This window comes from Neolamprologus multifasciatus, chromosome 2, assembly GCF_963576455.1.
Source record: "Neolamprologus multifasciatus chromosome 2, fNeoMul1.2, whole genome shotgun sequence".
Taxonomy (NCBI): Eukaryota; Metazoa; Chordata; class Actinopteri; order Cichliformes; family Cichlidae; genus Neolamprologus; species Neolamprologus multifasciatus.
This window is the reverse complement of record NC_140440.1, coordinates 12,841,978-12,914,066: the sequence shown is the minus strand read 5'-3', so window position 1 is coordinate 12,914,066 and position 72,089 is coordinate 12,841,978. Positions and strand designations below refer to the sequence as shown.

Sequence of the window (72,089 nt, the reverse complement as noted above, 5' to 3'; positions counted from 1 at the left end):
TGTGAGCTTACTCACCTTATCGTCTTCCGACTGCTCAGTGTTTCTTATACTGCAAACCACAGATGTGGTCTGAAACGCGCAATGTAGGGTTGGATACTTTGGTTATGACAAGCAAGAACCAAAATGTTAATTGTTGGAAGAGACGGCTCTGAGTTGTATTGCAGCTGGGAGGAAGAACCCCTGTTTTACAACGCTCTCATTCAATCTAACTTCTAGAAGCATGCAAGTAGTCCTAGCAACATCTGGACTGATGAAGCTGGCAGTGTGAAGATTGCTGCTACCCTCAGCCAAGAAGCTCGTCTCAGGTCATTGCAAAAGTTGTTAGAGAAAGTGTTGGCTGCCCTTCTTGGCTTCTTTTGGTGAGCATTAGCTGTGGCCAGTAGTTTGGACTGCCTTTGCACCGTTTTACATCAGTGCTACATTAGAGGGAGAAAAGGTGGATGGAGAACACCAGAGATGACAGATTTCCCTAAAGCCCTGAAGAAATCCTTATATGTTCTCAGAGCTTTGACAGTTGGTGTTTCACCTGTTTTGAGGCTGTATGGTGCTTTTGCAAGGTTCTCCTCGTAGAGGCAGCTGGAGGTCCTTGTGCAAACCTCCCACAGAGAAATGCAGATCTGCAGTGGAGCGTGGTGGTGGTACATATAGACCAAAGAGTAGAGCCTAACTGTGTTTTCTGGTCAAGCTGAGGAGACCCTCCAACATTTGTGGGTTGGATGCCCTAGCCTCGTTCCTCTCTTTACATCACTAGAGCAGTGGTTGGCTGGGTATGGACGGGTGTTGGACAATTCAGTTTTCATTTATGGCTTTGTTTATCGTCTGTCACGGCTGCGGTGGCAGACGTGTGGTGAGTGTGAGGGAGGACCCAGACGCTGGCACTGGCTTAGATGTGAGCGAGCTTTATTAACATACGCTGGAGGCACAAACAGAAACACGGCGAACAAAACAAAACCTAAAGGTGACCTAAACTGGGAATGGCTAACAAAACGAACCTGAACCAACGGCTCTGGAGAAACGCGGGGAAGAAACAAAGACGGCAACGAACATGAGTGAGCACACACTATAAATACACAGAAGGGAACAAGGAAACTACACACAGGAGGGAGACACAGCTGACTGTGATCGACACGACGAGACAAACGCAAACTGAACACTGGCATAAGACACAGACTTTCACAATAAAACAGGAAACTCAAAACACATCTGTCCCGTATTCAGCAAGTGAAAATAAAATAAAGAATAAAAAGTGAATCAAATGGACCATTACAGCAAAGCTGGGATGGTCAATTTGGTAAAGAAAATCCGTTGGGCATCTTTCTTCGCCTTTAGACAATAATTCTGATGGCAAAAGAGCCAAACGGGACAAAAAAAAAAAGGAAACTCAAAACACACGCAAAGACACAGACTCAGAGACGCGGGCTTTACACAGAGACCCGACTACAGTAGAGGGGATACACAGGTAGCGATGACACAGAACAGAGGGAGCACAGAATTAACACTGGGAGGTCAAAGAACAAAACCTAAAAATCAGAACTCAGGAAGTGCCACGAAACTTGGGCGCTAGAAACACTAGGACAGAAACCAAAACACAAACAGTCACAAACCATGATGAAAAAGTAAAAGTACAAAAACCAAAAACACTGGGTCACCGTCCCAGGACCATGACATCGTCTGCTATAACCTGACTGTTCTTTCACTGCACACAACAAAGAGAAACAAACAGAGCACATTGTACTGAAACACACACATATACATCAAAGACCAGAGATGGGCAGTAACGCGTTACCTGTAACACGTTACTGTAATCCGATTACTTTTTTCAAGTAACGAGTAAAGTAAGGGATTACTATTGCAAAAACGGTAATTAGATTACTGTTACTTTCCCGTAGGAACGCTGCATTACTGCGTTACTAAAACCGTGATTTTTTTGCGAGAATGTCTCATGACAGTGACGTAAGCGAGTGCGACGTTCGTGACAACAGCTGTGTGCAGATCAACAAAGGATCATATATCGAGTGCAGAGAGAGTATGAGCGTGCAGCGTTTAAAGCGTGGAAGTACTGACCTTACTTTGAGTTTGATTCCATAAAAAGTGACAAAAACATTAGTGTCCGTTGTGCGTGGGAAGAAAACTTCTTTTTACAGCGAAAAAAACCCTAAACTTTCAAACAAGCACCGAGTAGCTACGACGTAATGGGAAACTCACAGAGAAACTCGCGGATTCTTCCACTGACCGCAGCACACCTGCACCAGGGTAACCCTCCGCCTACCCCACTCCTGCTTTACAGGTGAAAATAGAGCAACAGGACCGCTAGTCTGTGACTTTATTTATTTTCTGCTGTGTTTTACTTGCATCTATTTGAAAGACTGAGTGTAAACACACAAAAATTATTTTATTTTATGTGCTGGAATGTGCAGAAAATAGGTTTAAATGTTAAACTAATTTCTTCCAGTCAGAGAATGTTGCAGATAATTAAATTTTTGCTTGATGCATAAAGTTAAAAGATTAAAACTAATAAAACAAGTTTTAAAAAGAGACTTTTCCATTTGATTACATTTTGTATGATGGATTATGTAGAAAAAGTAGAATTGGGCTGAAAGATCTATCACTTTATCACCTATTCAGGTTGTATTGTGTTTTTAAAAAGTAACTAAGTAACTAAGTAATTAATTACTTTTGAAAATAAGTAATCAGTAAAGTAACAGGATTACTTTTTGGGGGAAGTAATCAGTAATTAGTTACTGATTACTTTTATCAAGTAACTTGACCAACACTGTCAAAGACAGAGGTCTACCTCAGTGCAAGACAGTAAAGTAGACCTTCAGCAGAATAGTTGACTTGCAATCTGTGAAACTGTGTTTAACACAATTTTCATTGCTGTAAACGTCACTTGCCACCCTGTTGTCTCCTAAACTTTCTGCTTCTTTATGTTATTAAAACTTGGCTGCTAACAGCTGTACACATTTACAAGTTTGTGACTGAAAGTTGCTGGTTTGATTCAATGTGTTAGCCCACATATGCCGCCTGCTGTATGTCTTCATTTGGGCATGTGTGAGATTACATGCAAACTTGACTTTCTGGCCTTCATGTCACCACACTTCAGTTCTTCTTATGAGCAATTGACTGGCTCTCTATTGATTTCCGCACAATGTATCTCACAAATCATTTGTCTGTCGATCAATAGAGAAATCTCCCGGAAAATTCATATTGGGAAGGTGCGTGTGCTTTCTGCCTGGCTGCTGAATGGGAGCTATTGAATGTTTAGTTGATTAATCGGGTTAGTTTAAATTTGACCATGGCTAGCTCTATTAAAACTGTGGCTGGTGTAAATCAAGATGCTGCTGTTTGTGATTGAAATGAGCTGAGCTCTGCACACCCAGCTGCTGAGGATAAATCAGAAGTTGGGTTTTCATATTTATTTTATTTCAGTAATAACCAGTAATAACTGGAAGCAAATCTGGCAAACCCAAGGTCTTTGTTATGATGGATAATTCACCTTTGATAGACTGAATATGATATGAATATCTCTTCTTCTGCTCTATGTACATTAAAGGTAGACCGGTATATGTGGCTCATACTGTCCTAATATTAAACATCGGACATAGTTCGTCAATATTGTGGTCTGCTCACCACTGATTTGATGGGAATGATGCAGTGTGACTGATTATGTATTTATTAAACAGATCAATACAATGCAGCTTGTCTGTAAGACACCCTTAACTTCCACTGATTGTCAAAAGAAAGTTTGATGATTAGTGTGTAAAGGCAGTTATCTCCAGTAAATATACTCGGAGTAGTCCATGGGGCAGCCCAACAGTGATCTTACTGTGACCCACACTAAGCAGAGGGGCCCACAGTGAGGCCACTGTAGGACTTGTATGCTCCCACTCTAGATGTGGACTGAGGCCCCACTTGGGCCCCACAGTGCAATGCCCAGATGTGCCCCACGTACCAGGGCTCACATTAGGCTGGACACCCAAGCCCCATGGTGCAGTAAACATGTGCCCCACATTTCACGCTACTCCTGGGGCTCACAGTGGGCTGTACACCTGGCCCATGGTACATTACTGACATCAACTGGTATAGAGTGTTTCCTGGAAATGTCACGAGCAAAAAAAAAGCAACTTTCAGCTACTCCCTAATTCAAAAGGAGTCACCACAGCGAGTGCTACCACATGTTTGATTTGGCAGGTTTTTACAACAGATGCCTTTGTTTACAGTATGGAGCCTTTCACAGACACACACGAAGGAAAAGTAGCGTAAAGAAAAATCAACTCAGATTTATTAAACAAGTTAGTCTGTCTTGAAAAGGCCTCATACCTTTCACTACCCAAGTTCTTTTACTGAAGGTTTGAATCAGTCATCTCCTGACATTAGTCAGTGTATTGTTGAACCCTCAAACAAAGTATTTTCATTATCTGTATCGTAATAGCTTTTGAGTGTCTGAGCATGCAGCCTCATTTTCTCAGATTGACGGCTTGCTCATCATGTCTGGCTTTAAAAGAAGTTACAGTACAAATAAGGCTCCATCATATCTCACAGACCTCATAGAGGTCCTCATAAAGGACTCTTCATTCTCTGAACGCAGACTTTTGATTTCTAGCATCTTTAAGTAAAATGCAAGACAGGCCCCAATTTGAAAACTTCTCCTTTTTCATAAAGCAATAGTTAAGCTATATCAGGTGACCCTGAACCACCCATTAGGTATCCAGCAATAGGACTAGGCTCCTGGGGACCAAGTGATCTCGTATACAGTGTGAGGATCTGTGTGAGGAAAGTGATGTTCTTGGAGAAGGTACAAGATTCAAACCCAAAACCTTCAGATGGATGCCAGATAAAGAATTAAACTTCAGCGAGCTGAATGTGGAAGTCTTCATGGACTACAGTACTGTGGGAGAGTCTTGAGAACGACACAAGAAATCCTTCGTGCCTGTTCAACTCAACCATCTAATGCACAGTGCCCAGTGGAATAGTTACACCCTTTTGCACATAATGAAAATAACAGATAACAAAATGTTACGTTTTAGAGTAAAACGTAAATCTTATATATGCCAGGCGTCTCTTGGAAATTAGATTTTTAATCTCAATGAGATTTTTTTTTACCTGGATAAATAAAGGACTAAATAAAAAAATAAAATAAAGAATTCACCTCTGTAATATTCTGGATATTTATAATTGAGCTTTTTGTATATATTAGAACTATTTCTTATATTTTCTAATACAATATGTTGTATTATTTAATTTAGTTCAGTCTGTTGCTGTTATTTTCTTGCAGGAACTATAACTGCATAATTTCCTTAGGGATTAATAGATTAAAAGTATTCTAGTTCTAATGCCTCCAATTTCCCCAAGAGTGATCATTTCTTAGATTTATTTTTAAGTTATCTTGAATAATAATAGTTCTACAAGCTTTCTGAAGGTGTTTCCAGCATAAACTGCTTTTTTCACTTTCATTTTCAGAGGAATGTTTTTTCTTTTAATGTAATACATTTTTCAAGCTTAAAGGGGTAAAACCCAAGGAAAGGACCAGTGTTGTGTCGACACATGAAAGACAACACAGGAAAGAACTGATTTTAGTTAAATTTACAAAAATGACAATGACTTTTGAGCCAAAAAGGTGATTCTCAAATCCATAAGAAATGCAGTGAGCCCTTTGGTGTATCCACCTCCTTGTTGGCCAATCAGAAATGAGAAGTTATTACAAGAAGTTATTATTAAGGAAAAAATTCAAATTAGAACTCATTTGTTTCAAATGATCAATATGTATTGTGGAGGTCACGAGAGAGGTAGAGTGATGTGCAGAGCTGTAGTAACTACTTAAGTATCAAACTGATGAACCATGGGGCCACGGGCTAAACTAAGAAGAGAGGTGATAATCAGTGAAAACACTACGTATTCAGTCTTTGTTTTGAGGATGTTGATAGAGAAGACCAGACTGCACTTCACCCTTGTGTCATAGTGACATCTATTATAGAGAAAGCACAGGGGGTCAAGAGAGGAACTTATGTGCTGCATGAGGAAGCCAGGAGAATTAAATCCAATTCTATTTATATAGCACCGAATCACAGAAAATTGCGGGTAATTTATATTGTAAGGTAAAGAGCCTATAATAACACAGAGAAAACCCCAACAATCAGACAACCCCATGCTAGCAAGCATTTATAAGGACATTGTTTGGCAGTTTATGGACACACTGCACACCATGTTGATATATACCAAATAGGTCAGCTAATATCCATCCATCCATCTTCTTCAACTTATCCGGGGCAGCAGCCTAAGCAGGCCCAGACCTCCTTCTCCCCGACCACCTCCAGCTTGTCCGGTGGAACATCCACCCATTCCCAGGCCAGCCGAGAGACAGAATCTCTCCCGTGTGTCCTGGGTCTGCCCCGGGGCCTCCTTCCAGTGGGACATGCCTGGAATACCTCACCCAGGAGGCATCCTTGTCAGATATCTGAACCACCTCAGCTGGCTCCTTTCGATGTGGAGGAGCAGCGGCTCTACTCTGAGCCCCTCCCAGATGGCCGAACTTCTCACCCTAAGGGAGAGGCCAGCCACCCTTGGAGGAAGAGTATAATATATAAAATATGCCCTTTTAACAGCAAGAAACCTAGTGAGCGAAAAAAGAGATGAGTGAAGAAGAAACACTCACTGCATCATAACGAAGCACCCAGCAGCCTATTGCTGCTTAATGAGGGGTTTAGGATAACCTGATCCAGCCCTTCTATATCATTTATCAAAAATAAACAGCCTATATATTTATATATCTGATCTTCTCCATATGTACTCACCCCCTCGTTTCATTTACCTTGTTTTTATTTGTTTTTATTTGTTTATTTACTTTTTGTACTATTGTAAGGTTACCTTGGTGTTATTATTATTATTATTATTATTATTATTATTATTATATGATTTTTAGAGCCAAGTACAATAACCTCAGTTTTATCTGAAAATAAATATGAAAAGCAGAAGCAGAAAATTAGAGGTCATCCAGCTCTTTAGGTCTTTAAGACATTCCTGCAGTTTATCTAATTGGTGTGTGTTATCTGGCTTCATGGAGCGATAAAGTTGGGTATCCTCTGCATAGTAGTGAAAATATATGCTATGCCTTCTGATGATACTGCCTAAGGGGAACATGAATAAGGTAAGCAGAGTTGGTCCAAGCACAGAACTCTTGGTGTGTGAAGAGGACTCTCCATTTACATGACCAAACTGGAGTCTATTAGAGCAGCGGTGCCCCGCCCACAGTTCTCTATGTCAGCGGTTCCCAACCTTTTTTGCGCCACGGACCGGTTTATGCCCGACAATATTTTCACGGACCGGCCTTTAAGGTGTCGCGGATAAATACAACAAAATAAAACTAGTACCGGTACCGAAAAAAAGAAAATTTATTCATAACACACGTGAAAAGACCCAGGAAAACCGAGTTAACGATAAAAACGATAACAAAATAACGCTGAAAACCGATAAAAACCTTGAAAACTATACATTTCACACCTGAGCCTCAACTCTCCCGGCCCGGTACCAAACGACTCACGGACCGGTCCAAGGCCCAGGGGTTGGGGACCGCTGTATTAGATAGACATGATACAAACCACTGCAGTACCTTTAAACCTACGACATGTTCTAATCGCTGTAATAAACTATTATGGTCAAATGCTGCACTGAGCTCTACTAGGACCTTAGTTAAGGCAGCTGAGTCAAGTGCCAGCTTGATGGCCTGTGGTACAAAGCCAATTCATTGAGATGGGTTTGGGACCATATTAAGATTAGAAATGCTGGTCCTTGTTGGGATTCTTATTTCTAAGTCTAGCCCTGAAAACAGAGTTGTCTCTGTGACATCAAAGCAAATTCTAAAAAAACAAAACAAACCCAAGGCCAACACCCTCACAATGAACCCTCCTCTGACCTTTGCTGCAAGACAGTGACGATTCTGTCTTCTAATAAAGGTCAAATACACACTGAGCAGGTATATGATGGTGTACCTTGATGAAGGGCATATGGCTGGTGTTTTAATTTGAAGAGCAGATAACATGATGTTATCAGGACTGAGAGATGACAGACTGACAGACAGATGCAGGAAGGTGGAGAGAACAAGATGTCCAGATAATGTTAATATTCCAATTGCTGCACTTTACTGCTCTGCTTAGTTTTGTCTTTATAAAAGAAAGATGGAAGGTTGTGTGAGGTCCTGTTTCTAAAGTAGGAATCCACAAGTGTAGTGTACTCGTTTACAGAAATACAGAAGGAAAATCTGAACTGCTGAGATACAGAATAAGTTTCTCATGTGTTCATGCACCTGTGAAGGACACTGGTAGCAGGGAAGCTCGTGTTTGAAGGCAGAGAAGACAGTAGAAAAGATGACCTGATGAGAGATACACAGATAATTGAGCAGATAGATGGAGACATAGACACAGAGACGTGCAGACGGAGAGGATTAGAGAAGCAGAGGTGGAGCTGTGTAGCACCTTGACATGATACACTAGAAACACATAGATATACATGCTTTGTATGGGGAGTTAAAGACATTCATAGGCAGGTGTCTGTGAAATACAGCAGATTTGTAGCTCAGGACTCAGTGGGACAAACACATCGAAGGGCACCTACAGCCCAGGTTTTGCAGTGGCATTTCTTTTTAAGCTGCACTTTACTCTAAAATCCACTAGATGTCTCTGCATAGCCACTTATTAACAGACAAAACTGTGTGTAAAACACCGACATAGTTGCCAGATTTCAAAATCTGGCAACCAGTTAAGCTGGTTAAGTAAATTAAACATCCTTTGTTAGGGAGGTTTAAGTTTGAGGAAGTTTTTGTCATTGTGAAGAATATGTTATTTGAATGTGTGCATATAGTTTATAGGTAATCAGTTTAACATTAACTAACACTGCAGATTCCACAGGAGTCATGACTGAAACATTACTTTCACCACTAAATTAGAAACCTGGATATTCTTTGGTTGTCTGGAAGGACTGCTGAGACCTATGAGTTCTGTCCAGCGGGTCTGGGTCCACCTGAGGGTTTTCCTCATTCTCATATAGTTTTAATGAAGACACAGTTTTTATGTATGAGCACAAAGCTGACAACACGAAGCAAAGATAAAACCATTCTAATGAGACTTCAAGTACTGAAGCACCCTTAACCCTTTAAAACTGATCAGAGCAGCACGCTCCGTTTTGAGCAACTATTTTTAAATCCCGGTAGCTCTGCAACCACGTAAGCTGGCGCAATAATTTTTTTTGCATATGAAACCGGAGGAGTTGTACTTACATCTTATGCCATCAGCTTGTCCTCGGTCACAGTTTCCTTCCACATATAGTTTTGCAAAAACTGCATAAAAAGCACTTGCAGCAACAAAAACATAATATTCCAGAAACACGCTTTGCTGATCCGATCAGCTGTTTGTAACACTTCCTACATTGGAATAGATGTCAGTGCGAACTATCGCATGTCCTGCCTGAAACCGGAAGTGACGTCATTTTCGCGGAAATGTAGTTTTTTTTACCATCAGGGCCTCGTGAGACTATACTGGTGTTTTTAAAAGTTATGTTTGACTTTATGACTTTCTGTGTCGTTTCTGGGATGCTTAGGACTCATATTGCACTGCTGGAAATAGTTTATTTTGATGCATATGCTGCTTTTTTGCAAATTTGCATTATAATATTTATTTTCGTTTTTCCTGCAGTATATAAAAATTGGTGTATTTCAAAAATAAAACTATGAAGACACTCAAAATAAATTTCCTGTGGTGGGAAACTATTTTGTGCAACTTTTTTGTATTTACAGTTTTGAGGGATAAGCCTCTTAAATTTCTCTAACTAGAAATATATGTTAAAAAAACAAAAACGATTTTCAATTATTTTGTAGTTTATTGCACTTTTTTTTGCAATTTATGTAATTACTATGCACTTAATGCATACATATTATTATTAATGTATAGCAACTTGAAATGCTCCCAAAAAATGGCACTACAGCATGTAAAAATATAATATAAGCTCTGGCGCACTTGGGTTCTATGGTAGGTCTTAAAGGGTTAATTATAGTTTGCTTAGGTAAATTAACTTGAATCAGCTGTTCTGGACCAGGAAGCTCAGATTTGCTGATCTCAGAGTAATTCAACTCAGAATTCATTTTCCGGAGTGTCTTAAAATTCAGAGTTTGATGAACATAATGGAAGAGCTTAGGTTGCAAAAAAAAACAAAAAAAACAAAAAACAAACAGCTTCAAAATACATGTAAAGCTGAATGATTTGCTTTGTTATGTTAATTAGTTATTGTGGAGAGTAAAATCACAGTGATTCAGTGGTCATTAAATTGTGTGCAAATTTGGCAAGATGATGATAATTTATCTCATAAATCATTACACACTCTCCCCTAAATTAGCCGGTTTTACAAGTGAAGAGTGCTGGTGTCAGCAATACTAGGTCTGTATTTATTTGGTAACAGATCAGCACCAAAATATCACACACTATTGTGACTACAGTAATGTATACATTACCATGTTCACTAAAAATGTAATGGCCACAGTAACAGACGGCTAATGAACGGCTTCCATTGTCCAAATTTGGTGAGTCAAAGGGAAGATTTGCTTCATCATATTTTCTAGTCTTTGGCTAGACCTGGAAGTTGGTTTGGAAACATATTTGGCGATGCTTCATCTCCTGCTTTGCGTTTGTGTGGGAGCGCCATCAAACATCTGTCCATTATGCTAGCAGTTTCCAAGCATTCTTCTTTTTTTTTTTTGCTTTTCATACTGGACTAGTTTTTCTTCATCACTCTGAGATGGGATTTTTCTAATTTTGATGATATTGCATAAATGCAAGAAACAAGTCCCAAATTTGTTTTTAGTATGTGCATTAAATGATATATCCTAGCCAAAAACTACTTCAAGATTCCTCACAGTTTCTGAAATCCAAGGTAGTGCCATCCAGAGTAAGGATCTGGCAAGATACCGCAAGATTTTTAGGTTCAAGTACAATAACCTTAGTTTTATTTGAATTTAAGGTCATCGAGGTCTTTATGACTTTGAGACATTCCTGCAGTTTAATTGTTGTGCGTTATCATGGATAGATAACCACGCCACGCCTTCTGCATATCAATAAAAATCTATGCTATGTCTGCTAATGATACTGCCAAAGAGAAGCTTGTATAATGTCAACAGAATTGGTCCTAGCACTGAACCCTGTGGAACTCCATAATTAACCTCAGTGTGTGAAGAGGACTCTCCATTTACATGCACAAATTGGAGTCTCTTAGATAGATATGACGCTGTAATAAAAAATTATGGTCAACAGTATCGAATGCTGCACTGAGGTCAAGCAGGACAAGCGCAGAGATGAGTCCACTGTCAGAGGCCATAAGAAGATCATTTGTAACCTTCACTAAAGCTGCTTCTGTGCTGTGATGAACTCTGAAACCTGACTCTTCAAGTAAACCTGCCTCTGCAGATGATCTGTTAGCTGTTTGACAACTACTCTAAAGAGTTTTTGAGCTAACAGGTAGGTTGGAGGTTAGAGAAAGCTCGGTCAAGTGATGGCTTTTTAAGTAACGGTTTAATTACTGCCAGCTTGAAGGCCTGTGATACATAGCCAATTACCTTTACCATCTACTGTACGCTCTCTGTAGGCTTCTCTTGTTAATCTGTGATTGACTCCACTGTAGCTGTCTCTGTGACCTCTGACACCCTCTTTCCTCAGCACCGTACTGGGCTCATGCAACTTGCATTTCCTCTTATACTAGACTATTCTCCTGCTCCTCATAGTCATATCACTCACAGTCATTAATCAATTCGGAGTGGTCATTAAAGCAGTGTGGGTCATGTGATTTTGTGGTTAATATTGAGCTCTCAGGGAAGGCATACCTGCACTCTGGATGGTAAAGGTCAAGGTGTGTTTGTTTTACTTTTGTGTGTCAACCTCATGTGTGCTGTACATGTGAGAGATAGAAAGAGAGCAAGATTTGTGGCACCGAGAGGAAGAAACTCTAATTAGAGCATTAATTAGGAAGCAAACTGTTTATTAAATAAATCATGTGGTCATTAAGTGATCACATAGCAGCTTCTCTGAATTTCTTCATTCTACCCACATGTTGATATTGAAACTTTAAACTAATTTAACAGTTACACAACTAAGTGTTACAAGACACACTATATTGCCAAAAAATATAATTTTAAGTGGCATCCTGTTTTTAATGCACAGGGTTTAATTTGATGATGGGCCACCCTCTGCAGGGAAACTACCAGTCAAAGGTTTATTTTACTACTTTTTACATTGAAGCACATACAAATATATGAAGCAAGATTTATGGAAATATGTAGCAAAGAAAAAATGATAAATTAAAAAGTATGTAAATAAATAAAAGTAAATAAAAGTAAATAAAAGTATGTCTTATATTTTAGATTTGGCCTTCTCTCAATGAGCCTCATATGGTCACGATGAAACTGGCTCACTTGAGAAGCATCCCAGGAAAGGAAGACAGTGAGTCTCTGGTGCTGAGGATAAATTCATCCTAGTCACCAGCCTCAGAAATCACAAGTTAACAGCAGCTCAGATTAGAGCTCAGATAAATGCCACACAGAGTTTCAGTAGCAGACACATCTCTACATCAACTGTAAATCAGGCCTTTATGGTCAAATAGCTAAGAAACCACGACTAATGAAAAGCAACAAGCAGAGGAGATTTGTTTGGGCCACGAATCACAAGGAGTGGACATTAAACCAGTGGAAATCTGTGCTTCGGTCTGGTCTTGAGTCCAAATTTGAGATCTTTAGTTCTACCTTTGAAGCGTGGAGGAGGAGCTGTGGGGGTGCTTTGCTGGTGACGCTGTTGAGGATTTATTTATTTATAAAATTGAAGGCACACTGAACCAGCACGGCTACCAAAACGTTCGACAGCGACATGACAATGTTCGGTATTTAAGAAGAACATGGTAGTGTATAACAGCTTTCCACAAGGTTTAGAAATGTGTTTATGGGAATTTTTGACCATTCTTCCAGAAGTGGGTTTGTAAGGCTGGACAAGAAGGATGATCTGATATCGTCGTGTTGGTGTTGTTCCCAGATCATCATGAAGATGTTGTTCCAGGTTCAACATTGCAAGTGACCAATCACATTGTGACGTTATTCTTTTGCGCACCAACCCATTCGTACATTTATGAAATTCCAATGTTGCAAGGACAATATCAATTCTGCTTAGCGTTTATTAAAGGGTCAGGGTTAGGGTCCGTTGATCGGCGGACAAAGGCGGTTTCTCGCAGCTTAAGTACAGTTTTTTGTTTTACGCCGGTTTTTCCCGAAGTCGCAAAAGTATGACATCACAACATTCTGATTGGTCACTTGCAATGTTGATCCTGGAACAACCTTTAGTATGATGATCTGGGAACAACACCAACACGAGGATATCAGATCGTGCGGACAAGAATGCCTGGCTCGGAGTCTCCCAAAGCTGTTCTGTTGGGTTGAGGTCTGGACTTTGTTCGGGCCAGTCAAGTTCTTCCACACCAACCTCGCTCATGTCTTCATGGACCTTGCTTTGTCCACCGGTGCGCAGCCATGTTGGAACAGGAAGGGGCCATCCCCAAAGTGTTTCCACAAAGTCATCAGGAAATGTCTGGTTATGCTGAAGCATTAAACGTTGCTTTCACTGGAACTACTGGGCTGAGCCCCACTCCAAAAAAAAACAACCTTTACTGTTGGAAAAAACTGAAGAAACAGGCAAAAATGTAAAATGAGCAGCGTCTGGCTGCACTTCTGGCTCTTACTTAGTTTTTTTCAACAACTGACACGATATCCCACCAAATAAGTGAACATTCAGGTACACGAACATTTGCTGTACCCCTTCAGCTGATGTTGTCCAACTTTGGGGTAACTTCACACCATCCTTTGCTCTCTCCAGCTGTCCTGGGAAATTTAATTGTGTAACTGGCATAATTACAAGCTTAACAAGATCACTATTACACACTAATATCTTTAAAACACATGGTTTCACACGCCTCTAATTTGCTCACTTTCTATTGCAGAAGCAGCCCAGGAGAAGCAACTCTGCAATTCTTCCACTCCTGGCATTGTGAGCCAGAATCGTACTCCTACGCTCCATTTTCCTGAAACATTATCCACACCACTACTTCTAATTATTAATGGCATCAAAGGTACCTCATCCAAAACAAACTCAAAGCTGTTGACATATCAAATATTATAAATCTGAAAGTGATCGTGTGCTCATTAGAAATGGTGTTACAGCTGTAGTCTTTGTGAGTTTTTAATCACAAAATGACATCAAGATGGTGTGCAGGGGGAATCTTTGGAGGTGGGCTGGAGGACGCCTAACCAATAAGAAGTTAGAAACGATGTTGCTTTCTGTTAATGCCAGACTACAACTTACACAGTTCAAGGTCCTTCATCGTTTGCATTTTTCTAAAACAAAGCTATGCAGCATTTTTCCGTCTATTTCGTCTTTGTGTGACAGATGCAAAGCGATGGATGGAACCCTTGGTCACCTTTTCTGGTCTTGCCCCACACTCAGGAGTTTCTGGGCAGAGATATTTAATATATATAACCACCAACCGGATTTATGACTTAAAATTAGAGCCGGATGGTGTACTTGCAGTGCTAGGCTGCTCCCTGACCTCATTGGCACTCAGACGTCCTCTTCAGAAAGCCTTAATGTTTGGCATGATTGTAGCTGAAAGACTTATTCTCAGAGCCTGGAAATCACCATCTCCTCCACTGTTCAGGGTTTGGCTACGTGAGATGATTGCTTGTTTGTATATTGAAGAGGTTCGTTATCGTTTGGCTGAAATCTGGGGCCCTTTTCTCAATCATATTAATGGGAATTTAACATAAACTTTAACTCATTTGACTGCACTTTGTGTTTGTGTGAAACTGCACCTCTGCTGGACCCTGAGTCCTTCCTGGACATGTTCCCCACATCTTCTGGTCGTGGTGAACTCTCTGTTGCCCTGTCTAACCTCACACAGAAGATCATCTTCTTTGGACACTGGTGTTTTAACTGGTGGATTTTTATTTATTTATTTTTATTTTATTTTTTTTTCTTTTCTTTCCTGTTTTCCTGTTTGGGTTTTTTTGTGTGTGTTTGGTTTCTGTTTTTTTTTTCTTTTTTTTCTGTGCTTAAATGTTTTTGTTTTTGAATCTTATGTCCTTTGTCTGGTGTGACGTTATGTAACTTTGAACTTAAAATCTTATAAATAAACATTTAAAAAAAGAAGAAAAGAAACTATGTTGCTTGTCTTTGCTTTTTTCCCCCACCACCCTAACAAAAATGCTACCAGCCTAGTTGTGGATGCTGGGGTGTTATTGTGGAATACTTAACGAAGGAGCTGAGCCAAAAGTCCAAATGCCTGCTGTGATAATGGCCTATTGCTTCCTATTTGACACAGAGTAAAATAAATAGAAAATTAAAAGTTGTATTGACACATACCTATGTTGTTGTTGTTGTTGTTTAGGTTACCATGAGTCTTCACAAAGACACTCAGTCTGAGCAGATGGAGATCATTTATAACCACTGCTTATTACAGTAAAGGACTGAAGCAATTAATCGAGTAACTTAAAATCTTAAAAGATTTTTGATGAACATTTTTTGCTTTGAAGATTTGTTTGTCTCTACAGCACTCAAAACTCCTCAAACATGAAGTTTGAAAATATCTGTATATATTAACCCTCAGCTGAACAAACAAAAATACTGAAGCTAGTAAAAGGTACAGCTGCTGTATTTCCTGGGGAGAGGAGAGAGTGTGATTAACTTCACTCGGTGATGGAGCAAGAAGGAAGAAGGCTCAGTGGTATTTGATAAACTGGAGATTTAATGCTTACACGTAACGTCCTGATTTTTAAATCTGACATTGTATAGAACGTGAAGCTGTGTTTTTTTTTTTTTCATGTTGTGAAACATCCTTCAAAACAAACTGTATCGAAGGTTGCATGAAAATACAGGTCAGGTGAGTGTGGGATAAAAAGGTTAGCTTTAAATTGATAGTAAAACACTGTTGGCTTGGTGCTCGTGGTCAGAGTTCGGTTAGAGTGGCACAGCTTCATTTAAACTTTGGATTCAAGCTGATGATGACGAGATTCTTAGATTCCACCATTATGGCAACTGGATACTGGCTAGTATAAATACAATATGATCACTTTAGTGCCAGTGTGGGAAAGCCAAGATATCCCATAAAACATCTGCTGACATCTTGTTGAATTCAGCTGTGCAAATCCACAAAGACCAGTAAACCTCAGAGGAGCGTAAGCACAGGCTTGCTGGTCACAGCTGGCCTGTGTGCAAAGAAAATCGACTTCAGCTCTCAATAGAAATTTTTGTTTGTTGTCATTTTTTTTTCTTTTGTGCTGAGTCAGCACAACCGAGCTTCCCCCACCTGCTGAATTCAACTATACTACTTCTTCTGTTTAGGTGAGGAGACAGTATTAGTATTCATGTACTAATATTGTGTTATCATTCTATTAATAATGACAATATTCATAACATATTAATAATTAATAATAATATTATTTCCCTCATATTCCTTCGTTCTGTTGTTTCTGTCCTTGCTGTGCAGGAAACTTGTGTTTTGTTGTTCTGTGTCGCCATCTTGTGGATGAAAAGGTGATTTAAGCTCGTAATCTGACCAAGCAAACTTTATTTCCTGGTTTGATGGAGAAGTTTTGGTGAAGAAGATGCTCAAAGTAAAGACACACTGAAGAAATGGACTTCAGTCACTGAATTTTAAAACATTTTTTAATCTACCACTAAAATATAATTTGAACTCTTCGATGGTTTAATGGTGATGTCATTACAACAGACTAATAAGTTATTTTTATTTCTTCTTTTTCCTATTAAAAAGTTTCCTTTAGACCTGCTACAAGTTTGGTTTAGGGCATTTTCAACACCCTTACCCACAGTTTCAGCAACCTTTCCTTTAATCTGCACTGCAACAAATTTCAAACCCTGTCAGCTTGGTTTAAGTTGGTCATTGTGAAGGTCTGATGATTGATTACTTCATTACTCTGATTATACATCTCTCTCAGAGTCTAGAGCAATGTTATAGGACCATCATATCAGAGGAGATCAGGGGATCCGACTTGAAACTGAAAACACTTTATAGTTTCGATTTTAGGGTGGAGAAACCACACCCATCTACCAGGTTCCCAAGTGGCACATTGGGGGGCAGGGGAGCAGCCTTCAGATATGAGGACCAGGTTAAATACACCCAAATACCAAAAATAAGCAGTCCTGGACAAACATGGATTGCTCTTTGGCCAGGCCTGTTAGCCACGGTGCCTGGAGTTACAAGTCAAACCTTGGGAAGCAGCAAGGTGTTTTGGCTTTTGGCAGAAGAAGTGGAGTCCTGTCTGGAAAATGATGACACTCAGACCAGCATCCTGGTTTTAGTCCCAGGATGACCTAATTCAGTTAGTGAACTGTTGCTGTCAGATAGATGTAGTGAATCACAACTTCCTAGTTAATACCCATTAACTACATTTATTTGAAAACACTGGTGTCAGTTGGATGATGACAAGGGAACTGACCATTGGAACTGACTTAGCTTCACAAAAATGGGTTAACGTTGTAGCAGTCATAACAGTTGCTAATTATAAACAAAATAAATAATTATAAATGTGTGTTTGCACAGTGGTTTCAGTTTATTCTCTCACCAGTTTTCAGTTTTATTTGTCATATGCAAGTTAGCACAGGGTCAACATTGCAATGAAATGTGTTTGATGAGCAGCAGTCACTCAGCAGCATGATACAGCAGGAGAAAATATAATAAAATATAATAAAATAAAATAATAGAAAAAATAGAAAAATAGTAAGGAGCAAAATATTAGAGAGACATGGTAAAAGAGAAAAGATGACTAAATATATATGTATCTATAAATATAAATATATGTACACTAGTGATTAAATAAGAAAATCTTGAAAAGAAATATGACGGGAGGGCAGATGGGATATTGCACAGGAATGAGCAGCAGAAAATTACAGTATTGCACTTTTAAATATAAATATCAATAACAATAAAGTGAAGTGACCAGATTAAACAGAGTACTTGTGAAGCTGCAGGGTAGCTTCTGAGTGCTGTGTTGTGTGTGTCAAACGTTGATAATTCCACCATCAATTCAACCAAACATTTGGCAGATCTGTACACCGATGAAAGCATCGCAGCATTACCAAAAAGAAGCGGTACCACTAGGTGGCGGTAAATTACTTACAATTGGTTTGCCACCCGCCATTAAAGGCCATAGAAGAAGAAGCAGCAGCAACAGAAGAAGAAGAACCATAGCAACGATTAAATAACCATGGCGGTCACAACTGTAGTCAAGTGCGATCCAGAGTTCTTCTATTTATTTCTCTTGCTTACTGTCGTTACTGTAAACACGACAGAGAGCGACTTTAATACGACGGGTTTTGATGCCTTCAATCTTATTGATAATGTTACTGAGAGTTATCCGCGTACACCGCCTCCAGTGTCTGACAGCACGACCACAGCTCCGAGCTACAGCACCGAGATGCCGAACCTACCTGCCGTGCCCCTGCCAGTCTCCGGGCACCTACCCACTCCTCTCACCAGTGGTAACCTGTCGCTGTGATTTAACCCCAGTTTCTACCCCAGTCCCCCCGTTTTTAGCACATGTTCACTGTTTTTCTTTGTCCACCAAAATAGCTTTTAGGTAATTCAGTTTGCCAGCTTCTTTCAGAGATGTGAACACATTCAAATTAAACCCATTAGCCATTGTACCCATTATACAACTGTGGCTAGGATATCTGTTCTCTCAGAGGTGGTAAGGAAAGTGTTAAATGAAGATATTTTAACGAGCGTTTGATCTGACCTTGTGGTATTTTATGTTTGTCATTCGGATAGATAAAAACTTGGGATGCTCATTAATGCAGGTATATACAGACTCTTCGTTTAAGGAGAGCATGCGCATGCGCTGACACATAGACCTGTGTGTGAATAATACGACTGCTCTGACATTACTTCTACATAACGTACACATTCTGAGATTTTTGTGTTTCTTTATTTTTAATAAAATCCATTCTGAACTCCAAAGTAGTTAAATTTATTTTTGAAATAATATTCTAACATGTTACCTCTTCCCAAAATGTTTTACCCTCCTTTACAGTGATCCTTTAACCTCTGCATTTAGGACATATTTTCTAAACAATTATTGAACTTGTCAGAATTTAAGTCCCATTGACCAGTTGTTCACAATCAGTCAGAGTAAGAGCTCCAGTGCAGGCTCATTCCCGATCCTCTCCTCTGATATCAGTTTTATTTATTTTTATTTATGTGTTTAGCATGAATTTGATCAAATAGGGTGTGGACAAAATGAACTGCATTATGCTTAAAAGTTTTCCTAATATGTTGCCTCTTGTGTTTATTAATGGCTTGAACATTAAACGTAGTTGTACACACAACTGCCGTTTCACATTTGTACCATTTGTAATGTATTGAATGCATTAAGACTGTTTGTCATCTAGAAAATATGAACTATCTGACCTGTGTGTGTTTTTGTGTGTCAGCTGACAGGTTATGTCCCTGCGATGAGCAGATGGATGTATGTGACATCAACTGCTGTTGTGACAGAGTGTGTAGTGGGGATGTGCCTCTGTTCACCAGTTGCTCATATCCCACTGTGAGGTATGTAGAAGTCCAGCTGAAAATCTTCTCTGTTTCTACTAATGGGCGACAGTGTCAGTTCACAAAAATAGATTTTTCTCCTCTTGCTTCTGTGTTGTATAATAAATAGATTTTTTCTATTTCTATTTTCTATTAAAAAACAGTGGTTGGTGCAAACAGGAGCAAAGTAAACATTTCTTTAAGTTTCAGCTTGTTAAACAAGTGGTTTAATAAAGGACTCTTATTGGCTTTGTGATGCTTTGATCGTGTGTGTTGCTGTCGTCCACGCTAGAAAAACATCACTCCACCTGAGTTCACTGAGAGAAATCTTGGCTGCTTTGGGCAAATTGTAAAAAACAGTTTACATGCACACATGCCCCCAAATATTAAATAGTCCAAACACATCAAATCTTAGCCCTGCTTTCTTTCCATAGCCTAATGCACTTCCTTTAATAGGACTAAAAAAACACTCAATTAAAGCAACTGTTTAGATTTTTAGATTTTAGATAAAATTTTTATTTCGAACATGCAACAGAAAAAAAACAAAAAAACCCTTAAATATCATCAAGTTTTCATGTATATATCTTTGTCTACAGAATGCGTGTGCTCGAAAAGGAGTAGGATGAAGTTTACACTTTTCTTGTTCCTACCCCCTTATTTCAAATTTCATTGCTTACAAATCCATATCCAGGATTCAACATTATTTGATCATATATGGTTAACAAGTCTAACACATTGAACATACACAAATAAAAACCATTTTCAGCACGTAAACCAGAACAACAACAAACTACATTTTTACATAAACTAATCACCCTGTCTATAACACCCGCTTAATCTCTGAGCTTGTTTTATATCTATGTGACAAACAGCTTAATAAACACACAATGAGACGACTCAGTCACTGAGAGGAAGATTTCCTATATTCATGCAATTTATTTTTTTTTTGAATTTTTGTTTGTTAGTGAGGGTTAACTTCAGCTACAGAAAAACTCATAAATGTGACTCATAGAAGAACCATTAATCCCCCAAACTGACCATCAACCTAACAGTTTAAAACTTTTAAGAAATGTTATTACTGAGTGAAAACATTCAGTGGTTTGTATGCTTGTTGTCCTACTGATTGACAGCTGACTGTGGAAATGTTCATGCACACTGCACTGACCTGATCAAAGCAACAGTAAACAAATGGCAACACTTGGTCTTCTCTTGCTAAAAGATGAAATCCATAAAAATGTTTCCCAGTGGAGCAAATAATTCTGCATTTGTCTGCATGTCCATAGCAATAAGCTCCTTCTTTGTCTTTCACTTTGCAGTGGCAGCAAGCAGATGTGCAGCCACGATGTAGCGTTCTACTCTTTAAGGAGAGCAGCAGATGGTTATTCAGAGCTGCAATCATCTGTTCAGAAGGAGACCAACTACGACATCTTCTGCATTGAGTCACAAAACCGTAAGTCAGCAAATGGACTTTTATGGAGTGTCAGAGTAAACGCTTCAAGAAACCATTTGCACATAAGTTTGGTAAAGTTAAAAAAGGCAAATTTAACAGTGTGTTATTTACAATATTATGTATAACAGCTTCCTTAATGACTATGTTGGACTACAAAGCTCATCTCAGCTAGTTTCTTTTTATCTGCAGGAGTTGATGGACTGTCATATCCCTCTCCCGCTCTGCCAACTGACAGCAACTTTGTGTCGCTCTTTAAACGATTCACCAGCTATATGTTCGGTTTAGAGAAAGTTAACCAGGCGTCCTCTGTAAAGCTCCAGACCTCGGGTGGATACCAGGTGAGGAGTAACTGCTTATAGCTCATGTAGCATCAGTAAGTTTGTCCACATCAAATCAGTCAGTGATTTTTTTTATTCTTACATAGTCCATGAGTACTTTAACATGTGAAGGTATGTTTAGTCCAGAACATGTGAGGAACTTGAACACTCAGTGCACTCCTTCATAGGTGAGTCTGAACATTTTCCTGTCTGTTCATTCTCTGCTGATGCTTCGGCTTCTCAGTACGGGGATGTGATTGTGACGGCGGCTGAACAGAGAGAGATCTTGCAGCTGCCAGCTCGCGGTGTCACTGCTGATTGTGTGGATAACAGTCCTGCAGGTAATGCCTTTGTACTTGTAAATCATAGAAATTAAAATGTATTCATTATTATGACATCATCACTTTTAACTATGAGTAGCGGTGTTTCCACTGACCACTGTGGATTTACCTGGACACTTGAAAAGAGAGGGGAATTAGTTTTTTCTGCAGCCTGTAAACTCACCACTTGATGTCACTCAATCCTATCCAGAGTCCTTTAATGTTGTAAACATTTGCAATTTGCAAACTACTCCCCATGTGGTGGTGAAACTGCAGCAGGTAATGCAAACTGGAAATGGAGGCTGTTTGCCTTCAAAATAAAAAGTTGGGGAGACCAAAACAAAATCTGTCTGGATATCTGTGGTGATGTTGACTGACCAAGTGTAAAGAATGAAATGAGGCAAAATTATCAACCTAGAGAATTCAAAGACAACCCAAAAATCAAAGTGAAAAAGTAATGTGGCAAAAATTTCATTGCAGCATTTAAGAATATTTCTCAGAAGCTGGCATCGCCCGCGTGTGTTTGTATGCATGCCTGACAACGTCGGGGCGTGCTTGTAATGAAACAGTGGTTGGTGTCCTAGGGCAGCGGTCCCCAACCCCCGGGCCTCGAACCGGTACCGGGCCGTGAGTCGTTTGGTACCGGGCCGCGAGAGTTGAGGCTCGGGTGTGAAATGTATGATTTTCTTATCGTTATTTTGTTATCGTTTCTATCATTAACTCGGTTTTATGGTCTCTTCACGTGTGTTATGAATGAATCTTCTTTTTTTCGGTACCGGTACTAGTTTTATTTTGTTGTATTTATCCGCGACACCTTAAAGGCCGGTCCATGAAAATATTGTCGGGCATAAACTGGTCCGTGGCGCAAAAAAGGTTGGAGACCGCTGTCCTGGGGGATCTCCTTCCAGATCTTAACCTGGGCCTCACTGAGCTCCTGCACAGTCTGAGGTAAAACCTGGCCGTATGGGATGGACTGAAACATGAAGTAAAAAACAGGACTTACTGTATCATAGGGTGTGACGGTGGGTCCAAAGATTTCATCCTGGATTAAATCTTTCTCTACAATCAGGACGCCCTTGCCTCGCCTGTAGAGGTCTGTGCATCAATCCATTGATGTGCCTGTGCAGACCATCACTGACCCACCACCAAACCAGTCGTGCTGAACGATGTTACAGGCAGTATAATGTTCTCCAAAGCTTCTTTCATATCTATCACATGTGCCCAGCATAAACCTGTTCTACTGTGTGCAAAGCACTGGGCACCAGTGGTAGACCTGCCAATTCTGGTATTCTATGGCAACTCCCAGTCAGGATACAAGGCAGTGAGTGCAGATCCACTAGAGGACGTTGGGTCTCCAGGCCGCCGGAGACACAAAAAACCTTCTGGTAATGGCTCATATTGACACACCGTCCTGGTGGAGCTGGACTACTTCGGCAACCTCTGCAAGGTCCAGCCTGGTGTTATGAGTAGTGAGAATGACTGTAGTCCAATGCAGGACTAGTGAAAGAACAGTCACAAAACATGAGGAGGGAAAAACTGCCAGAGGCCTCCACATAAAAAACCCACACCTGTTTTGTCTCATTGTTGTCTTTAAGTGCACCTGTAATTTCGTTAACAGCAACTCTTTCTGCTCCTTAACTGGACAGATCAGTGTCCCATCTGGTTTAGTTGACTAGATGCCACAATCTGCTTAAAACGTGTTCCTTTCATGTTTTTGGAGCATTGTGATATTTAACCGCTCCCTTGTCATAAGGCGTCACCACAGTGGGTAGCTCTGCACTGTTTTCATTTGGCAGAGATGCAACCTCAAACGGGATTTGTGTCTCTGGCTGAAAAATGTGTTAACCACTACACTATGTAGCCTTTCTCTTTCTGTGTCAGTCTTTACTTATGCCCCGAATTTGCATATTTACTGTCACTTTCTTATTGAACAGCAGTTTCTTTGTTGACATCCTGTAAAGCTTTATGAAAAGGATGAGAGGCTTTTTCATCAGTATGAACGATGTTGTTTTAGCTTTCCTGGTTTGTTTGCAGCTTTCCTGAAGGATCAAAGCAGTCGGTGCTCCCGTCGCGTGGTCCTGGATCAGGACTGCGGCCGTCTGCCAGCCCTCAGCATGGACAGCTACACTGACACCCAGCTGTTTAGTGTGAGTCTCACATTTACTGAGCTACACACTGGTTGGCTCTTAAAAATCCACTCTTTAATACAGTGTGTTGTTGAAGTGAAGTTCACTATATGCCTAGGAATTATAATGTCATTGAATTTGAATTGCAACTAATGAACAGCATGCACACCTGTTTTGTGTTCCTTAACTATATATAGTTTAAATATAGATCATTAATTAAAAGGTTTAAAGTGAAATGTTTTGTGCTTGACAGGATATGAGCACAGATGCAGCTGTAAGTATCCTGACCTTTCTCTATTTGGTTAACTCTGAAACAGTTAGTGTGTTTATCAGAGTTAAACATACTAACTCATTTATCAGTTAACTGATAAGTTGAAAAAGATGAGGTCACAGACTCTTAAACGTGTTCATTAAAAACAGTGTAGATGTTATAAACAGTTAATCTGACAAAACAGAACCTGTATACATTAGCTTTGTGCATTTGTAATAGGCACTAAGTTTTTTTTTCTTTCTCAGAGATATTTTTATTAAATTGAAGCAACGAAAAAAAAGAGATACACACAGAATTCCCATATGGAAAAGATATATATATATATATAAATCTTATAAAGTTTGTATCTGTCTTGTGTGAAACTTGTATGAAAAGCATACAAGAGTGAAAACACATATATGATCCCTTGACAAATTATATAAATGAAACTTGTATGTTTTGGATACTAAAACAATATATGAAAGTAATGAGAAAGTGGCCACTTTCATGAGTAAATCATGTAAGTTTTTACTATTTCTTTTCCATATGGGTTATGACATGGCAAGCAAGTAGATTTCACAATGGTTGTTTGAGCTGACAGAACACAGATTAATGACACATTCACGTATCTTTTAATTGCTTGTGTCAGTGGCTCTGAGTTTTAAACATTTGTGTTTGTGTAAATATGTATTTGCAAGATTAGTTGATTAAGCAAAAAAGTTGTTTTTAGCTGTAGAAAGATTATTTTTGATGCTACCATTGCACCTAATTTCCAGCTGTTTCCATTAAAGCTACAGTCATGGTATAAAATATACCCTATGCAACTTCTAAGACTACAGATTGACTTTATAAAAAACTTTACCAAGTTTAAAATTAGGTAAATACAATATAAGATGAATTTAGCAAAAACCGAAAAATAATACATTTCATTTCATGATCTGAAACATGTGACAAATAATAAATATAACAATTTTTTTCATAGCACTGCAGCTCTTAAATTTCTGTGAGCATTGCAGGTTCTGACCTTGCGGTGAATTTGCTGGGGCATCCAGTATCTTGAATGTTTCCTCTTGTGACAAATATTTCAATTTTCGATTGTTTTGCCTTCATAACACGTCCCAGAATGATTTTTTTTTCTTCTTATCATCGTGTTAACAATCAGCTTAATCCTCTGGACGAGCAAAATGTCTTAATTTTTGTTAAATACATAATCAATACGGTATAATATGTAAAGTTTATTTATTTTAACCATGACTGTACACCGCTAAATTTGGTTTTGATGCCCACTAACATCCTTTAATGCACCAACTCAGTCATATTAATATAAAACCTGGCTCAGATAAACTCATATGTAATGCATAAAATAACCAGGTGATCAAATCTATGTTCAGAGTCATGCCAAACACCTTTAGGTAGACCAGGACATTTAGTAAGACACAGACAGCTGACAGCTTCTCCTGGTTGTGTCTCCTTTGATGTTGCTACATGTTGTAAGTTGCACAACACGGACAAACAAACTTGAGGTTAAGTGCTGCAACGCAGTAACAGGAACAGTGGCACAACTTTCTGCTCAGTTCCTAAAGAGCAACTAGCAATCACTTATTTTCACATTAACTTTCAGAACACAGTTGTGTTTTAGATTTTACTATTTACTGAGCAGTATTTGCAGCATGGTGTGCTGTTTACAAATGTTATGATGTTAGACAGCCGCTGGCGCATTCTGTATCGTAGTGCAGTCGTTTTAATGTGTCAGAAGTTCAGAAACACAGTTATAAAAAGTGTGAACAAACTGATGTGAGTCCCTGCTGTTGCTGGAGGTTGTTCCTGTGGTGGTGTCGTCAGTCATCCTACAGTCTGCAGATCACACTCAGACTGAGCTGAAGATCACAGGTGGAGAAAACATCAGTCCTGTTCTCATCAACCCCACCCTCTGTGGAAATGTGGTGCTGAAGGTGAGTCACTCACACTGGAGTTTATATACATACATATTTGACATCCATTAGCATACAATGTTGATTGAGTTACATAACATAGTATAATAAATATAGCATAAATATATTATACAGTGATACATCCTGTAATGTTGTTAATTTATGACATTTAGTTTGTTTTTTAATTAGACCTGTTGTTCCACTGAGTCATCCACTCCTGTAGAAAATATCACACCTGTCTGTGTTGACTTCTTTGCTGTGCTCTCCACAAACACAGAAGATTTTTTTATCTGAAAAGTAAAGTCTGCAGGTGTGACCACGTTTAAAATTGTGTGCAATAGTCAGAAATATCCTCTTCCTGTTTTCTCTTTTCTGGATGATGATTATCACGAGTCCGTGTAGCCTCACCTCTGTCAGTGCGCCCCAGGGTGGCTGTGGCTACAATGTAGCTGCCATCAGCATTGTGTGGATGGGTGTGTGAATGGGTGGATGACTGGTTGTGTAAAGCGCTTTGGGGTCCTTAGGGACTAGTAAAGCGCTATACAAATACAGGCCATTTACTCCACACAAACACACAGAGAGATGCAAAAGTCTGGACACACCCAGACATGCCTGTGCTGTCAGTTATATTTGGAGGTGGGACGTGAAAGTACATTGAGGCGATTCATCCACCTTGAATTGTCAGTGCCAATGTTAGTTAATATATGACACAAAATCATATTTAAAAAAAACAAAAACAAGAACAAGTCTAATTGCCACTGTCATATAAATCAGTATCCTCAGTTTATCCACAGATGTTATTTAAGGGAAAGTGATGGCACTCTAAGAATCCTGCATAGACGTCTCTGGGACAATGGTGCTGTCTCATAGCTGTCCCCAAAAACACAATCAGCTTTCCAAAAGGGAAACATCTTACACTTTTCCAGTGACGCGTGCACCTAATTGTATTTCCATGTCTGGTGCATTAAGATCATCTACTCAGTTACTCTTGGTGCAGCCTAGATCTCGGCTGAAGTCTAGAGGTGACCGGGCGTCTGGCTGCACCAGAGTTGTGGAATAACCTTCCGATTGTGATCCGGGCGTCTGATTCCATCCAATCTTTTAAATCACGGTTAAAAACCTATTTGTTTAATCTCGCCTTTCCTGCTTGTTAATGCTCGCACCTGACTTTTAGACATATTCTATTTTTTCTTATACATATTTTTATGGCTTGTGCTTTTATTATGTTTTTATTTTGATATGCATTTTATATTACCCCTGTGTATTAGTGGCATTGACCTGTGAGGATATTTGATACTTTGCTAAGGCCTTATAATACTCGTGTTACTTCTGTCTCTTATGTTAAGCACTTTGGTATACCGCTGGTTTTTAAATGTGCTCTATAAATAAAGATTGTTGTTGTTGTTGTTGGTGCCATTCCCTTACATCTAAATGAAGCAATCTAAGCAATACTACGTCTTTATTTGTTAACCACCCCGACACTTCTCCCTATTTAATAGTTATATGCAAAAATAAGTTAATTGAAAGTGTGTAATTAGAAGATTATGTCTCCTCAGGTTGTCTATGTGATAAAGTACAACCCACAGGGTAAGATAGAAAATGCAACGGTGTCTGTGGTGCTTGGATTTGTAACTGAAGCTGTGCTGCGTTTGGAACAGGAGTTTCAGGTCACGTACATCCAGGTAGTATGTTCAAACAAACCTATCTATGTGTAATGGTTTTTTCTCTGCGTGGGGAAATCAGTCACAAATGTGTTAGCCCCTCACAAAAACAGGCTAAAATGTGCTTATTTAAGTAGCGTGTGGGTGAGGCTGCTTTTCCAGAATTGTGTACATGAGATGATGATGTTAAGGATAAAAGTGGGATGTTTGAGTTTACCTGTACATGTCCTAATGATCTGAAACTTTGAGCATTTTAATGTGAACATTCACCACTGTATGTGACAGTAAATAAGGGAAGCAGAATAGGTTCAACACAGCTTGTAGTTGTATTACTTTGGAACCAAAAAGGTTTGACTTCAAAACTATGATTGCCAGCTTGTCTTCTGTCTCTGTGTTGTGTACTTCTGCAGCTATTTACTGGTAGAGATTAAATCAGGTGCTGAATGAGGGGATTTGTTGGTTTCACAGATTTGTTAGTTTTAATTGCTCTACATTACATGCAAGAAGTGTTTAGTAATTTAGGAAAACATGTTACTCGTTGACCATTCACTAAATCTGAGTAACGCTCTGTGTTTTGTGCCTCCTGAACAGGCAGATGGGGAGGACGTGAATGTCCACTACAGCGGAAATCCAGGTTATGTGGTCGGCCTGCCGCTCGTGTCTGGAACAAGAACAGCCGAATATCCTTTATCTGGATAAATGACCGATTCCCCTCATTGTTGTACTACTGCAGGCCCATTTCTGTTAGCGTAAAAACAAATAAATAAGATAACAATTTTTTTGTTAAAAAAATTTTTATAATAAAAGATTAAAACTATAAGTAAAAATAAATTTTTTGAAATATTAATTGGAAAATTTTAAGTATGAAAATTTGCTGCCAGATTTCAGACTGGCTTGTGGTTCAGACTTTCTAAAGGAAGAGCTTTTAGCTCAGTTTAGGTTTCGGACACTTTCTCTACTTTTAAGATAAAGAGAGATACGAAATATAGGCACGTGCTAGTTGAAAACGTTCCCAGGACAGTTCTCCATTATCCTTTTTCATTTCCCAGGCGTTTATGTGCCACTACTGCATGTCATAACTTTTGTTTTATCTCTCCTGTGTCTTTCTTTTTTAACATTTGTTCAGCGTCCATGGTCTCTCCATGCTCTTTACTATCAACCCCTAACTAGCCGTGGCAGAGAAGGATTTTGTTGGAACTTTCTGTTAAAAGAGGGTTGTAGCGACTTCCACAGTCGCTAGAGGCCGGGGATGGAGCCTGCCTATATGCCTGACGCGCTGTCAACTTTACGCAATAATGCGAGAGGTGGAATTGTTTGCTTTTTTTTTTTTTAAAGTGCTTTGAGAGTTTACAAAATAATGTGATCATCTCACGATTTGGACTCTTACAACATCACAGACTCTAATGCGGTGGTTCTTAACCTGGGTTCGATCGAACCCTAGGGGTTCGGTGAGTTGGTCTCAGGGGTTCGGCTGAGCCTCCGCCATGACATGCACGGCTCATTTTGTGCACCAGTAAAAAACATATTTTCTTGAATTTGAAAAAAATCTTATTTTATTTTTCACTAAAGAGGGGTTCAGTGAATGCGCATACGAAACTGGTGGGGCTCGGTACCTCCAAAAAGGTTAAGAACCACTGCTCTAATGTAACAAAGCAAAACATGTTGTTTTGCGCTCAACAAAAACTACGGCTACCCAGCCCTCCTCTCTGTCGAAATCAAAACCAGTGAATGACAGACTGACAACGCCCTCTTAATGTCACCGCTAGCACCCACATGACTCCCATTACACATCACCATAGCAACCAAACAAATGAAAACCCAGTGATCGTCAAAATTCAATACATTCAATTATGGCTCCTACAAAGGTTCTTCCTTCCCGCTATCACCGAGTGCTGCCCGTAGGGCATCATCTGATCGTGCACTGTTGTTGGCTCCTTAGCTGTGTGAAACACACAGAGACAATTGTTGTTGTAAACTGAAGCTCTATAAATTAAACTGATGAAAGACGTGTGATGTTTTGATGTTCTGTAAGAACTCGGATTTGTCCGTAACGTTCCTCTCCACTGGGATGGTCAGAAGCGTTGACCTCAGAGACACTCTGTCTCTGCTCCTCAGCACTGAGGACCAGGACTGTCTGCAGGGTCCACATCAGCGCTCACCTGTCCTCTTTGGTCAAGACTCTGTGTCTGGCTGCCTGTTAAGGCACATCATCCTCACATTTTATTTATCACACTTAATGTAACAAACGCTGTTTTTTCTTTAAAATTTCTGATGGCAACTTTGTTCGATCCTGCAGGTTGGAAGATGGTGTAAATTGCACTATTGTCTCGGAAGAGCTTCTAGGAGTTTTGAGAGTATTTAACTATCCTTATTATGTGGCTTCCTTTGGAAACTCCCGCCTGGACAATCTCCTGGACTGGGTGCCAATCACGACCAACTTCAATCCCACAGTGAGTGAGGTCAACCAAGGGGCACGGTATCTTATGATGATCACTGTCATTGCACTGAGTGATGAGTCAGATGATCTGAACAGAAGTGAATTCACTGTCAAACATCATGTTTTTGACTTGTAGGAAGCTCCAAGTTGCAGCATCCCATTATCGCTGCACTTAGAAATTAAATGGACCAATTACGGATCCTTCGTGAATCCTCAAGCACAGATTGTGAGCATCAAAGAAGTAATTCAGAGCAACACCAGCAGTTTGGTAAGACATCGTTTCTGTCGGAGCATTTATAGCAGAAAAAACTGCAGGCAGAGAGAATCATTTGTACTGTGTGTATTCTCACAGACCCTGCTGTCCAGAGGCAGCAGTGTCCTTCCAATCAGAAGCTCAGTGGCCTTCATCCCAGTATCTGCTGCTGCTCTTCCTGGTTACAGGGCCACACCTACCATCAATGCCAAACTGCCCTTTGACTTCTTCTTCCCTTTTGTTTGATCCAACTGCAGCTTTCACTTATTTAAGCTTCCCCATAAACACTGGTACAGTGAGTGGTCATCACTAGTACTGTTACTGGACCATCAGTCTGCAACTGTGTATTGTGTGAATAATGTACATCTGAGTTTTCCCTTTTTTATAATAAAATTTAATACATGGTTTCACATTCATTTCTCAGTTCTTGAACTCAATGGTTTAAATTTGTTCTAACAGATCATACAGAACTCCACAATCACATTAAGATGTAGTTTTAAGTTATTCTGTGTTTCACTTATTTACAGGTGTTTTAGGCTTTATGGCATGAAAATCACTAACATGTATATACTGGAAATTCATGATGCAAGTGCAGTCCCTTACTTTGTCTCCATCACCACAAGGACAGGAATGATGACATTAAATCTCAGTGCAGTTAGTAATAAACCATTAAATGTTCTGTAGCATGTGGGTACAAGTAGCTCTGCAGCAGCGAGCTTGTTGAGTTAGACGTCTATGCCGTGCTTCTTGAGGAGGGCTTTCAGGTTGTCGTTCTCTTGTGCCTGCAAACACAGACAAGAATCACCTCGTTACTCACTGTAAGCCTTCGCGTCACATACTTAATCCTTCTGAGTAACAATACGAAGACTTTCAAAGTGGATCATACAACAAGGAGTGAAGCCTAAATTGCTAAATAACAGACATCTTTCTGTATTACTGCTGTGAAATTTACAAAACGGACAAAAAGTGAAATAATTAAGTTATAATAAATATATCTGATATTCGCCGTGGCACAGAATAAGTCACCACTCCCTCAACAAGAAAGGAAATAACAGACAACAGCACTGGTTTTGTTTATAGATGCATTTGAATATATACTGTGTATATAATTTATGTATTTTTTACTTAATTTTAATTTTATTGAGCGTCTGTATCGTCTTAGCTGTTTCACTGCTACAATGAGGATTCTGATACTGACCTAATGTGCAGTCAGCAAAATGACAGTTTTGCAGCTCTGCCTTCTACTGCCTGAAATCCAAAGCAGGACTGAGCGTGTTGTGAACGATCTGCCATCATTACTGCACAGTTTTTGTGGAATTCCAGGCCTAAAGATTTCCCCCACTGGGACTGTCCATTTGGGAACTTGGTGTTTTAATTTGTTTTAAGAGGCAAGCTAACTAAGGATAATGTTATCCTACTGTAACTGTGAGCTCATTAACGTTAAAAAACAGAATCAAAGAGTGACTAAAACTCTAAAACTAGACTAAAACTAAACAAAGCTTTAAAAAGAAAAGGTCAACGTTTGCTTTCGTTATGAGTTTGGCTCATATTGGTTCACTTTAGCTCCCTAATAATGTTACTAAGAGTCCCCTCTCTGTCCTCACCAGGAGTGAATCTAAACTATGAAGTTTTTCTGACTTTGCCACACGTCTGGAAAACTCTCGAAGTTGAATCCTGAAGCAGTGAATGAGGCGACATCTCTACTAAGAACCTGAGTGACCTCGTCCTCAAGGTCAAGGTCAGATTTTGTGAACACAAGAACGAGGCCAAGTAGCACGAGGGCATCCACTAAAACTCTCAGACAAGCTTGTAGCCCAGTGACATTAACCAATCAAGGTCAGAGGTCAGTTTTTCTGAAAATCTGAGGATTTTTGAATTTATACCATAGGTGCATCTACTAGGAGGCTGAGGAATGACACCAGTATTTTTATGGTCAGGAAGTGCGTCACTGGGACCTCGTTCTCTAGATAACGAGGTCCCAGAAAAGAAACTGACTTTTCGGTAACCAGGCAGTAATCTGTAATCTCTGCAGGGGTGAAAGATTCCTGACACACTAAGCATCTCACAAGACATAAGTAGTCCAAGCCTGCCATTAGCAGCAGTAATCTTCATGAATATTTGACATCACCAGTTTATCACTGCGCTCCTGTAGCTCAGTGACTCTTTGAACCAGGTGGTCATAGCTTTCCTTCAGCTTGTGAATCTTCTGGTCTGCACGGGTCTTCACTGACACTAGGATCCCTACAACAAAATAAGAAATGGTCAACATTTTTAAACTTTGCCCTGCTAATCATGACATTTGGGACTTAACATCAGTCATTTTGATCTCATATAAAAACAAAAAACAAAACCTGAAAATACAACAATGTGAAAAAAATCTAATGTATTTTATATTCCCAATCTGCTTTGCAGCAAGATAAAAATGTATTCTGTTAGCAATTTGAACATGAATGTAACCAAGGAAGACAGAAATGAAGACGATCATAAAAGAGAGGAGGCAAGAGGAACTCAGAGACATGTTGTTGCATCATTGATGAGCTGATTAAATAATCAGAGCCATGACCGTTGGTTTATCATTTCATCCATTTCCTGTGAACACTACAGAGTGGCACTGACCGTTGATAATCCTGGCTACCCTCCAGAGTCGGAGCAGGATCAGAAGACCTATCCCATCAAAGGCGTCCTCGTGGAAGATGAAGACAATGTCCAAGATGAAAGACACTATCACCACAAAACCATCAAACACCTCAAATTTGTGCAGGAAGAATTCCAAGCGGTATGCAAACATCTTCCCAGCCAGCTCCAACATGAAGAAGGTGAGAATAGCCAAGCTCAGGTAGTGAAAAACCTGAAAAACACATAACGGTGTAGTAAAATCTCAGTGATACCCACGGGATGTTTCTTAGACTGTGAAGGAAAGTTGCTTGCCTCTGGAGCAATGTGGCCATGCTCGAGCTTGATGACAGCCAGATCTATGAGCAACTCAGCCAAGACAAAGATGGCGTCCAGGATCACCAAACACACAACCAACACCTGCAAGCAGAGACAGTTATAATGTCAACTTCTATTAGAGTTTTCAAAGTAAAAGAAAAAACTGATGGAAGGTACTTGAGCTCAAAACCAGTTGTAGTTGAACTAAATCTAACATCTGACATTGTGAAGAAAATAAGGTCCTCTTGCTTTAAACTTTCTTGTCTTTTGCTGCATTTTATTGAGGAAAAATATGGAACAATAGCTGAGTTATAAACTGCTACAGTTACAATGACGCTATTTCTGCATAGCCCATTGAATACCTGTGTTTCACTGTTCTATGGCATAATCCAGTCAATATTCAAAAGAGGACGAGGAATCCTCTGAAACACTTGTTATGGGTTGGAAACTGTGGACGATTCAGCCAGGGATCAAACCACCAAGCTTCTGATTAGAAGATGACCTGCTCTACCTCCTGAGCTAAAATCACCCCACTGGTCAGAACAAAACTTCGATAAAGGCACGTAAACGAGAACGAACAGTTTGTAGGGCTGGGGGAACCTATATAGATGAGAACCATAAGGAGCGTGTATGGAGGCGTGGTCAGACTCCTGAAATTCTGTTCCTCTAAATCTCCAACACAATAGCAGCCGCTTTAAAAGCTGTCCAGACATGACTGAGATGATGATCTCGAACAGAAGCTCAACCAAATTTACACGACATACATTTTTTTATTTTTATGGACTTTTAATCGTTTGCCCACCCTTATATTCTTCTGTCATTGTAATAGCTGAGTAGCTTTGGCAGACTGGAAGGCTCAGATAACAGTTTCTTTGGTACATTTTCTGAAAAGACGACAGCGACATACCTGGAAACGTTCTGAGCTGTACAGCCTCTTGAATGAATCCCTAAATGTTAACGTAACTGGAAGCTGTGCCGTAGCCGGACTCAACTCCTCGCTGGAAACGTGCAGTTCTTCCTCGTCGCTCTGGACCACATGCTGGTCCCCCACAGCAGTGAAATGCTTCAGGTACCGAGACATGATGGCAGGTTGAGGGATGAAGAGAGAGGACCACGTCCCACTTCAGCGCACCTTGGAGAGAAGAACACGAGTGTGCATTTCACTTTAAAGCCATGAAGTGTGGAGCCATAAACCGACGTTTTGCAAGCTGTAGTTCATAAAGTTGAGCAATGTTGCAGGTTCCACTTAAGACCAAAGATGGCATATGTTCAAAACGCTGTATACCTTCTCTACAGATTTCTCCATGTTAGTCAATCCCAGTTTACTTCTCCTTTTTTAGTATTTGCAACATGCTACTGACAAACCAACCTTTTAGTATAGCATACAAAGGAGGCTGAGGAGTTGCTTACTCAATAGATCTGGAAGGAAAAGTCATAAGACTGGTTTGGTTATCATGAAAATCCATCCTATCAAAATGTCATGATATCCAGACTGAAGGGCTGTTGAGCCCAGAGCTCCACAGGCTGATGTATAGATTACGAACCAGCTATGGGTGCTCTGTTCTTAAACGATAATCAAGTGACAGAAGCACCAAACCCCAGACATGTTTCATTAACTGCAGAGCTAATAATAGTACATCTTACATCTTGAATTTACTACAAACAGTTCCGCAAAGGTAAATGTTAATTTCAGCTACTACTAACACACTTTTTCATATGCGTTCATCTGTGATGTGATGGAAGATGTGCAGCAGAACACGGATTTTTCGAGCCTTACTCTGACGCAAATGGTCATTTTACAGGCGTTTTTAACTATCCTGGTGTAGCACTTAAAAGTACAAGAAGTCAGAAAGTGAGCGTAAAATTTCCGAGATTCTGCAGCACTGAGCGCAGCTTTGTCGCTTCAGGTCTGCTGGATTTTTCTGTTTATGCGTCTCCGACGTTGGCAGGAGGCTGAAACTCGTGATAGACGCGTCCATCCCTTTTACTTTTGCCAAGTAAGCATTTTATACTGAGCACAGCGCAGGCCGGACTCTGCTCAGCGGAAGCTGTTATTAGGTTTACACGAATAAACGGTGACAGCAGCTTACCTTCACCTTCACCTTCTCCTTTGGCGCTTTCAACGCTCCTCTCAGAGAAAGTTACTCGGCGTCAAAAAAAAAAAACCCCTAAAGAACCTCAAAACTCCGCCTCCGTCTTCAGACCTTCCTCCGCCCGCTTCTGTCCACCTACCCGCCCCCGCCCGTTTTTTTATTTGTTTTGCTTTATTTTGTTATCAAACGTTTATTTCATTACAGCCCATTTCATAAAGCTATACAAATCTTTTTTGAGCAAAATTGAAATATTGCTGACAAAAAGCTCTAGATGAGCTGCCCCTTTCCCCGCTTGCGTTGTTGCTCTAATTTTCTTTCTCCTCCATAATAGCAGCACTGAGCGTTATGTTCGAATATATGTGCTGATTGATTGATTTCCTTTGGTTTATTTATATTCATTATCTACGCGTTTCATTTAAACATTTATTTAAATCATCCTTGATAGTGATGATATAGATCAGTGGTTTCCAAACTTTTTTCGCTGGGCCCCCCTTTGTTTTACAGAAAAATGTTCGCGCACCCACCCCTCTGCGCGCACACGCACGCACTAACACATCCTCCAACCACACACGCCCATATTTTGCTCAATTGCGGTTTATTTCACACCTCAAACATTTAGTAAACAATTAAGCAAATACAAAACGCAGCTGTTTCATCCACATAAACGGCGTTTCGAATCACCGAAAACTGAGATTTTTTAAAACTCATTTTTTGCTTTTATGTGTGGACAGGAATACAGAGTTCATCATGCAACATCAAAGATATGTGCCTTTTTTCACGTCAGCTGTGCGCCACGTTATTGCAGAATGGCAGATAAACAGTATTTTGTCTCTATCTTCAGGTTTTACACGCTTACATATAAACATGCAGTTACTGTCCCTCCATTTACAAAGGCAGAGGCATCACAGTGTGATTATTTTACTGTAGTTGTTTTTTTCCTGTGTAATAATATTCAACATTGCTGTCAATAAATTAAAAAAAAAAAAAACGCCTTTCTGTGCAAAATGGGTTCAAAAGCAGAAACAGCTGTGAGATCCTGTTTGTCTGTGATTTAGACAGGGGGAACAAATCGTGGCAGGATCAGCCTGATGTTATTTGTATCCCACTGTAACTTTACTGTATAAAGAGCAAACATCTCCAACATGTCAGGAGTAGTTAGTCATTACAACAAGTGTTTGTGAACTAAAGATCAAGAATGTGGGATCCTGTTTGTCCGTGATTTAAACAGCCCAGCGCCGCTCCCGATGAAGGAAAGACCAATCCTGCAGGGAGACCTACCTCAGCACTTGTGCAGGTGAAGCCAAAGGGAAGATTTACTTCACCATATTTTCTAGTCTTTGGCTTAGAATGAAGTTGGTTTGGAAACATATTCAGCGATGCTTCATTTCCTGCTTTGTGTTTCTGTGGGCGCCGTGCTAGCAGTGTCCAAGCATTGGTTTTTTCTTTTTTTTCCCTTTTCATGCCGCCCCTGCAATGGCTCTGCGCCCCCCCTAGGGGGCGGGCCGCACACTTTGGGAAGGTCTGATATAGATAATGATACAGTACCCTGTAACAGGTACCTTACAGTCCACACCGCAACTATTAAAGCATTTTGAATTATTATTCTTTAACGTGTTTTGGTTCTATTACCATTTTTATACTGAAAATACCCTGAACTGGTAAAAGTCTTCTGCCTTTGGTTAGGTATCAGTTTATCTTATCCAGGTAACTTTGGGGTTGAGCATGGGCTCGCTTCTTACAAGTGTACATTGGTAAGCTTCAAACATCCAGTTTTGAGAACAACAGACATGAACTCACCACTGAAAAATCATTTTTGCATCATTTTTCACTTCCTACCTCTGCAGGTGTGTTCTGCTGTGTAGCTCTCTTTGAATTTCTTGATGATAGGTCTGCCTTTAGTGCTGCACACTTGGAAATGTTGTGATAACTTTGCAAATCCTTCTGCTCTGTGAGCATCAAAAACTTTTTTTTCTCAAGTCTAAACTGAGTTTGGACTTGGGTTTTTTTTTTGTTTGTTTTGGGGCATGATACTTTCTCCGTGACAGCTCAAAGCCATGCTGAAGTGGAAGATAACCCTCAGTTTCAACTTGATTTTCAAGCTTTGACCATTACAGTGTTAAAGCTGGTCATTGCACTGCAGTGGTTTGTGCTAAGCCTCAATAAAAAGGTAAATTCTTCAGGGGGCCAATAATACTGAGCCTGATCATTTTTTTTTGTCCTGAAATTATTCTGTTATTGTGCGCAAATAGAAATGTCTCATGCTTTCTAAAGAAAACTAGTATGTTTAGATTATATATATATATATATATATATATATATATATATATATATATATATATATATATATATATATATATATATATATATATATGGATATATATATATATATATATATATATATATATATGGATATCTACAATGATGACCTGGCTTTTGTTCTTACAGTTTTCTCTGAAATATCTGATTTTATTGCAAATTCAAAAATCATTTTTGGAAATTTTAACACTGAATTAAACATTTAGTAAATCACTCAAGTAGATCAGCAACTCTAAGGCATGTAGCATACATCAAAAGAAAGGAAAAGAAAATATGAAGGATTTTGGTCTTGGCGACGGGGACTCAAAAATGTAAAAAACATGGATTGTATTTTTTTTCTCTGCCATACATCAATCATTTGTTTTCCTACAAGCAATTCTATTGTTGAAAAAAAAAGAAACTTACAGAAAATATTCTATCATTATGTTTCCATATACAGAACCCATTTTAAATCACACATGGCTGTTTAATAACCCCCAGATATGACAGATTTATAAAGACTTGGCTAACTTTATTCAAACAAATGATCTTTACCTCTAGAAAGAGGTAAAGATAAAAGATAAAAAAAATCATTAACTTCTCATAAAATAAAAAAAACAGGAAAAAATTGGAACACAATGTTGAGTGAAAAATTGAACGACTAACAGACACACAACAAATCCAAACGAACAAACACTGAAATAACTGCAAAATTATGACTAAATAATATTTTATCTAAAAAGGCAGAATTTTTGCTATAAGAAACTTTAATATAATAAATTTAAATACAGTATTGAATCAAGCAAATCAGTCACATTTCTGGACAACACTGTTAATTCAATTTACATTTATTTATATGGTGTGAACTCACAACAGTCACTTTAAGGCATTGGATTGTAAGGTAAATACCCTACAATAACAACAATAACAATAACAACAACAACAACCTCTTTGAGCAAACGGGAAGTAAAAACTTTTAACAAGAAGCTCCGGCAGAACCAGGCTCACGGACGGGCAGCCAGGAAGACAAGACAAACAACACACTGTAGAAGAGAGCCAAAGATTAATAACTAATGATTAAATGCAGAGTTGAGTATAAAAAAAACAGTGAAAAATAATTAGTTCTCTATTCATAAAAGCTGGCCCTTTTAGTTATGGACACACAAAACCAAATGTTCAATAGTCATATTCAATAGACAGCTCAGCTCCTCTCTTCACTTTTTTTTTTTTTTTTTTTTTTTTTTTTTTTGCCTGTCCCATTTGGTTCTTTAGCCGTCAGAATTGTTGTCTGAAGACCAACAAGGATACACAATGGATTTATTTTGCCAAATGGATCATCATGGCATTGCCGTATTGGTCCATTTGATCGACCTTTGTTTTTATTATTTATTTTATTTTCAGTTGTTACAGACGGGACAGACATGAGTGAGGGATAGGAAAGGGAGAAAGAAAGAGGAAGGAAAAGAAAAACAGAAGGGGAGAGGGACAGTGAGAAAAGGGGGGAAGAAAAAATATCTCCGGGATCACCTGTTGAGAGAAAAAGAAAAGAAAACAAGCAAAAAAAACAAAACAAAGCAACATACTATACACAACACCATCGCATTAATCTAGCTAAGTGTAAACAGCAGTAAATACTAAATATTGAATGTTGTTGTGCAGCACAGACAGCGCACAATGTGCTTTGAAGTAGCAGCCAAGAAAGGTGTGATTTAAGTCTACGAACAGTGAACACCCATGTGCACACCTGTGTGGATCGGCGCGCTTGTATTCAAATGGTTTCCCCATGTAATGATCTGCTAGAGGATGTAGAGAGCCATAGCCCTGTCCCCCAGGGCATGAAGCAGGCATGGAGGAGATCCAGGCCCCAGACATCCAGAGGCCCCAGAGTGCAAGAGCCCAAGGAGGACCACTGGAGGGGCATCCGTGCCACCTTCATGGGAAGGGCTGAGGATCCCCAGACGAGGGGTCACCCAGTAGCCACCGGGCAGAAGCTAGAGGGGGCTGCACCGGCGTGCCCGCCGGCTCCGCCGGCAGCCAGCTGTGCCAGAGTGAACCGAGCCGCAGGCACAGAGGCCGGAGGCCCGAGGGCCCCCCGCGCCCCGGAAGAGGCCTGACCGAGCAGCAGGCGCCAGGCCCCGCCAAGTAGCCACTGGGAGTGAGCTGGCACATGACCTGAGCGCCCAGCCCCGGACACCAAGAACCAACAATGCACCGACCCCTGAGGGCATCAGTCACCGGCAGGGAGTGTGGTGAGGGGAGATAGGCCTCCACACTTTGGAGGGCCTGGGAGTTCCCAGAGAGGTGAAGTCTAAGACCCGACCTGACATATAGACACAGACAAACAGGCACACACAGACACAGACATGCATTACCACCCTCATGCACACATATACAAACACTCAGCACTCACCCAACGTAGGAATAAACCCGGATATGTAAATGGACATGTACACACAATCACACTCCCCAAACATACTCTATACCCCGGGTCCAGGTATCCTCACCCCCAGAGATGGAAACGGCACCCAGACCCAAGAGATGTTACCCTTCCCTCCGGGGTGGAGGCAAGCAGACCGCCCCAGGCTCCGCGGCAGCAGGGAGGCCAATCGGACAGCCAGCATCTCTTCCCAGCCCCCCCGCCCCGATGGCTAGCAGAGAACGGGGGTGTGTTAAGACCCCATACCTCCCTCCGCCCGCTCAAGTGTAGTGTTGCTGCGTGTTGCTCTAAAGTGTATTTAAAACAAGGGAGAGCATGGTGCTGCTGCCAGAGAGCAGCAGGTGTTAGCACGGCCCCTCCCGAGAACCCTCAATGTCTACATGGATTTAAAATTGAGAGGTGGGCACCGGCGCCAGAGGTAGGTTTGAATACACAGACCGTCTACTGGACACCGTTAACGTGCCCACCCTCAAGGCCCTATATATATATATATATATATATACACATACATACACATACACACATACATACATACAGACAGACATGAACTCACCACTGAAAAATCATTTTTGCATCATTTTTCACTTCCTACCTCTGCAGGTGTGTTCTGCTGTGTAGCTCTCTTTGAATTTCTTGATGATAGGTCTGCCTTTAGTGCTGCACACTTGGAAATGTTGTGATAACTTTGCAAATCCTTCTGCTCTGTGAGCATCAAAAACTTTTTTTTCTCAAGTCTAAACTGAGTTTGGACTTGGGTTTTTTGTTTGTTTGTTTTGGGGCATGATACTTTCTCTGTGACAGCTCAAAGCCATGCTGAAGTGGAAGATAACCCTCAGTTTCAACTTGATTTTCAAGCTTTGACCATTACAGTGTTAAAGCTGGTCATTGCACTGCAGTGGTTTGTGCTAAGCCTCAATAAAAAGGTAAATTCTTCAGGGGGCCAATAATACTGAGCCTGATCATTTTTTTTTGTCCTGAAATTATTCTGTTATTGTGCGCAAATAGAAATGTCTCATGCTTTCTAAAGAAAACTAGTATGTTTAGATTATATATATATATATATATATATATATATATATATATATATATATATATATATATATATATATATATATATATATATATATATATATATGGATATCTACAATGATGACCTGGCTTTTGTTCTTACAGTTTTCTCTGAAATATCTGATTTTATTGCAAATTCAAAAATCATTTTTGGAAATTTTAACACTGAATTAAACATTTAGTAAATCACTCAAGTAGATCAGCAACTCTAAGGCATGTAGCATACATCAAAAGAAAGGAAAAGAAAATATGAAGGATTTTGGTCTTGGCGACGGGGACTCAAAAATGTAAAAAACATGGATTGTATTTTTTTTCTCTGCCATACATCAATCATTTGTTTTCCTACAAGCAATTCTATTGTTGAAAAAAAAAGAAACTTACAGAAAATATTCTATCATTATGTTTCCATATACAGAACCCATTTTAAATCACACATGGCTGTTTAATAACCCCCAGATATGACAGGTTTATAAAGACTTGGCTAACTTTATTCAAACAAATGATCTTTACCTCTAGAAAGAGGTAAAGATAAAAGATAAAAAAATCATTAACTTCTCATAAAATAAAAAAAACAGGAAAAAATTGGAACACAATGTTGAGTGAAAAATTGAACGACTAACAGACACACAACAAATCCAAACGAACAAACACTGAAATAACTGCAAAATTATGACTAAATAATATTTTATCTAAAAAGGCAGAATTTTTGCTATAAGAAACTTTAATATAATAAATTTAAATACAGTATTGAATCAAGCAAATCAGTCACATTTCTGGACAACACTGTTAATTCAATTTACATTTATTTATATGGTGTGAACTCACAACAGTCACTTTAAGGCATTGGATTGTAAGGTAAATACCCTACAATAACAACAATAACAACAACAATAACAACAACAACAACCTCTTTGAGCAAACGGGAAGTAAAAACTTTTAACAAGAAGCTCCGGCAGAACCAGGCTCACGGACGGGCAGCCAGGAAGACAAGACAACACACTGTAGAAGAGAGCCAAAGATTAATAACTAATGATTAAATGTTGAGTATAAAAAAAACAGTGAAAAATAATTAGTTCTCTATTCATAAAAGCTGGCCCTTTTAGTTATGGACACACAAAACCAAATGTTCAATAGTCATATTCAATAGACAGCTCAGCTCCTCTTCACTTTCTATAAGTGTCTAAAACAAACTGCATATCTGGTGCCACATGCACTTAGGGACATGTTTGAAACATGCTGTTCAATTTGATACAAACTGATTTGCACAGAAGTCCAATAACCAAACACCATTTGGGTTCAGATCAGGAAGCTGTTGCTCCAGTCACACTGCTAAATGAAACTTTTAATAACAGGCAGAGTATGACAACAGTTACTGTGTTGATAGGAGTTATGTGGGTTAGTTCAGCTTCACCACTAGGGGGCAGTCTAAACCAAATTGTGATATATACTGTTTTACATGCATGGATGTGAGCCACGTTAAAAAGAAAGAAGCTTGCTCACTACTACTGATGTTTTATTAAAAACACGACAGTTACCATACGGAACAAGCTCAAATAAGTTGCATTAAATAATCAGTCTAGATTATCACTAACAAACCTGCTAGCAGCAGCTGCCAATGTTAATTTTAACCCAGAGTAGTGTAGTTACATTGGTTTCAAAATGTGGTTGTAGATATGAAGGTTTTAAATTCAAACTATATTAAAACAGCTTAAAAAAAAGTTATGATCACTACTATAACACTATACAGATAATTATCTTTGATTTAATCAGAGTTCTGCCTTTGCCAGCATGTAGTCCAGTTGGTTTTATGGTTAGTTTACTGGGGGGTGAACACAGCTGTGCCAGAGTTTGTTTTCCTCCCCCTACAACTGCAGTATTCAGGAACCTTCAAATATAAATTGATCACAAACATCAAATGTCTTGTTCCAGTTAGGCATTTATAAAAGCAACGACACATTTCCAGTTCAGTTTATTCACCTTTTAAAGAGGAAGCTTGAAAACACACAAAGTAGGGACAAAAAGGTTTAAGTACATTTCTCAAATAAAGATGATTCCATCACATCAGGCCAATGAAACAGACAGATGACAAATGTTGAGCCAAAATGAGGAACAATCATGCATTTGTCTATTATTTAGCCTCTTGTACAATAATGCTTGTACCATTGTATAGTCAGACTTCAGCACCACTTCTTGCTGTTTTTATTATGACCCCAAATGAGTGATGCCATAAACTTGCAGTAAAGAGTTTCCTAGAAAGCCGTTTCTCATAATCTGCAAACCTCACAGTTGACATTTGTGGCTTTCAGACAGAACGTTGGTTTAAGGGATTTCAGCATTTGCTTCATTTTTCCAAACAGAATTTACAGCCATCTTTTCTCTTCAACCTCAGAATTATCCAACTCAAAATGTACACTTGCTGTACTCCAGTGTAAAATGTGTTCAATATGACCCATTGATGCTGCTGCTTAGATTAAAGACATTAAAAAACAAAGATTTTGATAGATCTGGTTTTAAACCTTCAAATGAGGGATTAGAAACAAAAATATAAAATAAAACCCTCGTCTTGAAATCTAAAGCCCCTGTGAGGTCGAGGTATGCAGACAGAACTCCACATCCTGACATTTGCCGAAACTGGTCGATGTAGCCAAGACAGCAGTTGCATCCAAGTCCTCCAAAACTGCCTGTCAGGATCCCTGTCGACACAAAACCAAAGCACAAGTATTACTATTATTATTCAATCTGCACAGTGAAGGTAACTGAACTATTACCACAGCATGTTTCAGGCCTTCAGTCAGGTTCTGGTAAATTGTTTTTACTGAAACCTGTGCCAAAGGCCTGACTTTCTCTCCCAATACTAAGATTCTCCAGCAGAGATGAGCCAGTCTCTGTCAGAGCAGTACAAGATTGGGTTCACACCATTTCTCCACATCCTTCATGCACATCACACATGCCTACAGTCAGCATGAGCTCCTTGCAGCATAGTGTTATTATTCACTAATCAGTGCATACAGGGCAAAAACTTAAATACAAGTAAAAGTTGTCGGTGAGACCCACCTTCAGTCTGTAGATATCAGCACCACAGATCCTCTGCCTGCAACACAACCACAACCACTATTATCTCATCTATTCGCAACAGCCTTCATGCTCAGCACCAGGCTAGTTACACCAGGAATGACAAAGATGTGAACACGACAAGACTGCTTAATAGTTCAATGCAGAACAACTGAATTAAATTTACCTTTACGCCTAAAGACGAGCAGTGTGCAGTTCTATTCCATCGCCAACACTCAGCCTTCATGTTTGTTTAACACTGGGTGACAGCACATCTGCAAGAGAAAACACAAGTCCAACATCAGGAGAGTTTTCAAGATGACAATTTGTAGGTGTTCACATTTAAGGCGTTTTTAATTCGTCTGCATCTTCAGACTCAAGACAAAAATCATACATCATCATCATCTGAGAAGGGATCCACTTTAAAGTGAGAACTAATGCAATGGCATAAACCAAATTCACATCAAGCCCCATTTTCTAAACTGAAGTCAGGGAGCGCACAAACGTGCCAATTTATTCTTATGTTGTCACGGTTACTTCTGCTAGCAGACTTATGTGGCAGCATATTTGTGAGAACAATGGAGAAATATGTAGATCTATTTTGAAACAGACAGTTGCAAAGGGAATCCCCCCCCCCCCAGAAAAAAATCTCATTACAAAAAATGTAAAGTTTATCTAGTTTAAACACTTTCACTTGGCACTTTCCTTGCCCATGTCATTCAGTACTATAAAAGCTATAAACAGAATTAGGCAAAGGGGAAAAGACTTTGTTGTCTTGAACAGACATGCCCCCACAGATTTTTTAATTGACTGGCTTTTATATAGCTGTTAATAGCCAATAAAGCACTTTCTAATTGATCATTTAGTTTTTCTTGGAAATGTTTTATTCGCAAAAGCAGATTTCTCACAGTTAAGCCTTAACCGTAACACTTTAAATCTAAAAGACTGACCAGCTAAAGTCACTGCCTGTGGTGTCCGTTCCACAGTAACAACATGGCGGGGCCGCAGAGGTGTCCACTGCAGCCGGTCCATCTGAACCCACTGGGAAAAAGAAGCGAAACCAGTTAAAAACGTCCGGCATGAGAAGTACTGAGTGGTAAGAGCAGACATCCGTCATTGTTTAATTCATTCTGCACCGCCCTGCTGCTCCGTCTTTTTCGCCGACATGTGTTTGCGCGTGCGCAGTGTGAGAAGCTGCGGTGACACTCATTTCAAACCTGTTTGAGATCCTCCCGACCAAGCGATTGATGATCGGGAGCTGGTCGTGAGGCGTTAATCGCTTCTCGTTACCCCACGTATACTACACGATGCACGACGAAGGCCAAAATCGGGCCGATCGTCGAAACGGTCGCACTACTGAAAAATCGGCTCAAAATGGGCCAAAAATCGCACAGTGTGAGCCCAGCTTAACGTCGCTCCTCGCACAGGAGTAGCCCACAGACTGGTTGTTGCACATATTTTTTGATGCTGTCTCCCATCAAGCGCCCACAAGTAAACGCGGACTGCCATTGCACTACACCCGCTCTGCGTCATAAAACTTTCGAGTCCTGTTTTAACACAAATTTGTCGCATGGATAAATTACACTCGCGTTAGTCTTTTTCCTTGTCAAAGCACGCACGGGCCTCTACTGATCAGCCCTCACCATACTGAAGTTCCCTCCTTCTGCACCACATCTTCCTGCTGACTGAGAGGCAGACCACACGTCTTGTGTCAATTTATTAAGCGCGGATACCGCTGTGCATTGTGGGACAGGAAGCTCTTCCAACTGTTTTTTTTTTAACCTTTATTGAAAGAAATGATCATATACAAGAGAAGTCAAGGAAACAGACCAGTATTGAAACAATTTATATTATAATGTTGATGAAGCAAGTCGTTTTAACTTTAAAGGGAGAAAATAAAATATCTCGGGTATAATAATAAGGAACATGGGCCTTTTGACACAGGCAGGAATATTCAGAATAGCAAGTACTTTGTGATTTTACAGTATAGTACAGCAGTTTTTTATTTATATTAGAAATAAGCCTAAGTGACTTAAAATTATGACAAAAGTAATTCAAGAAGACGGTAAACAGAGGAGAGGTATTTTTTCCACTTACATGAATGAATAGAATACTTACATAACACTATTACAAAATCGACAACATCTGAGATTTTAGAATCCAGATTGTCCATAAAGTAAAGAACAACCTTCGATGTGAAAGAAGGTATATTGGAAACCCAACAGTGTATTTCAAACCAAAGAGCATTAACATACTGACATTTGAAAAATAGATGTTCTAATGTTTCTGCATCAGAAGAACAGAAAACACGAGTTGGACTCTAAATTAAACCTTTTATACAGGAATTCTCCAACTGGATAAATGTGAATACTTTAAAGTATTTGCGATAAGATTTAACAACGGTATGTTTATCGCTTTACAAGCCTTATAATTATTAAATGAAACGTCATTTTTATATTTATCAATAAATTCTTCGTAACATAGCAAGTTTCCGTTTTTGTCAAGAAGATCAAAAATAAAACATACAACCCTATCATACCCGTTGGATTTAAATAAAGACTTCTTATTGACGACTATAACCCTGTAATTCCACATCACAGAATTGTGAAGTGAAAAATTGTGGGTGAAAATTAGTTTCCCAAAATCCAAAGCAAGCTTATAGAAACTACACAACTTAAGAGGAATCTTAGAAAATCGCATTTGAGCAAAAAATCTAACCCCGACCTTATTAAAGAGTTTGTTTGGAATATGGTAGCACATAGATTGAGGATAGGAAATGCAATCATTTAACCATGTGAGCCTGAATGCAGCAATAATGGATTCAAAGTCTAAAGCTTTTAAGCCCCCATTTTCATAGTCTTTAACCAGTTGTGATTTGCATATATAATGCGTTTTATTTTTCCAGATAAAGCTGAATATAATAATCATTTTTGGAGATGTAAAAATTGAATAACAGGGGTATATGAGTCTTGAAAGTCCTTCTGCTTTAGACAGTAAGATATGACCTAATATGGATAAATCATTAATCATTAATCTAGCAGTTATGTTATTAACCTCTCGATCATTAATATTTTTACTGATTATTAAACCAAGGTATTTTACCTCCTCTTTTACTGGAATATTGTTAATAATTAGGGATGGGTACCGGTGTCCGGTGCCATGATGGCACCGGTTCTGACATAAACGGTAGTAACCAGACCGAAAAGCAGCGCACATTTCGGTGCTTTATTTCGGTGCTTTTTTTTCCTGAGCTGTGATACACTTTAGATTCTAGCCAATCATTTTACGTTTCCGAGGATAGTAGGCGGGGCCAGGTGCGTACGTTCTTTTAGAGCAGAGCTACAGATTAAAATGCCCAAGACCAAGCGGTCAAAAGTCTGGCTGTACTTCACAGCAAAATATGCAAACTCAGCAGCCTGCAACAAGTGCTTTAAGCTGATACTGTGACACTGTCAAAGGAGGTAACACCTCAAATCTGATGAAACACCTGGCGACATAGCGGTTTTTTTTAAAGCCGAGAAATGCGCCGTATTTGATAGCTTGCTGCGAGACCTCACACCGAGCACATCTACTGCGCGTGTGGTGCCTGTTAACGGACCCGGAGCCCTGCTAGTGTAGCAGAAATGATGACGGATATTGATGGCAGCAGCAGCCGTTCTTCTCTGCGTGAGTAGCTTAATGTTGTTCGTGTGTAATTTACGTTGAGTAGGCTAACCACGTTATTACATTAATGCATGTAAGGTGAACTAGCAAACATCATCATAGCTACATGCGGCTGTCTTCTTGTTTGATGGCAGATACTCCCTTCACCCTGGCCAAAAAGGCTAAAATGACCAAAGAAAAAGTGGAAAACAGTTAAACATGAGAGGTTTTTGGACAAAGTTTGTGTTTTTTCCATTGTTTAAGCACTGCTTCCAGCCAAGAGTGATACCATATATGCCCCATAGCTGCAGAAAAGGCTAACATTGTTATCTTTTTACAAAAAAACAGCTAAACATGAGAGGTTTTTGGACCAATTTTGTGTTCTCCATTCTTTAAGCACCGGTTTGAGCACCGTTTAAGCACCGGCACCGTTTCAAAAGTACCGGTTTGGCACCGGTATCGGATAAAACCTAAACGATACCCATCCCTATTAATAATACTTTGATTACAGCTGTGCACAGCTAAGATTTCACATTTTTTAAGATTTAGTGTTAAGCCGGATGCTTTTGAGAATGAAAGGATTTTATTAATTGCAATAGAGACCATATTTATATTCTTTAGAAATAAGGCAGTGTCATCAGAAAATTGACTAATTTTAAATTCTTTATCAAGAATGTTTACGCCTTCCAGATCTGAAGGGAGTTTGATATAAATGGCAAGCATTTCTGTTGCAACAATAAACAAAAACGGGCTAATAGGGCATCCCTGTCAAAGGCCACGATTAATTTTAAAACGATTAGAAAACCCGTGATTGAGTGCAATACTACTTCTTATATCTCTGTACAACATTTTCACTACACTAACAAATCTGGGACCAAACCCCACAGCCTCCAGAGCTTTAAATAAAAAATTATGCTTCTAAGAATCAAAAGCTTTAAAGAAATCAAGAAATATAATAAGGCTATCATCGATTAAATAATTGTAATCCAACATATCTAATACTAAACGGGTATGATGATGAATGTGACCTTTTATAAAGGCTGACTGTGTCTCATCTATTATTTGAGTTATTCCTGTTTTTAATCTGTTGGCATAGACATGAGCTAACAATTTATAATCACAGCAAAGAAGTGTGATTGGTCTCCAATTATCTAAAAGGATAGAGCCCTTGTTTGGTTTAGGAAGTAAAGAAATTATTTCTCCTTTCATAGTTGGAGAGCATCTGATTATTTATACATTCATTAAATACCTGGGATGGAAAGGTGCTGCGCCTAACTGGAGGGCAGACTAACTGTGTATATGAAGAGCAGCGCCGCCCTAGGCCACAGTAACAAACAACAGCAACAGAACCTGAAAAGTCAGCGCCACCTGCTGGTCAGGCTCAGAACAATGTGGATCATAAAGATGAGGAGGAAAAGGAAGGAGAAGAAGAGCAGCCTGGTGCAGCAGGAGCAACAGGCAACAACTGCTCACACTGTCAAACCAAAACACCAGACAATTATATCCACGCTCTTTGGTTCTGTCCACCAGTTCAGAAGTTTTGACGCGAGATATGTGAAGACTTATCGAAGTGTCTGAAATGTAACATTCCAACTTCCCCTTTAGTGTGTTTGTTGGGCAGCTTAGATAATGTCACTACAGATAAGAATATAGCCCATATGGTTTTCACTGCCCTATGCATCGCCAAGAAAACAGTCCACATGAACTGGAAAAATAAAAATAATCCAGCGAGAAGCAGGGACCATTCCAGGCACAGCTGACAGCCCAGGCAGTGGTTGAGGTCAAGGGTCGTGCCATTTGGGGTCCTGCTAGTCATCATGAGGAGATTTTTTTTGAAGAACAGTAAAATCCCCAAAATACTGGAAGACATTCTGCGGTGACGTTGAGGAAGATGACAGGGGTGTACGACGTGCTCTGCCCCCTTCAACCTACAGCTGCGTTGGAGCGGAAGAGAGATCAGCGATGGAATTATGACTCTTTAAACACCGCAGACACAAGGAGCCCGGACCCTGATTAAAACTGACTGACAAATAACTTGTGCACATTTTTATGACAGTGAGACAGTTTCTTTAGTGTGCAGTAGATCCTCATTCTTCTCAGTAAAAGCAAAGGACATGAACAAAAGAGGATGAGAGAGAATAGCCAAGTAAGGGTGCACAGTGTGAACTTCTTCAAGTGTACAACAGTGTGGATGTGATACAGAACAGAGGAAATAAATACTGTTATGAATGTGGTTCTTAATGGATGGAGGAATTAAGGTTGGAAGTGTATTCTGATTCTAAGACTGGTCACATTGTTTTTTGGGGGGTGTCTACTTCACACCACAGTATTCGAGCAGTTAAACACATGGCAGTGGGGGAAGCATTCGCACTGGGAGAATCTTACAGGTATTGGAGTCTGTTGTGCTTCTTTTGGCCATGGAGGAAGGAAACTTAGTTCTGCCCCAGGATGAAGGCGAGGTGTGATGTGATCTCTCAGTGGAGAGATCAAGAGGGGTATTGTTAAGATTAATAGATTGCTTAACTAGCAGGACAAAGTAGCATGTAGTAACTGAAGGAGTCATCACAGCCAATCAGTTCTCAGGGAAATGGAACATCACATAAATATTTCTCTTCTTTGATTTTCATCAATATATTTCCTTTGATATATTTTCTGTCAATATGCATGTTCTTTTTGTTTTCATATTATAATTTATATTTAATTGTGTTGTGTTTTGCAGTGTTTTGTGTTGTTTCACTTTAAATTTGTTTAAAAGGAAAAAGCTGAAAATTTAAATAGTTAAAAGTTGAAATGTGAATAGTTGATTTTTGTATTATATGATTTATTTATTACATTTTATGTGGAGTGAATAACTAAAAGTATATTTACGGTGGCCCCTACAGACAAAACACGTACAAACTCCAAAACACGTAAAAACTCAGAAGCACATAAAAACTCAAAACACGTACAAAAGACAACAGAAGTGCTCCAGGATGCTAGGGGCAGTGTTGAGGTTTTGTTACCTAGTGGCTACACAAGCCAGCAAGTACCAACAACCGGATTTGGTGTGTGGTAGTAACAGGTAAATGAACATTTTTTTTTTAAAAATTATTTGACTATATATGAATGCTTGCGTATAAATACACAAACAATACACATATACTTTCATGCTTTCAATTGTGTAATTTAAGTGATCTAGGTAGCTCTGTTTTGGAAGTTCAGTTCATGCTAGAAATGTGTTTTGGAGTTTGTACGTGTTTTGTCTCTAGGGGCCACCGCATATATTTATATATAAGCATATATAAATAAAACCACTTTTTTTTACATTAGTAATTCCTTTTGTGCATAATTTTATATTATTGTTAATAATAAATTAATTAAAGCAACAAAAAAACCTGAAGAGCCGGTTCTCTAAAAAGAGCCGGAAATCCCATCACTACTGGCGTGGCCTCTTCAGGGACTCCGGGATGGCCAGTTCCACCGCCGATGGACCGTCCTGGGACCCGTCCCTCGTCCGCCTCGGAGCTGTCCTCCTCTGTGGGCCTGTAAAACACAGCACAAAACACCACAAAGAAATGAGAAGGCTGCTACTAGATTTTCATTTTCAACATTGAAAAAAAACAGGATATAAACAGATTGGCTGTAGATATTTAGTAAAGGCAATCACAAGGGAATCCAAGCGAGTAAAAAGTTATCAGTGCTTGCTGTACATCTGATGCTACAATTACATACCTGTGGTTGCAGCAGCAGGAGCAGAGGGACCAGGGGGAGCCAGGAGAAGCAACAGGGGATGCTCTGCTGCAGAATATTGTCTTGACTCTTTCAAGATAATATTAAATGTTAACAGGTTTTAAACAATAGTTAAAGAGAAAGTATATACAGTGGTCCCTTATTTATTGCAGCAGGGGTTCTCAGAATAACTAGGCCCTCGCCATGCACTTTATACACTTTTTTTCACACACACATGAATATTACTCACAGTTCTCACAAGTTGATTCTCAAAGTGCAAACCTTTGTAGATTGCAAAATGTAAAAGTATTATTATTCCAGACCCCAGTCGGACGGCCACTCCTCCCAGCCCCCCCGCCCCAACAGGCAACAGAGAACAGGGGGGTGTGAAGACTCCAAACCTCCCTCCGCCCGCTCATATGTAGTGTTGATGCATGTGTGTTCTAAGGAGCATTTAAAACCCAGGAGGGCATGGAGCTACCTGCCAGAGAGCAGCAGGTAAGCGCATAGCCCCTCCTGATAGCCCTCAGTGTCTACGTGTATTTAAAAATGAGAGGTGGGCAACGGCGCCAGGGGTGAGGTTGTACACCCTGATGGTCTTGTGGATGCCGTGTAGCGTGCCCACCCCCAAGGTCCTATATGTATGTGTTATGAGAGTGTGAGTAATGTGAATGTTTTAGTTGTGGGATAAAAGAGGCAAGTGGCTCCTCCCTGGGGCCAGCTTCCCCACTGACCCCAGTAGGCACCCTCATACCCCCATACAGCGACAATAGTTTCAATGTAGTGCAAATTTTGCACGGCAGCTGAAAAACGAGCACTAAAATGGTAAAAGCAAAAATCCCTATTTTGACGTCACAAAATACAAAGAAGAGGTTTGTTTTTCTAACAAACAAATGTTTTCTGTCAATGATTCCTGCAAGGACGACCATGTATGTGTGTTAAAATCACAGCTGGGAATAACGTTTAGGCCAGTGAAGGCCACAGAAGTCGCCGCCCTTCTGTCGGAGTCGGAGAGGTTTTTTGACTGGTCACCTAATGTGAGACAAAAGAATCGGCTGTGACAGTCTTTGTCTTACGTGTCTGTAAAAATTTAGTTTGGTCTTAACATTACTGCAGAGATTTACCAGAGATGTGCAGAGCACTGCAGGAGAGTTGTTCACAGCAGGCAATTTAAAATTATGCAATCCATACATTATTAGTAAAACTCCTGTTATGACATATTTTTCAATATTTTTTACAAATTGCGTTATTAAAGTATTTAGCAAAGTATACTGTAGCAAACCTTTTGAGGAATGCACCTAGGACTAGAAGACAGAAGTAAATTAAAATTCTCATAAAAATTTCAAACAAAGTATAACCAACTAAAATATGTTTTGAACTGAGACCTAGTGTAACTCTAATTGGTTTTAATCTGATTTAGCTTAATAAAAGCTCTCACCACCTGCAACAGCCATAGGCAGTATGCAACATATATGCAGGGTGATAAACACTCCAAAAATGCTGTCCTTTTTTGTGAATAGTTGTTGTTGTTATTGTTGTTATTGTTGTTCAGTTCAACAAAATTGTGGGCAGTCCACACCAACTGTGCATCGTGTAAACATATAACTTGTTGGTCAGCAAGAATTAATAAGACAAGAGGACTGTATATGACAAGAGGAATATATACAAACTAGAGAAATATCAAACAGGAAGAAGGCACACAATAGAGGACAGAGTACACGGTTCATGGAGATGGGAGTGGCACGCCTGAGCTAAGGTTTGATTTATTACAAGAATTTATCAACTCACCAGCAGGTGGAAGCAGAGTGTCTGTCATTACTTGATCAACATGCTGGGGCTGCAATGCTGCATTTATTCTACATTGACTTAAATATTTCAACTAATCATAATGAAACAAAGTGCTATAAAGAAATTAGTATTTCATTTAAAAATAAAAACTGCATCGAACTGCTGGGCTAATACTTCTGACAAAGTACTATTCAGGTTTCAGAGCTCATCACAGCACAGAAACAGCTTTAGTGAAGGTTACAAATGATCTTCTTCTGGCCTTTGACAGTGGAGTCATCTCTGTGCTTGTCCTGCTAAACCTCAATGCATGAAGTCAGATAAAACACACCAATTAGTTAAGCTGCAGGAATATCTTAATAAAGACCTGGAAGGCCTCTAATTTTTGCTTCTAAATTCAGATAAAACTGAAAATCTTAGAAATATGATATCTAACAGGATTCTTACTCTGGATGGCATTACCTCCAGTAACACTGTGAGAACACCTTTCATTTAGGACCAGGATATGTCCTTCAATGCATATACAAGACTACTTTATTCCATTTGCGTTGTATCTCTAAAATTAGAAATATCTTGTCTCAGACTATTGCTGAAAAACTAGTTCATGCATTTATCCGGTCGTAAAGTCTGACGTCACTAGCCGTGTCTGGGCCTAAACTCCGCTGCAGGTCCATATATCAAACGATCACTATGGCATTACTGAGAGTTGAAAAACTGTCTAAAGTCTTTCATCTTTAATAAAATGATCAGCGTTCTGCTCTACCAGGTGTAACAATTGAGTTTAACATCCAGGCATCCATGAAAACGGAATTTATGACATTTAACGGAGTTAGAAGTTAGCAGGAAGTTAGCTCGCTAGCTTCTATCTAAATACAATATAGCATGTCCTCACTGGTTTTGGAAACAAATTCAAACGTACAGCTCTGTTATCACTTCCAACATAAATGAAGACAGAAAACTAAACAGCAGTGACGTTTGTTTGTCATTAGTTTGGCTAGCTGGTATATAATGATGTGCTACGTGACCGCTAGCGACACAGCTATGTTAGCATAATATAAACAAGCTAACTTTTTTTCCACTCGATAAAAGTTAACGTGAGTGTTCTCAGTTGTCAGGAACAAATGTAATCGCATGGCAGGATGCTGTAAAAGGACCAAACTTCAGCCAGGAGAACAACTGAGATAATCCATCCACAATACGAGGTTAGTCATTTATATACTGCTGCATGGGCTGGGCTGTAGCTACATCCTAAGGTTTTAAAAACTGAGCTTAAATAAATGATTAGCGGTAATCAAAGCCGAGGGAGGTCAACAGTGATCACTGACTGTTTTAGGAGCTTTTTGAGATTAAATAGAAGAAAATACAAAACATTAAACATGTTAACAACACAAAAGCCATATTAAACGCAGACTACTTTAGGCCCGGAAGTAGGATTCGTCACATCATCATTTAACGACCGGATTGTTTCTGGGCTAGACTGCACTGTAATGTTTTGTTCATTTAACAACCAGCAACACACAAAAAATGCATGAAAAATTCAGCAGCAGTTTGTGTGATCCGAACAAGGCGTGAATCCACTGAGAGGCATCTTTTTCTAGCAGTTTGCATAAATAGTATATGCATATGCTTCACTTGTGATATAAAAATAGTTTTATGAGAATTTCCATTGTAGCAGTGTGGTTTTCTTGTGTAATTGATCGTGCCTGCTCGAATCATTCATGTTTCGTCCTGCACATTGTGGTATTTGCTCACAATGATGTGGTTTAAAAGCTTCTACTTTAAAAAGAAGCATTTAGCATTTAGTTTTAAAAGTTGTAGTTGTATATTTTAAAGGTTATTTTTGTACAAATCTAGATTAATCGTAACAAAATGAGGCCACTTTCAGGAAGGAAGGTCTAAAAACTATTGACAGCTTCAGCTAAAAATAGTCTGCGGCAGCTTGTTTTGAACTAGTTACACGTCCTGTTGATGCCCAAATGCATATGCATTCTGAGTAAACAGGGTTGGTAGGGCGTTGAAAGCAGAAAAGTAGCCAGCCATAGTTTGCATCTTGCATGTGGCTTTGCTTGTTCTTTCACAAGCACTGATAATGGGACATACCACAATGCTGGAAAGTGAAAAAGTACAAGACTTTGATTCAGTCCCTGATTCAGTCAAACTATTTTTAGATAGTTGCCTCGTCACTGGTAATTATTAGCTTGTAAAGTTCAGTGTTTCCACCTATAAACATACATAAGGTCTGAGAAGTTTTGGAGAATCTTGATTACACGAGAATCTGGAGAAGTACCAAGGACTCTGAGAAGAGCTTGAGAAGATGTGGAGGGTGAAGGTAACAGTGGTCCCAGTGGTAATTGGACCACTAGGTGCAGTGACTCCCAAGCTAGGCCAGTGGCTCCAGCAGATCCCAGCAACAACACTGTAGATCTTTGTCCAGAAGAGCGCAGTACTAGGAACAGCTAAGATACTGCACAGGACCCTCAAGTTCCCAGTCCTCTGGTAGAGGACCTGAGCTTGAAGGGCAAACCGCCTGAAGGGGCAACAGGGGATTTTTTTTCCAAATACTAGGCTGCATACAGCACGCAGTGAACCAGTGTGCTTCTGTTTTGATGTCTTTTGAATTTTTCCTTCATCGTGTCACACCTCTGTGAAAGGTTTCACCTTCCCTGTCCTTTGAATGTAAAGTTAATGTTTTATATGATTTTGTATTTAATCAGCATGTCAACAAAAAAACAAGGTAACAGCTTACAAAAAAAGAACAATTTTCATTCATCTTATAGACAAAATTACATACGTTACAACAGAGATCTTGAAAATACTGAAAGTATGATAGAAATAAAAGACTCTGCAGGTGACTTCAAGTCCTTATTTGCAAATGAACTGAGTGAAGAGCAAACTACTTTGATAGTAAATTAAGCCCAATAGCAAAAGCACAATAAAACAGACAGATAGACAGGACACCACAATAAAGACTTTTGTTCAGTATTTTTCAGGTCATTGCATGTTTGATTATGAGTAGGTGTCTGCTAAGCTCTGATATACAGAAAACTAATTCAGTGCATCAGCACTGGCAGCACAGTATTAGTGAAGCCAGTGAAGGTGTAGTTGTAGCAACCAAAACTACTTTAATGGCTTGTGCAACAAAAATACTTGGTTATGGTTAAAAAATTATCTTAGTTTGTCTACTCAGATATGAAACAAATTATGTAACATTTGTGTGCAGGGAGATAAAGTGTGTGGCAATGCGACTGGGGCTGGTTTCACTTAATGTCATGTAAAATGGAAAATGTGACTTATTATTTAGGGTACAATAACTTGAATAAGAAATAACTTAATAGCAGATAATTAAAAAAAAAAAGATGGATGGTTCGATTTGTAGCACACCAAGCTGCACACAGCATACACTTCCTGCAGTCAGCTTTAATCAAAACAATGAGTGTACGTCTGTGGTGGCCTCTTTTCATATTTTCCCTCATTATTTCTCACCTCACAGAGAATTACTCAATAAACATCTTCTACCGTAAGTACTTGCCTACAATATCATGTCATGACAAAGGAAAAAAAACCCTGTCTGTTGGTCATTCATGTTTCAAAGTGTTTTTGGCACTTACATTTTTTTCAAACGGTTGGTAAAACTTTTAGTTTTTAAACTCTATTTTTTGTGTAAACAGAAAACAGAGTTCAGAATAAAGTTTACGTTACGTTGTATTATCTCTCTGTAAAAGTAGAGCTAACAGGTGATCCATGCCAGTTTTGTCTATCATCATTTATTTTTTAACAGACTGACAAGGACCTAAATGAACTTCACAATTTTTTTTAACATTTACATTTACAAAACAATTAAATGTAACAATTTGAAGCTCAAAGGTAAAGACTAGCAGATCAAGTAGAGTATAATAAAAATTATGGAATTACATTACAATTCTCAAAAAAGCAAAAGTGTAACACGACATAACTTGTGTTAGCGAAAGCAGAGTGCTTTTTTGTTCTGTCGCCAGCTTGCAATAATGTGTTTGCCTCTAAATATGTAAATGGTTTGCAAGTTTTTACAGGAAGTGCATTTTGTGCTTCAGCCAATCACTGTGATTTCCACTTTGTAAACCTTAATCAGCTCATGACTAAATCTTCCTTTGAGTGTTATTTTGCTTGTTATTGCTGTCTTGGTTTCCATGAATATATACTAGAGGGCTTCGCGTGGTAGTTTTGAGCCCTCTAAAATTGATGTGAGTTAGATAATTAGGTGATCATTGTGTGGATATGCAATATGATGTATCATTAGCTGCTGACAGCTCAAAATACTTTATATAAACATTATAATGTTCTTACGTCTCACAGTCCACAGTGGTTGGAAATCTATAAACCAGATTTGTAGTTTAAAGCTTACAAGAATTATTGCAGGTTCCTTTTGCCTCTGCTACTTGTGCTTTTTGTTCTTTCTCTTCGCATAAAAATCATAAATGTATGAACTAATGTTCATGAAGATTTATTACTGAGACACTGTACATCTTGGAAATTGAGTCAAAAAGTGTTTTTTGTTTTTAGCTTTTCCTGAGTTTCTACTTCTGAAACTCAAAATTCATGCAGTGAATGAAAACTATTTAAATGAAACTTTAATACTGTGACCTCACTCACAGTGAGATATGTACATTATTGTGCCATTATATAATTAGAATGTTAATAGTATTAATGTGTGTGTGTGTGTGTGTGTGTGTATATATATATATATATATATATATATATATATATATATATATATATACACACACACACACACACAAATATATGTACAAAATGCTGGACAAAATCCCAAGCAACTGACTTATTTTACTATTTACTGAACTGTAACCTCAGTTTGAAGTTCTTAGCTGACCGGACTAGTACCCGGTGTGGTTGATATATGTGCAAATGCTCCATTAGCTATTTATTTATGTATTCACAGTGTAGCCAAACGACAAAAGTTGAAAAGTCAATTAAATGCATGACGAGGGATGGGTATCATTAAGGTTTTATCCGATACCGGTGCCAAACCGGTACTTTTGAAACAGTGCCGGTGCTTAAACGGTGCTCGAACCGGTGCTTAAAGAATGGAGAACACAAAATTGGTCCAAAAACCTCTCATGTTCAGCTGTTTTTTTGTAAAAAGATAACAATGTTAGCCTTTTCTGCAGCTATAGGGCATATATGGTATCACTCTTGGCTGGAAGCAGTGCTTAAACAATGGAAAAAACACCAACTTTGTCCAAAAACCTCTCATGTTGAACTGTTTTCCACTTTTTCTTTGGTCATTTTAGCCTTTTTGGCCAGGGTGAAGGGAGGATCTGCCATCAAACAAGAAGACAGCCGCATGTAACTACAACGGTGTTTGCTAGTTCACCTTACATGCATTAATGTAATAACGTGGTTAGCCTACTCAACGTAAATTACACACGAACAACATTAAGCTACTCACGCAGAGAAGAACGAGAGCAGCATCCAATCAGGACAGAGGAGGTGGACCCTAGACAAAACACAAGGAGTTAGTTGAAAGAAGAAAACCAACATCCTCCTGGGGGATGTAACAGTTAGTAAAAGCACTGTGCTGAATAATGTTGTTTGTTCTATCACCAGCTTTTAGTATAAAAAAAAGGCTAAAGTATGAGTTAATTATTGGTTTACCTTAATTATACAAGATTAATAAAAAACAACTACAGCTAAAGGCTATTTGACTTTTCTTTTATATACTGATGGAGTCGTGCTGAACGTGAACCGTATTTAGCATCATGTGCTTAAAATGACAAATTTGAAATTACAAACAAACTAAAATTGTTTGATGATTAGCGCCTAGATTCACTGTAAATGGTTTGGGAAATGTTACAGGAAGTGCATTTTTTTGCGTCAGCCAATCAGTACAACGTTGACTTTGCAAACTGTAATCAGCTTGTCACAAAATCTTCCTTTGAGTGGGTAGACATCAGTTGTGCAAGAGAAGGCTGAGGTAACACAATGATCGGCAGACTGGTTTCTTTGATTCTTCTAAGTACACTGTGTGAGTTTACTTCTTCTACACTGCCAGATGTATCATTGTAAAAAAATATAAAACAAAATATATATTAGGCTTTGTAATATTCTACATTCTAACTGTTACTGTTTGTCTCTTTTCTTTAGCTGTGATGGAAATGAATGAAGTTCCTCAGCAGATCTCTGTAACTGTGGTTAAACCTGGAGATAATGTGACTCTGACATGTGTCGCCTTTGAACAACGAGGGTTGTTTTACTGGTTTAAGCTGAATTTTGGATATATGATTCAAACAGTTACTAACGGAAATTTACAAACTGTTCCCTCCAATGGACAATCTAACAACTCAAGATTCAGTGCCACAAAAGAGAGTAATGTGCTTTCTCTTACCATAAGAAATGTAAGCAAAGAAGATGAAGCAACATACTTCTGTCAAGCAGGATTATCACAGAGTATTAGCTTTATTAATGGCACAATTGTGGCAGTGAATGGTAAAGCATTTTCATTTCATCGTTTATATCACAACTGTGTCTAAACCCAAACAATTACAATTAATACCATTAAATGTCTTTTTGCGAATCACACAGATCCTAAAACCCAGCAGAAATCTATCACCGTGAAACAAACTCCAGATGTGGAGTCAGTCAATCTGAGCGAGCCAAAGACTCTACAGTGTTCACCCCTGTCTAAGGACAAAAATGGCAAACATCAGTCCCCAAATGAAGACAAAGTGCACTGGTTTAAAGGTGCATCAGACGTCCATCCAGGCGTCATTTACCACGGCAGTCTCAGAAATAAAGAGGATGGGAGATGTGACTACAGTTTGTCCAAAACTATAACAAACTCACCTGATGCTGGGACGTACTACTGTGCTCTGGTCACATGTGGAGAGATCCTGTTTGGTAAAAGAACTAAAGTGGAGATAGGTATGTTTTTAAAGTATTATTAACATCTTTATTAATCATTTATAATTCCTGTGAGTTTGTTCATGGATAAACAAGATATATTCTCAGGCCTCTAAAATGAATTTGAGTTAGATCGACTAGAAGTATTAACAGCTCAAAATACTTCAACATAAGATAACCTGATACTGAGTGGGTTATGTATACAGCTTGTGTTACTAAGGTTATACTGCCAGGTTCATAATAAACTCACTTAAGGTTAGCATAGCATGCCAACCCATTAATTTTAATTCATTCTTGTGTGTAAAGAATAAAAAGTGCATTTGAGGTTGCTGAGAATAAATGTTGTCTGCACCCATTTAGTCATTAACTGCAGTTTTTAAAAATTACCATTGAACTTGTGATATGTAAACTATTGCTGGATGCATAAAAAATGATAAACATCTATTTTACCTTATGATAATTTATCATCAAAGGAAATTCAATCAAGTAGTTGCAGTCTTAGATGCTTTATGCTTTGTTTTTAGCTTTTCCTGACACAAGTCTTTGCTTCCTAAATACAGAGATGTTAAGTGTCTGCTGCGATGTTTTCTCCTTCCAGAGTTCCCAGTCGTTACTGTGCTTGGGGCACTGTTGACCTGCTCTGTGCTTGTGAATTTTGCCATGTTCACGAGGTTAATTCTGTCTGGTGAAAATCTGTGCAAAGGTAATTTATACATACATAGGTATATATATATATACACCAATGAGCTATATTACTTAGCTCATTGGTTTTCACCATAATATGAATTCTAACAGCTGTCAAATACGGCTGTCAGCTGTGTACCAACCTGACTTCTGCACAACACAACTGATGGACCCATCCCCATTAGGGTGGATGAGGTTCGCCCTGAGTTCCATGAGGGCTTTGGATGTTGTAGAGCAGGGGTCCCCAATCCCAGTCCACGAGGGCCGGTGTCCCTACAGGTTTTAGATCTCACCCTGGGTCAACACACCTGAATCACATGATTAGTTCATTACCAGGCCTCTGGAGAAGTTCAAGACATGTTGAGAAGGTAATTTATCCATTTAAATCAGCTGTGATGGATCAAGGACACCTGCAGGGACACCGGCCCTCGTGGACTGGGTTTGGGGACCCCTGTTGTAGAGCTATTTTGGTTGACACGTCTCTACAATGTTGTGTGGAGATCAAGGGTGGTACTTCTGAATTGGCAGACTGGGGTGGTGGTTCCCATTTTTAAGAAGGGGGGCCGGAGGGTGTGTTCCAACTATAGGGGCATCATACTCCTCAGCCTCCCTGGAAAAGTCTATGCCAGACAGCTGGAGAGTCCGTCCGTTTGTTGAACCTTGGATACAGGAGGAACAATGCGGTTTTTGTCCCGGTTGTGGAACACTGGACCAGCTCTTTACCCTCTCGAGGATACTCGAGGGTGCATGGGAATTTGCCCTACCAGTCTACATGTGTTTTGTGGACTTGGAGAAGGCATTTGACTGTGTCCTTTGCAGTATCCTGTGGGAGGTGCTTCGGGAGTATGGGGTATCTGGCCCATTGCTATGCGCCATTTGATCCTTATACAACCGTTGCAAGAGCCTGGTCCGGATAGCCAGCAAAAAGTCAGACTCATTTCCGGTGGGTGATGGACTGAGGGCTATCCTTTGTCAGTCTGTTCATAACTTTTATGGACAGGATTTCTAGGCTTAGCCAAGTGGTGGAAGGCTTTCACTTGGGTGGTCTCAGAATCTCATCTCTGCTTTTAGCGGATGATGAAACCAAGTGTGAAGAGGTTGGAATGAGAATCAGGACCTCCAAATCTGAGGTCATGTTCCTCAACCAGAAAAGGGTGGAGTGCCAACTCCGGATCAGGGACAAGTTCCTGCCCCAAGTGGAACAGTGTAAGTATCTCGGGGTCTTGTTCACGAGTGATGGGAGAATGGAGCCGGAGATCGACAGACGGATTGGTGCTGCCAGTCCATCGTGCTGAATGTAAAACCAAAGCTCTCAATTTACCGGTCGATCTACGTCCCTACCTACCCTCCTACCCTCACTTATGGTCACAAGCTGTGGGTAGTGACCGAAAGAATGAGATTGCAGATACAAGCGGCAGAAATGAATTTCCCTCAAAGGGTGGCTGTCCTCTCCCATAGAGATGGGGTGAGAAGTTCAGCCATCTGGGACGGGGTCAGATTAGAACAGCTGCTCCTCCACATTGAAAGGAGCCAGTTGAGGTGGTTCGTGCATCTGACAAGGATGCCTCCTGGGTAAGGTGTTCCGGGCATGTCCCACCGGGATGAGGCCCAGGGGCAGACCCAGGACATGCTGGAGAGATTATATCTCTCAGCTGGCCTTGGAACGCCTGGGTGTTCACCCGGACAGACTGGAGAAGGTGGCTGGGGAGGTCTGGGCTTCTCTGCTTAAGCTGCTGCCCCCGCGACTCAGCTTCAGATAAGTGGAAGAAGATGGATGGAAGTTTTTACTTCTGGAAAAGAGACCAATGATATTTTAAACCAATGAGTCATGTTAAATAAAATGTGTGGATTTTCAGCATATTTCTGTATGATGTTTCTGTTGTGTGGGGTGAACTGTTAAAATTCACCTCTGTCAGAAATTTTAATTTTAAATCAATTCCTAGCCGTTCATGGAAATTTTCCGGACTAATTTTCTTTTTCTAAAACTATTGTTAGCATTTTCACAACAATTCTGCATAGAAATAAACCAAAACAAAAATTGGCAGTGGGAAATGCTCAAACAATTGGTTCTTGATTTTGACGTGACAAGCACTTAAAATAATCCTTCTTCTTTTTATGAATAGGAAAAGTACCAGTCTTTAATGATGTTGGACAAGAAAGATCACCTGCCAACCAAATAAGTGATGAGGTACACACACACACACACACCCCTATAACAATCTATCTATAATGAAATGCATGACTTGACTTTGATCATAATATTGGATAGGTTGAAACACACAGAATGAGGAAGCTAAAGATTTTGTAAAAGAAATAGAAAGCAGTTTGATGTTGTGAAATACAAGAAAGGGCAAAAAAAGAAAACCTAGAAAAACTAGATTTGATCTGAAAAGTAGGTGTCAAATGATGGTCTAGTAATCAATCACATCTGACATCCCACCTAGAAGTCCTTTAAAGTAAACAATGACATGTTTACTTTAGTGTAATATCTCTACTTTAGATGTGTGTTTTCATGATCGTAACTAGAGAATGGTTATGAAACAGCTGCAGTTACCATTGCATAGAAACATGAAGTCATGTCAAACAAGACTGTTGCCTAAAGACAAACAATAAAAAAAAAATGTCTGTGCATTCTTCTCTGTGTTGTTTGTGTTTAAAAATATTTTCAAAAGTTTGTTCATTTCTGTTAATAATTTACAGGAGGGTGAAGAAGTAGAATTAAACTACGTGGCTCTGGATTTCCCCTCAAGAAAATCTTCAAGATGGAAGAGTAAGAAGGAGTCCCCAGAGTGCACCATATACTCTGGCATCAGAGAGAGCCAGTAAAAGGCTGTCCCCATGAAAAAGGCAGAGTGTTTTTTTTTTGTTGTTTTATTGCCATAAGTCAAATTGTTTTAATTGCCTTTATGAGGATTTTTTGCCAGGATTCTTGTTCATGTACTCTAGACTGATTAAATAGGTAGAGTTGTTACCATATATATGCAATGTATGTTTATTGTGTGGCAGACTGGTAGCTGTGCAAAAAGATGTTTTTTTTAGTCTTTATACAGCATGTTTGTACTTTATGGTCTTGTAACCTCTTACTTCTTTGCTTGTTATACCTAAAGCTAAATAGCATCATGCTTATCTGCTCACTGTGGAAATACATTTATAAAAAACAATTATGGCAATAAAAAATATTGATTGTATCCACCATTGGGTTTGTTATTCAAAAAAGTGATGCATTACACATTACTGGTTATTTTTCTTAAAAGTAATGTAGTATATTACTTATTTACTACTTGAAACTGAATGGCATGGTCAGATAAATACAAAATATTTAACTACATAAAAAGGTCTTGATGCATGCTCAATTATTCAGGTAAGTAAATCTCCAAAAGTTGATTCTGTTTATCTGGACGTAGTGTTTTCAGTGGAGGAAACGTTTCATCACTCATCCAAGTGACTTCTTCAGTCTCAGCTGACTGCAGGTTTTCCCAATCTTATACAGTACACTACAGTACGTTTGCATAATAACCGAAACCAGCCCACTGAAGCCCATTAATCAGTGGTCTTTGATCAGTGGCTGTTGATGAATGTTCAGGAGAGTTTGCATAATTATGATGAAGGAACTGACCTCCCAACCCATTGTTCATTCAGTGAGCTGGTTTCAGTCTGTATGCAAATGTGCTGTTTATAAGACAGTGACCAAAATATTAAATTTTTTTGTGCTGGAATGTGCAGAAAATAGGTTTAAATGTTAAACTCATTTCTTCCAGTCAGAGAATGGTGCATATAATTTAATTTTTACTTGATGCATAAAGTCAAAAGATTAAAACTCATAAAACAAGTTACAAAAAAGAGACTTTTCCATTTGATTACATTTTGTATGATGGATTTTGCAGAAAAAGTAGAATTGGGCTGAAAGATCTATCACTTTATCACCTATTCAGGTTGTAAATCGTGTTTTTAAAAAGTAACTAAGTAACTAAGTAATTAATTACTTATGAAAAGATGTAATCAGTATCAGTAACGGGATTACTTTTTTGGGGAAGTAATCAGTAATTAGTTATTGATTACTTTTTTCAAGTAACTTGACCAACACTGGTTACAATACATAGCTTTTGGTTAAGTATAGATAGTTTGACGATTAGGAATCTGCCCTCTGAATCTATAACTGTATCGAGTACTGTGAAATTAATATTTTTATGTATTAGAATTGCTACTCAGACTTTTTATCTGATTTAGTTCTCAGCTCAGATAAAATAATTATTGTGGGTGATTTTAACATCCATGTAGATGTTAAAAATGACAGCCTCAACATGGCATTTAATCTGTTATTCGACTCAATTGGCTTCTCTCAAAATGTAAAAGAACCCACCCACCACTTTAATCACACTCTAGATCTTGTTTTAACATATGGCATAGAAACTGAACATTTAACAGTGTTTCCTGAAAACCATCTCCTGTCTGATCATTTCCTGATAACATTTACATTTACAATAATTGATTACGCAGCAGTGGAGAGTAGACTTTATCACAGTAGATGTCTTTCTGAAAGCACTGTAACTCAGTTTAAGAATATAATCCACCCACTGTTATCATCATCAATGCCCTGTACCAACACAGAGCAGAGCAGCTACCTGAACGCAACCCCAACAGAGGTCGATCATCTTGTTAATAATTTTACCTCCTCACTACGTACGACTCTGGATACTGTAGCTCCAGTGAAAACTAAGGTCTCTAATCAGAAGTACCTGACCCCGTGGTATAATTCTCAAACACGTACCCTAAAGCAGATGACTTGTAAGCTGGAGAGGAAATGGCGTGTCACAAATTTAGAAGATCATCATTTAGCATGGAAAAATAGTCTGTTGCTTTATAAGAAAGCCCTCCGCAAAGCCAGAACATCTTACTATTCATCACTGATTGAAGAAAATAAGAACAACCCCAGGTTTCTCTTCAGCACTGTAGCCAGGCTGACAAAAAGTCAGAGCTCTGTTGAGCCAACCATCCCTTTAACGTTAACTAGTAATGACTTCATGAACTTCTTCACAAATAAAATTTTTTGAGAAAAAATTACCAATAATCCTCCCACAGATGTAATATTATCTACAGCTACTCTTAGTACCATTGATGTTAAGTTAGACTCTTTTTCTTCAATTGATCTTTCTGAGTTAACTTCAATAATTACTTCCTCCAAACCATCAACGTGTCTTTTAGACCCCATTCCTACAAAACTGCTCAAAGAAGTCCTGCCATTAATTAATTCTTCGATCTTAAATATGATCAACCTATCTCTAATAATCGGCTATGTACCACAGGCCTTCAAGCTGGCTGTAGTTAAAGCTTTTCTCAAAAAGCATCTCTAGACCCAGCAGTCTTAGCTAATTATAGGCCAATCTCCAACCTTCCTTTCATATCAAACATCCTTGAAAGAGTAGTTGTCAAACAGCTAACAGATCATCTGCAGAGGAATGGTTTATTTGAAGAGTTTCAGTCAGGTTTCAGAGTTCATCACAGCACAGAAACAGCTTTAGTGAAGGTTACAAATGATCTTCTTATGGCCTCTGACAGTGGACTCATCTCTGTGCTTGTCCTGCTAGACCTCAGTGCAGCATTCGATACTGTTGACCATAATATCCTATTAGAGCGATTAGAACATGCTGTAGGTATTACAGGTACTGCACTGCAGTGGTTTGTATCATATCTATCTAATAGACTCCAATTTGTGCATGTAAATGGAGAGTCCTCTTCACACACTGAGGTTAATTATGGAGTTCCACAGGGTTCAGTGCTAGGACCAATTCTGTTTACATTATACATGCTTCCCTTAGGCAGCATCATTAGAAGACATAGCATACATTTTCACTGCTATGCAGATGACACCCAGCTCTATCTGTCTATGAAGCCAGATAACACACACCAATGAGTTAAACTGCAGGAATGTCTTAAAGACATAAAGACCTGGATGGGCACTAACTTTCTGCTTCTTAATTCAGATCAAACTGAGGTTATTGTACTCGCGCTGAAAAGCTTAGAAATATGGTATCTAAGCAGATTCTTACTCTGGATGGCATTACCTTGGCCTCCAGTAACACTGTGAGGAACCTTGGAGTCATTTTTGACCAGGACATGTCCTTCAACGCACATATTAAACAAATATGTAAGACTGCTTTCTTCCATTTGTGCAACATCTCTAAAATTAGAAATATCCTGTCTCAGAGTCACACTGAAAAACTAGTTCATGCATTTATTACTTCCCGGCTGGACGACTGCAATTCATTATTATCAGGATGTTCTAAAAACTCCCTGAAAAGCCTTCAGCTAATCCAAAATGCTGCAGCAAGAGTCCTGACAGGGACTAGAAAGAGAGAGCAGATTTCTCCTGTTTTGGCTTCCCTTCATTGGCTTCCTGTTAAATCCAGAATTCAAAATCCTGCTCCTCACATACAAGGTCTTAAATAATCAGGCCCCATCTTATCTTAATGACCTTGTAGTACCATATCACCCTATTAGAGCACTTCGCTCTTGCTCTGCAGGCCTACTTGTTGTTCCTAGAGTATTTAAAAGTAGAATGGGAGGCAGAGCCTTCAGTTTTCAGGCCCGTCTTCTGTGGAACCAGCTTCCAGTTTGGATTCGGGAGACAGACACTATCTCTACTTTCAAGATTAGGCTTAAAACTTTCCTTTTTGCTAAAGCATATAGTTAGGGCTGGACCAGGTGACCCTGTATCCTCCCTTAGTTATGCTGCAATAGACGTAGGCTGCCGGGGATTCCCATGATGCATTGGGTTTTTCCTTTCCAGTCACCTTTCTCACTCATTATGTGTTAACAGACCTCTCTGCATTGAATCATATCTGTTATTAACCTCTGTCTCTCTTCCACAGCATGTCTTTATCCTGTCTTCCTTCTCTCACCCCAACCGGTCGCAGCAGATGGACCCGCCCCTCCCTGAGCCTGGTTCTGCTGGAGGTTTCTTTCTGTTGAAAGGGAGTTTTTCCTTCCCACTGTCCCCAAAGTGCTGCTCATAGGGGGTCATATGATTGTTGGGTTTTTCTCTGTATCTATGAAGCGCCTTGAGGCGACTTTTGTTGTGATTTGCCGCTATATAAATAAAGTTGAATTGAATTGAATTGAATTGAATTGAACTACTTTCCCCTTAGCATAAAAAAAGATTACAATGTGCACAAAAACTTTTCAGGATTTTGTAGATTTCATTTAATGTCAGTGTCACAGAAACATGGGCTTTTTGAAGATATATTGCTCATCATTTAGAATAGAATAGAATAGAATAATCCTTTAATTGTCCCACAAGGGGAAATTTGGTTGTAACAGCAGCCAAAAAGACACATATACAAACAAACAGTACAGAGGACACGGAACAGAAACATATACAATTTTTCTTACATATTTACATTAAGGACAATGGTTACCATATACAGAGAGTACTGTACAGTTATTAAATTAAATAAAAATAACTACAGTTAAGAGGCTGATAGGTTTGTAGCTTAAACCTATTCGCTGGAACGTTGAAGACAATATAATTACACAGCAAAGCAAGACACGAGTAGGTAAAGTTCTTCATGTTTCTCGTGCACGGGAGAGAACTGGACAAACGCCGTTCCTTCGCTTGAACCCAGTCGCTCTCGTCCGCTCCCCCGTAACACTGCTCTTTTATTGAGGTTACATGAATATACATAGGTTCATTAACATATGACGTCTACATACAAACAAAGAGTACCTTGCCTGTGTGTGTGTGTGTGTGTGTGTGGTCAGAGTGTGACCCCATAAATGACTTCCCTAAACCTGCTGGTCTGGAACAGATATAGCTACGTTTATCCTACCATAAAACAATAGGACAAGGTACGACCTCTCCCATGCTCCCAGAGTGCTCTGGAATGCACACAAAGTTTGCAGACTATTAAGGATCAAACCTCTACCAATCTAAAACTAATTATAAAACTCTAAGCATATATAAGTAGATATTTCTAAGCATAAATGATAATCAACAATACAAAACCTGACAGAGGCTAACCAGGTTGTAGTGCGAATCAGTTAATTAACTTATTGCAGTTACAGCGCAGATGTAAACATCTATGTTTGTTGGGAGCAGTTCAGATTGTACAGTCTGACAGCTGCAGGGAGGAAGGACCTGCAGAAACGCTCCTTCATGCATCGAGGATGCAGCAGTCTGTCACTGAAGCAGCTCTGCAGTTCAGCAGCATTTACATGCATGGGCTGGGAGACTCTGTCCATCAGAGATGTTATTTTGGCCAGAGTCCTTCTGTCTCCCACCACCTGCACTGGGTCCAGGGTGCATCCCAGAACAGAGCTGGCCTTCCTGATGAGTTTATCCAACCTCTTCCTCTCAGCTGCCGATAAACTGCTCCAACATACAACACTGTAAAAAATGACAGATGCCACCACAGAGTCATAGAAGGTCTTTAAAAGCGCTCCCTGGACTCCAACTGACCTCAGCCGCCTCAGCAGGTTGAGTCTGCTCTGACCCTTCCTGTAAAGAGCATCAGTGTTGTGGCTCCAGTCCAGTTTATTATTCAGGTGAACACCCAGGTACCTATAAGAGTCCACTATCTCAATGTCCACTCCCTGGATGTTCACCGGTGTCAGTGTGGTGGGTCAGTGTCTCCGGAAGTCCACCACCAACTCCTTGGTTTTCCCGGCGTTGATCAGCAGGTGGTTCTGCTGACATCAGTCAACAAAGTCCAGAGTCCACTGTCTGTACTCTGAGTCGTCCTCACCTGTGACGAGGCCGACTATGGCAGAGTCGTCAGAGAACTGCTGTAGGTGGCAGCGTGGGGAGTTGATGGAGAAGTCTGCAGTGTAGAGGGTGAATTTCAGGAACCTTTTTACAGCACGCCCGCAGACCTGTGCTCAACAGTTCCAACTGTGACTTTATCTTTCTGTCTTATTAAACATGAGCCTTCAAGGTTTCAGACCAAATGGACTCTTTATCTGAGAGTTCACATTACGGTGCACGCACCCTTCACATAAGTACACTCGGTGGGACTGTTGGACTGTTTGTTGCTCTGTAAGTGACTCATTGTGAAGATGATGTCCAAACTCAAATGTGCATGTGGAGTTAGAATATGAAATTCAACACAAAAGAAGTAGATATTGGAGTCATAGAGATCATATTTAGATTTTTTTTTTCCTATTTTGATCTTCAGATTTTGTCTCATAATATGAACAATGAATGAAATCTTTTAGGAGGTGAAGCTGAAGGATGAAGAGGAGAAAATCTGGGATATCAGAAAACTTCCAGGATATCTGTTCAATTTAGGTCCTGTTTGATTCCCGGTAGAATGAAGCATTGTGTCATCCTCAGACAGATGAGGCACACAGACATGGAAGGCTCTGATCCTGTAGCACCTCCACAACCAATAGGAAAAACCACATCCTGTCCAGATTCGCACCTTCCAGAAACGCCCTCCATACTTTCAGGAAAGGAAATAGTTTCTAGCACTGTTTTCTGTTCTCACAGGGTGTCTGTTAAAATCAATGCTGAATAGGTTTTATTAGTTACTCATGTGATGATGACTGCTGGTGAGCTGCTGCATCGATCAGCAGGTCCTGGGGACAGCAATGTAGTCCTGAAGAGTGAAAGAGAATGATGAGAGGGAATCGACAGACATTAAGGAGACTTACAGGGTGATCTGGGTCAAAGCTAGTGCAGAAAAAAGCTCATTACTGTGTTGGAGGTAGTTTGCATTTCATCAGTGTAAGGATTAGATATAGTAATATTGGAGGTTGATTTAATGAGGTCGGGGGGGGGGGGCAGTGAGGGTTACCACAGGTCAGGTGCAAAATAAGAAACCAACAAAAAGAATTCTGGGAAATGTGATGGGTTTAATGGTTCCTTGGAAAAAGGATTTGGTGGAGAAAATCCACTCTTATTTTTAACAGGTGAGGCTTAAACAAACTGCATGTTTGTACCTGCATCTAAAGTGCTGCAGGAATGTGACTTTAAACGAGCTGGGCCAAACATGTTGTTAACAAAGAGGGCGGATCTCTCTTCTTTGTTCTTCGTCTGCCCGAGACACCAACCGTCATAACAAGAGGAAAACAGGCAACGGAACAGAAAGCAAAACATTTGCACAAAGATGGCTTTGCTTGTGACAGCTGGTTATTTTTGAGACGTTATCTCTGGTGTGTCTCTGTTTTTCACGTCTGTCTCTGTTTCTCACGAAGTGCACAATCCTCTGCTTTACATGACTGTAAATAAGTAATACTGTGCATCAGTGATCCTCCTATTGTAAAACAGGAACGTACAGGCCCAGATTCTTTTACGGATTAATACTGTGCAGAACATTGATGCAGTAAAAATCACTCACCAACCATCGTGTTAAATTACACTTTAATTTAATTCTAAGGCTTTATAAAACATGACAGAATTGGCCATGTCCCACAGGCCTTCAAGCTGGCTGTAGTTCAACCGTCTTGACCCAGCAGTCTTAGTTTATTATAGGCCAATCTCTAACCTTTGTTTTATCTAAAAAATCTTGAAAGAGTAGTTGTCAAACAGCTAACAGATCATCTGCAGAGGAATGCCTTATCCGAGTTTCCGTCGGGTTACATAGCTCAACACAACATCACATTAAATCTGTGAGTTCACTGTGATCACTGATAGAGACTCAGATGGTTTGAGCATGTTGATGAACTCAGAGTTTCTCTCATCTGCATTCTGTCTGTTAAACTTTAGCTTGTTGTATATTTTTTTCTGTTTCCTCTGTCACCTGAAACTTTTGCGGAAAAGTAAATGTAGGATGTTTTTCCCTTAAAATAAAAACTCCAAAACTAATGCAAACTTTCCCCTTAGCTTAAAAAAAGATTACAATGTGCACAAAAACTGTTCAGGATTTTGTAGATTTCATTAAATGTCAGTGTCACAGAAACATGGGCTTTTTTAAGATACAGTGGGGCAAAAAAGTATTTAGTCAGCCACCGATTGTGCAAGTTCCCCCACTTAAAATGATGACAGAGGTCAGTAATTTGCACCAGAGGTACACTTCAACTGTGAGAGACAGAATGTGAAAAAAAATCCATGAATTCACATGGTAGGATTTGTAAAGAATTTATTCGTAAATCAGGGTGGAAAATAAGTATTTGGTCAATAACAAAAATACAACTCAATACTTT

General features: G+C 39.4%; 3 protein-coding genes and 1 long non-coding RNA gene across 6 annotated transcripts; 2 read left to right on the top strand and 2 right to left on the bottom strand.

Moving 5' to 3' along the window:
* Positions 1–18,242: 18,242 nt before the first annotated feature.
* tctn1 (tectonic family member 1) lies at positions 18,243–30,771 on the top strand. The gene is made up of 14 exons (XM_085183972.1): positions 18,243–18,566; positions 19,518–19,635; positions 20,931–21,064; positions 21,254–21,402; positions 21,626–21,722; positions 23,736–23,848; positions 24,081–24,101; positions 25,895–26,029; positions 27,565–27,690; positions 28,261–28,349; positions 29,734–29,871; positions 29,966–30,119; positions 30,243–30,374; positions 30,459–30,771. The coding sequence occupies exons 1-14, from the start codon at positions 18,293–18,295 to the stop codon at positions 30,603–30,605; spliced, it is 1,827 nt and encodes a 608-aa protein (XP_085040098.1). The 5' UTR covers positions 18,243–18,292; the 3' UTR covers positions 30,606–30,771.
* Positions 30,731–35,514, bottom strand: hvcn1 (hydrogen voltage-gated channel 1). 2 transcript variants are annotated; one of them, XM_085184345.1, is made up of 6 exons: positions 35,381–35,514; positions 34,198–34,422; positions 33,288–33,392; positions 32,976–33,207; positions 32,488–32,600; positions 30,731–31,141 (listed from the first exon to the last, which is right to left on the bottom strand). In XM_085184345.1, the coding sequence occupies exons 2-6, from the start codon at positions 34,369–34,371 to the stop codon at positions 31,085–31,087; spliced, it is 681 nt and encodes a 226-aa protein (XP_085040471.1). In that variant the 5' UTR covers positions 34,372–34,422; positions 35,381–35,514; the 3' UTR covers positions 30,731–31,084. The 2 variants fall into 2 exon arrangements, with proteins under 2 accessions (XP_085040471.1, XP_085040481.1); XM_085184355.1 differs by having other exon boundaries at positions 35,387–35,512.
* A 7,625-nt stretch (positions 35,515–43,139) lies between these two features.
* LOC146524062 (uncharacterized) lies at positions 43,140–45,992 on the bottom strand. Of its 2 annotated transcripts, none has more exons than XR_014877897.1 (5): positions 45,878–45,992; positions 45,185–45,275; positions 44,422–44,509; positions 44,238–44,274; positions 43,140–43,876 (listed from the first exon to the last, which is right to left on the bottom strand). It is a non-coding gene; the product is annotated as an uncharacterized LOC146524062 (long non-coding RNA). The 2 variants fall into 2 exon arrangements; XR_014877898.1 differs by having other exon boundaries at positions 45,864–45,886.
* A 12,240-nt stretch (positions 45,993–58,232) lies between these two features.
* LOC146524061 (uncharacterized) lies at positions 58,233–64,134 on the top strand. The gene is made up of 6 exons (XM_085184187.1): positions 58,233–59,391; positions 59,511–59,852; positions 59,949–60,287; positions 60,865–60,969; positions 63,074–63,138; positions 63,651–64,134. The coding sequence occupies exons 1-6, from the start codon at positions 59,349–59,351 to the stop codon at positions 63,774–63,776; spliced, it is 1,020 nt and encodes a 339-aa protein (XP_085040313.1). The 5' UTR covers positions 58,233–59,348; the 3' UTR covers positions 63,777–64,134.
* The last annotated feature ends 7,955 nt before the right edge of the window (positions 64,135–72,089 follow it).

What these genes read in the sequence shown, in the direction of transcription:
- tctn1 (XM_085183972.1), top strand. Translation starts at nt 18,293, where the DNA reads ATGGCGGTCACAACTGTAGTCAAGTGCGATCCAGAGTTCTTCTATTTA. An exon ending in TTCAGGTCACGTACATCCAG is followed by an intron (nt 27,691 to 28,260) that starts GTAGTATGTTCA and finishes CCTCCTGAACAG; the next exon opens with GCAGATGGGGAGGACGTGAA. An exon ending in AGAGCAACACCAGCAGTTTG is followed by an intron (nt 30,375 to 30,458) that starts GTAAGACATCGT and finishes GTATTCTCACAG; the next exon opens with ACCCTGCTGTCCAGAGGCAG.
- LOC146524061 (XM_085184187.1), top strand. Translation starts at nt 59,349, where the DNA reads ATGATCGGCAGACTGGTTTCTTTGATTCTTCTAAGTACACTGT. An exon ending in CACAATTGTGGCAGTGAATG is followed by an intron (nt 59,853 to 59,948) that starts GTAAAGCATTTT and finishes CGAATCACACAG; the next exon opens with ATCCTAAAACCCAGCAGAAA. An exon ending in TGGTGAAAATCTGTGCAAAG is followed by an intron (nt 60,970 to 63,073) that starts GTAATTTATACA and finishes TTTTATGAATAG; the next exon opens with GAAAAGTACCAGTCTTTAAT.
- hvcn1 (XM_085184345.1), bottom strand. Translation starts at nt 34,371, where the DNA reads ATGTCTCGGTACCTGAAGCATTTCACTGCTGTGGGGGACCAGCATGTG. An exon ending in ATGGCCACATTGCTCCAGAG is followed by an intron (nt 33,208 to 33,287) that starts GCAAGCAACTTT and finishes TGTGTTTTTCAG; the next exon opens with GTTTTTCACTACCTGAGCTT. An exon ending in AGGAGCGCAGTGATAAACTG is followed by an intron (nt 31,142 to 32,487) that starts GTGATGTCAAAT and finishes CTGTGTTTGCAG; the next exon opens with GCACAAGAGAACGACAACCT.